The 54,046-nt window shown below is 39.6% G+C and overlaps 4 long non-coding RNA genes and 1 pseudogene across 4 annotated transcripts; 2 read left to right on the forward strand and 3 right to left on the reverse strand.

The window, feature by feature from the left end:
* Positions 1 to 5,086: 5,086 nt before the first annotated feature.
* LOC118557921 lies at positions 5,087 to 6,362 on the reverse strand. The gene is made up of 3 exons (XR_004928115.1): positions 6,118 to 6,362; positions 5,487 to 5,722; positions 5,087 to 5,255 (listed from the first exon to the last, which is right to left on the reverse strand). It is a non-coding gene; the product is annotated as an uncharacterized LOC118557921 (long non-coding RNA).
* A 10,764-nt stretch (positions 6,363 to 17,126) lies between these two features.
* On the forward strand, positions 17,127 to 23,129 carry LOC118562677 (annotated as a pseudogene).
* A 4,950-nt stretch (positions 23,130 to 28,079) lies between these two features.
* LOC118557922 lies at positions 28,080 to 28,592 on the reverse strand. Its single transcript, XR_004928116.1, has 4 exons — positions 28,571 to 28,592; positions 28,444 to 28,491; positions 28,246 to 28,371; positions 28,080 to 28,169 (listed from the first exon to the last, which is right to left on the reverse strand). It is a non-coding gene; the product is annotated as an uncharacterized LOC118557922 (long non-coding RNA).
* Positions 28,593 to 29,530: 938 nt separating this feature from the next.
* LOC118557923 lies at positions 29,531 to 32,200 on the forward strand. Its single transcript, XR_004928117.1, has 3 exons — positions 29,531 to 30,114; positions 30,441 to 30,526; positions 31,594 to 32,200. It is a non-coding gene; the product is annotated as an uncharacterized LOC118557923 (long non-coding RNA).
* A 17,128-nt stretch (positions 32,201 to 49,328) lies between these two features.
* Positions 49,329 to 49,996, reverse strand: LOC118562678. The gene is made up of 2 exons (XR_004930742.1): positions 49,945 to 49,996; positions 49,329 to 49,450 (listed from the first exon to the last, which is right to left on the reverse strand). It is a non-coding gene; the product is annotated as an uncharacterized LOC118562678 (long non-coding RNA).
* Between the last annotated feature and the right edge of the window lie 4,050 nt (positions 49,997 to 54,046).

Consider the following 54,046-nt stretch of genomic DNA (forward strand, 5'->3'; position numbering starts at 1 on the left):
ACGGAAGGTGGTACGTCGTCCTTTGGGTCCGGGCGGAAACACCAATTTGTTACTGTTTCACCGTGCCGTGTCTACGGTGAAGCACCCTCGGTGGACCCAGTTCGTTTTACCCAGTCAGGCGACCCCCACTTACTTATTACCTTGAATGTAGGACGCATAAAACAGACAAGTATGCTTTTAGTTATATTTTATCTACGTAAGGACAGAGAAATAGTTACAGTCACACCCATGGGCCCCTGATCGGCAGGCGGCCTCGAGTGCTCATCACACAAACATTATAAAGGGATCTCGGGACATACCCATACAAGGGCGGTACACATCCAAACTGTGACATCAGCAGGGAAGCTGTGTCACCTCCGGGGTGGTATCTGATAGATATGTGCCGGGATAAACAGCTCGTTCCACTTGACCTTGTTGATATCCTAACAGTTATTAAGAGACCTGCCTGCACTACCCACACTTTGTATCCAGCTGAAATATCCCTCCGCCATAGGAGCCGACGGTAGTAAAGGCAGAGAGAGCTACTCTGCACGTATTTTCTGCAGTTTACGGTGCAATAACCGGTGATAACTGCTGAAAGTAGATTACATGGTGCAGATCACCATTTTATCAGACATTGGTTCTGAAGATGAGTTTTTAACACACTGATAACATTGCAGAAACCCAACCCATAAACCGTACTTTAATGCTTATTAATTTGTTTTCTCTGTATTTGACAAACTAATGCTGAATCACGTTGCCAAACGAAGGACCTGGAGTTACTAAACAGTTCCTAAACAGTCTTTTTCAAGGGTACTAAGCTCCTGCCCAGTTGTAAGCAAAGTGTAAGACTGGAATGACCTGGAAATTTAAAACCTTTTTCCAGGCTTAAACTGTATGAATATGGATATAAACAGCAAGCAAAAATATTATTGTTGGTGTGAAAGCTAAGAATTAGATGTGTGAGACAGAGTGTGAAAAAACGAACAATAAAACGTATGACTTTATTGAAATGTAAAATTTTTATTAATGCCTAATACCATGTCTATCTTTGTTTAAGAGGCAAAAAAATATATCGGCATGGTATTTATTTACAAATTTATTTACACATTGTGTAAACATCAGGGCGTCATAATTAGTCATTTAGCCATTATAGTCCAGAGTTTAACATTTGGCACCAGGATGTTTTCATTCCAATTCTCAAAAGTGCTTGAAAAATAACAAAATAAAAATATTTTTTGTACAAGCATGTATTTTATTAGTGTCATTTATTGCAAAATTGCACATTAAAATGCTCAAACAGGCTATTACACTTTCAGAAATAAAAGGATAAAACATGCAATTAATTTGCAATTAATCTCGAGTTAACTATCGACATTACGTGATTAATCGATTCAAATTAAAATTTTTAATCGTTTGACAGCCCTAATATAAATACATGTCTTGTGTCCTTTACGTTCGTTAATTGAATTTTTTGAATTTTTGTTGTCTGTTTTTAAAGAGTATTATTTCTGCTCAAAGGGATTAAAGTAAACTAATACCCACTTCCGAGTCCAGACAGTAGATGGCGCAAGTTTAAAAACAATAGTCTAACCTACTGGATCTAGCTATTTACCTGAAAGAGCAGCTGCTAGCTAACCAAGTAATGAATGAGAACGTGTGGCAGCATGAACGTCAACAAAGTATTTTTTCATATTTCGGTCTGAAAAATCAACAGAAAGGGTCAAGAGTAGATGACTGGACAAACAGCCATGGTAATGTTACAGGATGAACTTTGGTGGATGATGAATATTTGCAGGCAGCGTCACAAGACAAGAAGCAGCAGCAGCCAATTTCTCCACCCTCCCGCCCAGGACAGGTTGCATGCTGTCTCCAGCCAGACAGCATGCAGGCCACATAACCTTGTCGTTATGTTCATTTATAAAACATTTGAAATGATCCCCCCCCCCCTCTGTTTTTTTTTTTTGCAAATCGCACACTGGAGCCACAGGGAGAGTCGTCTGCATTGTACATGGCTTTGCTGCAATCCCTCATACTAAGCAAGCTTGGAGCGACAGCGGAAAGAAAACCTCCCCATTAACGGGAAGGAAAACCTCCGGCAGAACCGGGCTCAGTATGAACGGTCATCTGCCTCGACCGACTGGGGTTACAGAAGACAGAACAGAGACACAACAAGAGAGACAAAAAAGCACAGAAGCACACATTGATCTAGTAATCTGTTCTACATTAGATGGTAGTAGCGGGTGAGCCGTCTTCTCTGGATGATGTCACAGTTAACAGGACGCCAGACCAGGTGTACCTACTATGAAGAGAAAAGAGAGAGAACAAAAAGTTAAAGCAGAAATGACAACAGTCATTTCAAAGCAAAACTGGAGAACTTTAGAACTCAGTAGAGAGCAAGAAATAGGCCCTGATGTCCTCCAGCAGCCTAAGCCTATAGCAGCATAACTATAGAGGTAGCTCAGGATAACATTAGCCACTTTAAATTGTCTGACTTTTAGCAGTGAAAATATATTGGGTAATTTTTTGCATAAATGCATACTTTTACATACTATTTACAATGATCATGCTTTGTCATGGTTCGTCTTTAAAATGTTTAATTTATTGATTTATATTTACTAACAAGAAATGCATTGTCATCACCAATGACAATGCATTTCTTATTGACACACAGTGTCCTTATAACTTGACTGTGTGTCCTTCAACATTTTGTCTTTCAGAAGGAGAATGCAGTCCCATTACCCTTGAAATGATACTGGAGTTCGCTTCTGGAGCATCCAAGGTACCTCCACTGGGCTTTCCCCATCGTCCACAAATTGAATTCCTCCATGAGGCTAACAAAGTCTTCCCAGAAGCAAATACTTGCCTTATAGTACTCCGCCTTCCTGTACACCCAGACTATGAGTCTTTCACAAAGTACATGACAGATGGGGTGCTGCAGGCACCTACCTTTGGTGTTGCATAATCAGCAGTTCTTTAAAAAAAGAGTTGGAATGTTTTGAAAAGTTAAGTGTTTTAAAGCAAATTATAATATGGTTAATGTAATGGCCAAACTTGGAAAATATTGAACTGTAAATACAATATTTTTTTTTGTTGTTGTTGCAAAGAATAGATGTCTTATTTAACACGTTTTTAAAAACAAAATCAAATTCTAAAGAAGCTCCAAGGGTCAAAAAGATGCATTTGAAATGGGGGTTGGGAGATACTATTTATTTCTACATTAACATTTTCCAAAGTAGAATTTTTTTATTGTTCTTTCCCTCTCCAGAATGTATATTTAATTTGTCATGTCTTTAAACACCTTAACATTTTATAATTAAATTTGTAAGGATACGTACTCAAGTCAATTCCGAGTTTTATTTGTAGTAATTGTATCTTTAGAACAATGCATTTGATCAAATGTTCTTGATGTTTGTCACTCCTCAAACATAGTGACATGTACTTAAATCAATAAAGCATTTGCAATTTCTGCACAACAGGCCTGGTATTTCTCCTTCAGATCTGAAATATGATTGACTGCAAGATTAACTGATTGAAGTTGCTGCTGACTGAGCCTGGTTTGGGGTGGTTCTACAATTACACTAGGAACCTCTTCAGCATCAGTGAGGATGGGCGGGGGCCCGCCTGCCCCCGCCCATCCTCACGACCTTCTACAGAAGCACCATGGAGAGTATTCTGACCAGCTGTCTCTCTGTGTGGTGTGGAGGCTGCAGTGCCTCCGACTGGAAGAACGTGAGGAGAGTGGTGAGGACAGCAGAAGGGATCATCGGGGTTCCTCTTCCCTCCATTAAAGACATTTCATCGCAGCGCTGTGTGTCTCGAGCCCGTAACATCATCAGGGACCCCTCACACCCCCACCATAGACTATTCTCCCTGCTGCCCTCTGGAAAGAGGTTCCGCAGCATCCGCTGCAGGTCCACTAGGTTCTGCAAAAGCTTTTTCCCTGCTGCCATCAGACTGTTGAACTGCTGAAGTATAAAAGTGTACCACACTAGATTCGCTGATTTGCACATTTGCACATTGTATCGTATTCTGCAAAATTGATGCTGCACCTTAACCGGAAACGTACTGCAAAACTGTGTACAATGCAACTGTCTACTTTTAAATCACTGCTGCACCCTACTGCATATTTGTCTACATTTGGTTTACATTGTTTACATTTCAACTGCCTACTGTTCACTGCTGCACTTTATCCGGAAGTAAATTGAAATTTATCCTGTAAGTGACTGCGACTGATCACTGCACTTTATCATGTACTGTAATTCACTGCAAGGTATCCTGTAGAGTTACTGCAATATTTGAGCTGTGTGAAAAACGAAATTTCGTTCTGTATGCACTCTGTGTATACAAAATGACAATAAAGAAAGTCTAAGTCTAGTTGGTAGTGGCCTAAGGCCATGCTGTTGCAGAAGTTCTTCAAGAGTTTCTGGTGTGTTGGAATTTTCACCAAACACGTTGTTAGTTGCTGTGCTGTTGGCTCCCATGTTTGCCAACATCCGTTCAGTCCAGATTTGTGTTGGTGTTTTATTGTTTTCGGTACGCAAGGAATGGTGGTTCCATGCCTCTCTGAATTGCTCTAGTCGGCTTTGAATGTCAGGAAGAAAAACTGTGTGAAGAGAAAGTTTGTGCACGTCGTTGCTAGGATCCAAGAGAGCTGAATCTTCAAGATTATAAAACGTGCTATAAAATGGTTCCAGAACATGTAAAAACACATCCCTCCAAAGACGCTCAATTCTCTGATTATGGATGGATTCCCCAGTTAGATGACTCCGACGTTCAATGCCCTGAAGGAGGTTCATCACCAGTGCCACTTGCACATTCTCGCCACCATGATCTGACCTCACTCTTGAAGGTAAGCCATAGAGGCCTGTTGCCTTGAGAAAATGAAATAGCACTGTTGAGGCGCGATTGTCTGCTACAGTTCAAGTAAGTAATTAAGCGAGAACATCCATCGATGCCACCATGGACCACAAAGCCCCACCTAAATAGAAATACAAAAAATGTATCCGTAATGTATGCAAATGAAATGTGTATAGTGAATTTAGTTCTAGGACATCTACTCTGAAAAACATCCTTGATATTTTCAGATATCTTATGAGACGCATGTTGCCATCAATATGCCATAAACTGTTGGGATATGGCACATGATAGACACGTCGAGACACTGCACTGCTCCACCTCCTTGCAGTTGCCATTGGGTTGATTCGAGCCATCATGTCACGGACCTTACGCCGTGGAACCACTAGTCCTTGTGCATGCAACAAGCCTCGCATCATCTGGTTCAAGGAAGGACATGTGGTCTTACTATTTCGAACCACCACAAAATTTAACATTATGAAAGTAATCTTTTACAAATTATAGGTTTCAGATTTCACATCTGGTCATAAAATAAATATTTTTTTTATCATGATTTGTAACACTTAACATTTAACAATAAAATAATTAATATCCTGCACCACCACTGTTGAACATATTACTTGTTCAGAAACTGTATTTAGATTACATACCTCAGTCCCAGAATTTGGATACAGGGATTGAAGTTGTCTGATGTTAGTTTCAAGGTCTTCATCAGTCACTGCAGCCAACCTTCCCCTGATTGGTACACCAAGTGCCTTGGACTTCTTATAAAGAAATGATGTTGAGCATCCAAAGATGTTTGCCATCCTCTTGACTGTGTGTCCTTGGGCCAAAAGAAAGTCGATCTGATCTCTTGTAATATGAATAGCTGGTCTACCTCGACCACCTAAAATAGAATCATATTCAAATGCCTCAGCGTAATGTTTACTTTATGCATCTGTTTTTCTCTGTCTGTCTATATCTGTCTAGAGGTGTCCCTGTGTCTCCTAAGGGTGAAACTATGCATTTCACACAATGTATACATTTATTTTAATATACATATTTTTCTGTTGCAAATGCATAAACACAAAGCTTTAAACTTTTATAGACGCTGGAAAGCAACTTAAAGTGTGAATCAGACATGAACCGGAGGCGTGCTTTTATTTTCAGAGGAGCTAAAGGAGGGTGCTGTAATGCCTTTTGCCGTCTAGCATGTCAAAATCAAGAGCTAGCTGGCTTTACCATAATTTCCGAAGAAGCAGATAGCTTTACCACAGTATAAAAACTACATCTGGTTATTACCTGAACTGGCCCGGGCTGCGGAATATTCATTATTTCCAGCTTGGACATCGGTCGATAGTAGCACTTTCAGCTCCTCTAAACCGTTTTTCAGTGCGTTGTGAGTGTCCGCCGAAAGTAAATCAGAAATTCTTTGCAAATTTCTTAGGCATTCTTCAATAACACGTTTTTCGCGCTCTCCGCACATCCCATAATGAAAAGCTCTTTCAATATTGTGGCATTTTCTCACAATTTTGTCCAAAACTGCCAGCGCCATTGAATCTTTAAGCAATTGTTTGGACAGCTTACAGCCAATAAGGAGCTTACACGCAATGTCTTATTTCAGATATCTTAAATTGTAATTCTGACTAGTCATAATTACGTTCGAGATATCTTAAATTACAATTACGGATGTGTGACGCTTTCAATGACGAATCCGGTGACGTAATTTGAGATATCTTGAAAGGAATTCTGACTAGTCAAAATGTAATTGAAGATATCTTGAATTATTATTCTTCCTAGTCAGAATGTAAATAAAGATATCTTAAATTACCATTCCGGATAGTCAAAATGTAGTTTTGTCTAGTCAAAATGCAATTTAAGATATCTGGAATGTAATTACAGATAGTCAGACCAAACTGAATTTATGTTAAAACGGCTTGCCATAAAGGACATTTCTCCACCATTATTTAAATGGATTAAAGACTTTTTAACAAATAGAAAAATACAAGTGAGAATAGGGGAAGCGTATTCAGAAAAATATAAGGTAGAAATTGGAACTCCGCAAGGAAGCATTATAAGTCCTTTACTGTTCTTAATTATGATAAATGATGTGTTTAATGGTATTGGAAAAGAAATAGGATGTTCATTATTTGCAGATGATGGAGCGGTCTGGAAAAGAGGGAAAAATGTAAATCATATGGTAAAGAAAGTACAAAAGGTTATTGATAGAATTATTCTTACTATGTCTACATATTTTATGTTATTTACTATGTTCATTGCATTTATCATATATATTTACTCTTTACTACTAAGAAGTTTTAAGGTTTTAGATTTCTCTATTATATTTGCAGAAGGCCTGCAGAAAGCAGAGAAATATGTTGTGACTATGATCAGTGTTTTTATGAACTCTATTCAGCCATCTGGAGTGCTGCACTGTGTGAACTGCTTGGTTTTATCTCGAAGGTCACAGTTATTTTGCTTATCCCTACCCCTTAGATTCAAAATGGAACCAGGGATTCCCTTTCCTAATAAATAGAGAGGGGGCGACGGATTTGCTTCAGATCGGATTTGGACATCTGTATTAAGCATCTCCGTTCGTTCTCCTTGCAAGCTTATTTGAAAATCAATCTCATTGTTGTCTCTCCTTCTTGTGTTGTTAATGAATGTTTTAGGTGTTTGAACCTGACATTTAATTGGTCCTTCGAGCCGGATCCCAACATACAGGAGGATTTCCTCTGGGTGAGGTGAACCGGGTGAAAAGTCAGTGATCACTGCATTCAGATCCTTTTCCAAGGGCCTAGTCCATCTCGCCTCTGGGTTTCTGACTGTTGACGGGAAGTCCGAGGGAGGATTGACAGCAGTGGTGAGTGGATTTGTTTTTTTTTAAAAAAAGGTATAAATGAGTACCTGAGAGGTATTGCGCATAGAAGGGATAACGGAGTCCGAGAAAGTCCGTGATAACAAACCCTATCATCCTTGGCACTGATAGGCACTAAGGGGTAACAGAGCCCAAAAAGTCTGTGTAGAAAAAAAAACAAAATAGGATAACGGCGTCCTGATAATAGGCCGTGTAATTCGAGGCAGGGCGGCAGAGTCCTACAAAACTAACGTCTGCATTGTGTGTTTGTGTGTTTGTGTGTATGACTGGAAAATTAAATACCACTAGGTATTTTCTTTTCATTTAAAAACAGTGGGATTGTAAGTAACAAGCCTTTGTGGAGGTCTAGCAAGAATTCTCCACTCGAAAGAGTTGAAGTGAGAATTACCACAACAGGTATTTTATTGTTACCCCACGGTGTAAAAATTCCAGCCTATAGAACACCCTATGTGTTACAGGACTGGATCAAATTTATAAAAATGGGAAAGGGACAAAGGAAAACGTTGAAACAGCTCCAGAGTAAAGACTGGAAATTTATTGAACAGCAGGACCCTGATAAAATAAAACCTTTAGCTTCATGGGTAAAATACGTAATACAATGCAGGTTTAAGGGGTGATTTAACAAACAAAAATAGTTAAAATTCCAGGAAGGTATTATTAATAAATGAAGAGATTTAAAAGGGGATCCCACAGAAACATTTTGGGAGTTTTTGAAAACACAGCGGTTAGTCAAGGAGGTATTTAAAGGTCCCGTAGAGAAAAAAAAAAAAAAAAAAAAAAAAAGTGTCGCAGAAGACTCTTTTCGCGCAAGCTGTCTGTCTGATATGTTTTTGTTTTTGTTATATCTTGTCCAACGTAATGTGTCGTTTAATGGGATTATTGCATGAAAGGAGAGAATGTTTGAACCCACAGCGCTTGAGAGTGTGTGTGCGCGGCTGCGCGCGAGTGGGTCTGTGTGTGTAAATCTGCGTATGTGTGTGTGCATATGTGTGGCTCAGAATAGGGTCTGAGTGGAGAGATTTACAGTGGAGTTGATCTTCGTGAAGGGAGAATTTGGCCAGAATAGTGGTTAAAAGTTATTATAGTTGATATTTGGCAGGGGATTAAACATTTCTTTGAGACAACTGAAAAAGAAAAAAGAAAAATATATATTTTTTTGGTACAAGCATAATTTTAACTAGTGTCATTTATTGCAAAATTGCATATTAAGATTCCCAAATGAGCTTTAATACTTTGAGTAATAAAAAGATAAAATACAAGATTCATTGAAATAATAAAATTAATAGTTTGGGAGCCTTAGTTTAGAGATAATACACCAGACTTATATCTGGTTGAAAAAAGAAAAGCGAAAATTGAATAAAATGAATAAAAAAGGGAAACGGAAACGGAACTAAAAGGACGTTGCACCGGGGAAGCGTTTACATGGGGGGGACCAACTAGACACTTCTGTTAAGGATAAAAGTGTCCCGAACTGCTAATAGCGACGTATAACTTTCAAAAATGGATAAGCGTCCAGGTGTCTGCAAGACAAAGAGTTGCACCCTTGCGGGACTGAAGCATAAAACGGTGTTTGGACGAAACATACGGTGTCTTAGCCAGTGCACGCTTTCCACTTTTTAAACTAAGCGGGAACTTAACACGTTGAAAACATCTTTCAGCGTTGCCATAGATGTTTTGAAAAATATTAAAAACATAGATCTGTCTGTGTAAGATAATGAAAAAACAGGCCTTCGTCTGTTTGTTTTTTCTGAATGTCATCATTTCTATGTAACTGTATGTATGTATCTATTTAACTAAACGTTCGTCTGGGTGAACTTATAAATCATGGTTTCAAAGATGTTCATTTGTTTTGGGAGAACTGCAGCTCCTAATTCAAATAACATTTTTAAGCATTAACTATGTTAACTAAAAACTAAAGAAGGAACAAGAGATACTTCAATAACAAAGTTTTTTTTTTTTAACATTAAATATCAGGGCCGAATTAAATTGATACACGGAGAGATTAAAATGGTTTAAACGAAAAATATTTCAGCTTTGTTAGAAAATTGTAACAGGCAATGAGCTGTACATAAAAGGTTGTTGGATTTACTCCACTACAGAATTAACCAGTGACCCCATCATTTGTTTGAGCCCTAAAGTAATACAAACTCACTGAGATCTTATTGCTTATAACAATAGTGATTCATCACAAACCAGTCCATTTGAAAGAAGTTTAGAAATACATGATCTTTGATTTAAATAGATGTAAAAATAAAAAAAAAACTGTGCTTTGGCTTTGATCAAACCTGTATAGAACTACATATGGTTGCTTTTCTAAGGGTTTTCTATTCATTTATTTTATTTCTTTTTACTTGGGATTTGAATGCAACTAATGAGAAATTTTGAAAAGTGTCAAATTATCAGAAGGCAACGTTACACGCGTCATCAGTTACAAAATCATCTGATGTTATTAGTTATGCTGAACTGAGGTGAACCTCAGAGGGACAGTATAACCTGAGAAGGACAATAGATATGATAAACAACTCTGACCATGATTTAAACATCTGAATGTTATGGCAAGGCTGGGTCTGTGTGTTCTGGCCTGGGAGCACGAAAACTATGTCAGAGGGAAAAAAATAAAATAAAGCCAGCTTCTGAAGGGTTAAATTCTAATTCTAATCTTGGGTTGTTTTGGGTAGCCTTCTCAATGTGCTTACTGGGAAAACTCTTATCATTTATAGAGAAACACTAGAAGTTCAGAAACCTAAAAGACAAAATCATTGCTTTAAGGTTTAACGCTTGACCAATTGAGATTTGGGAAATTATGTATAAATAAAGATATTACTAACAGCAAATACACATGGTCAATGGACCAGAAGGATGTCAAAACTTTGTAATAAGTCAAAAACCTATGTCCAGGCCTGTATGAAGACAATGTGGTGCCCCTGGGCACTATACCTCAAAGCCCCCCCACCCATCAGACATAATCAAGGGGATTTCTGTAATGTAATTTACTATTTACTAACTTACACAACTACATGTAGGCATATGAGCAGTGAGCAATATTCAAATATCTCATTTTAAAATGTTGAAATCAAAAAGCACAGCTTTTGATGTCTGTTCATTTTGGATTAATTTTCTGTAGCGTTAAAAAAGACGATACATTTGAACGTACTTGTGGACCAGCTCAACAATGACAGATTGGGGAGGGGGAGTGATAGATCATGTAACCTAATCTTGATTTATTTATCATTTATTATTATTGTGACATCAGTGTTCACAAAATGAATAATGTATGGTCTTTCAACAATTTCATGTAAATAATATAACAATTTATGAAAAATATATTTTTAAAGCATGTGGCATGTGGTGACCCCCCCACATGCTTGGTGCCTCTGGGCACTGGCCCACTGGCCCTTATGGATAATCCGGCCCTGCTATGTCATATTGAAAATACATAATTGTGCTCCTTGGGAGACAATTTTGTTTTTTGGTTATTTATTTTGTTTTGATTTTTTTTCTTTTAGAGATGTTTTGAACAGAGTTTCAAAAGAAAGTTGGTGTCTTAAAAATGTTTGTTACTTTATGCTATTAACAGTTCTGTCTTTCTGCTTCTTTTTCTTTGCAAAGAAACCTGGTCAATATGATAGGAATGTGCTAACAGAGAGATTTAGTCTCTTTTTAGACATTCTCAGATGCGAGAGAATACCAAAACGGTGCTGCAGTGACATGAGAGCTGATCCATGGGACAAAAGAGAAAAGGTGATGTCATTGACTTCAGCCTGATCCAGTTTTGAGTTTTATTTTGTCAGAGGCAAAGTTTGATTTATTTTTTTAAATGATTTTATTTCTTTTATGTTTGTCATGTTAGAGGGAACACAGCGGTTAAAATGTTTGTGACTGCTTTGCTGTAATTTCTTTTCAACCTATAGAGCGTTTCTTTGGCAAAAAATGCTGGCAGTATTCATTCTGTTTTTCAGTTGCGAGAACTGGAGGATGGACTCTTGAAGGGAAGGAGAATGTTGTGCTAAAGTCAGACATTGGACTGAAAATGGACATTGAAGGACTATGACTGAGGAATCGGACAACCTTCGACAAAAAACAGATGAGTTCTGCAGACACGACTTCATGCATTTCACTTCAGATTTTCTTGTACACAATTAAAACAAACCACACATTACGAAACACATTAAGATTATGTAAAGGTGAAAACTTTTAAAGAAGTAACTTGATGGAATCATAGAGCAACTTAATAAATTAAGTGGGTATTATATCAACAGTTAAATAAATAAAGAAATTAATTAGTTTTCACTATATAAGCAGAGTAACCTGAACTTTTAAATTAAAATTTAATTTAATGAACATCTTAGAGTAATCAGATTTCTGCCAATCCGGCAGGCATCAATAAAACAGTAACAAAAGGTTACTGGATAAAATGGATAAGGTTGCAATAGAATTAGCATAATGACACATCCTACTAACTAACATGGGTAGATTTAGGATTAAAGCATCAGTGTAAAATGGTTACAATATTTATGGAGATTTAGTATCTCTCGACTAGAACAAATAACTCAATAGTTTAACTGGTTGTTAAAACATCCTAAGGGGAAGAACACATAAAACAGAGGTTAGCTAATTGTTAACCTGAAGGCTTTTAGATCAGGATAATTTAATGGTTATCCTCTTACCTCTTACATACAGAAAAGAAGTAAGATTTATTTAATTAGATTAAATTATGGAGACATTTTGGATCTGGTCAGGATTGCTGGGGATGAATGAAGGTTTTCTCTGAGGAACATTAAAGCAGCAAAAGACATCCCACATTGGAACTCCTGTTGTGTAAAGAACATCTTGAAAGGCACGTAAGGTGAGATCCTTACAATGAGAGACGTTCCACACAGGGGGGTGTGGAGACCCCTGGGGCATGGCACCCAGAACGAGCTGCTGTGGTCTGGCCCTGTTGTAAACTTGACACAGCTGGTGGAACCAGGTTGGAACCAAGGGAGACTATGACGTGGTCCCACAGGTTACCTGACACCTAACACTGACTGTAAAGGGTTATGGGTTTTCAGAGTTGCTGAAAACAGAGAGCTTCAGAGAACCTTAACCTTTCCTGACCAGGCACTCAGAACACATAGATCATAGATCAGATTACCAAGGCCTAGACAAATAGGAACGCAGAGACGCGTTCATCCAATAACTTCTTAATCAAAGTCCTTAATCCTCAGTTAAATAATGACAAATAATCACATGTGTGGTTTACTTTATTTTAAGATTAAATTGGGAACTAATTCTGATTTGCTTAAGTAGCTTTAGTTGTTCAACAATGTTAGAACGTTTTCAAAAAGCTCTCCTGCTTACTGCTTTGTTTTGAAGAACCTTGGCATCCTTGAACGGTAACAGCTTGGTATAAATATTTTGTCTTTTCTGTGCAGAACAGCACCTCACTTTCTTTCTTTTAGAAAAAAAAGAGAGAGAGAGAGTGAAAGAGGGAAAAGGCTTTCACGTGGAAAGGCTTCCTTTTTCTCAGTTGGGGTTTTAAAATAAAATGGGAAATGACATGAAACGAATATGTTGATGAAATTATGTTGCAGAGAACTTCAACTGTCAGACAATTAAAGTTAAGGCAAACATTGGATGCATTCGGTTAAGTATTATTAGGAAACTACTGCAAACACATTTGAACTTAAAGATTACTCTTTTAACTAATAATTAAATTGCATAATTCTGGGAGCTAAATAATTGTGCACGGAAATATCTTGAATGTGAAAGTGCTTGGAGGATATTTTTAATAAATTACACATGAATGGGGGTTTTGATAAGAACTCTAATTACACCTTGTTTCTGTTCTCCAGTGGAAACAAGGACTCGTGTCTGCAGACCATCTTCACAAAGTGTTTTATTAGAGAGAAATGCAAAATAAAATGCTCAGTGCCCATCCAGAACTGAACATTTGTTACTATCCAGCTCAATCGTCCAGCCTGCGAGGAGGAACCAAGAAGAGGACTGGGGATGAAGAAGCCAGATAACTCTGTTTCCTTATTCTTCAACGGGAGGAGTTGCCTGAAGAGACCCTAAGCGCAATTAGATTAATTTCTGCCTTGTGCCTGTAAGGCCTGAAGGCTTCCTTAACTTTGCGTTCTTGACGTTTTGGACTCTTTTCATATTGTGTTACTGTTTGTTTAACTGCTCTGTTCTACTGACTTACTTTGATTTTTATGTGTGTTAAGACATCTACACTGTGATGTCGCATTATGTTCAATATGATTTTATGGTAAAGAATGGAAACTGTTTGCTTCAGACACACAAAGACCTACGGTTTATGCAATTTTTTGCTTTGATATAGGAAGAACCAGGGTCTGATTGGCTCTAAAGATCCTTTAATCTTAGCTGGTAATGGTAACTCCTAGTTTCAATAGAGGTACTTCTCGCTCAGATTGGCCGAGAGCGGGATTTCACCTGGGGTCAAATCAGTTTTTATCATCTTTTAGATAGGATGAATTTTTCTGATGACAAAGACCCAGCCTGCCCTCTGATGCCCCTCAGTGGTACTCCTGGATTTGTAAGGTATGAAAGTGATGGATGATTGTCCATGGGAATGGTAAATGGAGAACCAAGTAAGGGGTTTTACAGGGTGGGGGAAGAGTAGACGGATTCGACCTTGGTTACTGAACAGTTTTTTCTTATCTAGTCTAATGTAAAATTCAAATAATGTGCGCATAGGGACCTAAAACAGGCCTTACTTAATTAAATGAACCCTAAATTGTAAATAAAAGCTAAACCTTTCTTCTTGTGTGATACAACTCTATGAAGCATTCATGTTGATCTGTACTAAAAGTTACAGCACTGCCCGGTTCCAACACGGGAACCTTCCATGTTGTGGAAAATATTATTCAGCTGTACGGAAGTTCGCGGTTGAACCAAAGGACTGTATTAATAAGCTGCTACTTTTTAAAAGAAAGAAAACATCATGAACGATTGAAGTGAGATGAGAAAAAGAGTATATTAAATGATAACAGGGGGGAATGATAGAATTATTCTTACTATGTCTACATATTTTATGTTATTTACTATGTTCATTGCATTTATCATATATATTTACTCTTTACTACTAAGAAGTTTTAAGGTTTTAGATTTCTCTATTATATTTGCAGAAGGCCTGCAGAAAGCAGAGAAATATGTTGTGACTATGATCAGTGTTTTTATGAACTCTATTCAGCCATCTGGAGTGCTGCACTGTGTGAACTGCTTGGTTTTATCTGGAAGGTCACAGTTATTTTGCTTATCCCTACCCCTTAGATTCAAAATGGAACCAGGGATTCCCTTTCCTAATAAATAGAGAGGGGGCGACGGATTTGCTTCAGATCGGATTTGGACATCTGTATTAAGCATCTCCGCTCGATCTCCTTGCAAGCTTATTTGAAAATCAATCTCATTGTTGTCTCTCCTTCTTGTGTTGTTAATGAATGTTTTAGGTGTTTGAACCTGACAGTTATCATTGAAATAGAAAAATGGGCGTTGCAATGGGGATTCAAGTTTTCAGTTGAAAAGACAAAAATAATGATATTCACAAAAAAAATAAACAAGGAAATAAAATTAAAATTATATAATCAAGAATTAGAACAAGTAAAGTGTATAAAATTTTTAGGAATATGGTTTGATGAAAAACTAAACTGGAATATACATATTCAAAAAGTGGTTGATAAGTGTAAGAAAATCTTAAATATTTTAAGATGCTTGGCTGGCAGTGACTGGGGAGCAGATAGAAAATCAATGAAGCAGATTTATAATGGAAAGATAAGATCTAACATAGACTTTGGGTGCATAGTTTACGGTTCAGCAGCTAAAACACATCTGAATAAATTAGACATAATTCAACATCAGGCAATAAGAATATGTACTGGAGCATTTAAAACCACACCAACAGCTGCAATAGAAGTAGAAATGGGAGAAATGCCATTAGATTTAAGAAGAACAAAACTAGAAATAAATTACTGGTTAAATTTACAAAGCAATAAAATTGATCATCCAACTCGGGAAATTTTAGGTCCATGTTGGGAAAAAGAAAAGAAAGAAATGAGGAGTTTTGGATGGAATATTGGAAATAAAATAAAAGAATTCAAGATTGATATTTTAGAAATAAGTCAAACACCAATGTCAATAATACCACCATGGATTTTACCAGAAGCAAATGTAGACATGTCAATAATAGAAAAGAAACAAGATAAATCATACACGGTAGATAAATATTCAGTACAGATACATATAAACAAATATTACAAATATATTCAAACTTATACAGATGCGTCAAAGATAAATGGGAAGATAGGAGTAGCTGTTGTGGTGCCAGAATTTGAAGTAAAAATAGGAAAACGGAGCACAGATGGGTTATCAGTATACACAGGAGAAATGTTGGCAATATTGTTAGCCTTGCAATGGGTGGAAGAAATAAAACCATTAAAAACAGTGATATGTTCAGATTCAAGTTCAGCATTATTAAGTTTAAAAAATGTTCAATCAGATAGTAGGATGGATATATTATTATAAATATTTTATACATTGTATAGAATACAGAATATGGGGCTGGTAGTTGTATTTGTATGGATTCCAGCTCATATAGGGGTAGAAGGAAATGAGAGGGCAGATAATATAGCAAAAAGGGCAATTCATAATAATATTAGTTTTAAAGTTAAAACAAGTAAATATGAGGGAAAGAGTATGGTTAAAGAAAAACTGATGGAAAAATGCCAAAAAAGGTGGGATGAAGAAAAAACAGGAAGATGGTTTTATAAAATAGAGAAGATAGTAGGAGAGAAAAGAAATGAAAGAAGAAATAGAAAGGAAGGAAGGGTGATAACAAGATTAAGATTAGGGCATACAGGTCTTAATTATACACTTTTTAAAATACAAAAGCATAATAATGGAAAATGTGAGTATTGTGACATATATGAAACGATAGAACATGTTATGTTAGAATGCCATAAGTATGAAAGAGAAAGAAGGTGTATGAAAAAAGAGTTTGAATGTATTAAGGAAAAGATTAATTTGATAGATATTTTGAGGAAGAATTCGGGGAGTAAACATATACAAATAATTATTAAATATGTAAAGAAAACTAAATTATTTCAAAGAATATGATTAAAATAGGTGTGTGTGTGTGAATGGGTAAATGATCTAGGGGGGTGGATTATAAAGACATATATAAAAATGGATGAGAGTATGTAGGTATATATAAATAGGAAATTCATTTAGTTAAATTATATATTAAAGGTAGGAGTAGGAAGATATAAATACTTATATAAGTTGATAGTCCATTTCGAACCACACTCCATACCAGTAGGTGGCGGTAATGCTACTTAAAGTTTGTTGCCAACCGCCAATAAAATCAAGAAGAAGAAGAAGAAGAAGAAGAAGAAGAAGAAGACATTTCTCCACCACATCAGTTCCGGAAGAACAGGACCGAGTCGAGTGTGTGGATTATAGTTCAAGATTGGCTAAATATAATTACTAGCTTGCCTTCATCTGTAGGCTTAAATTTCTTCCTGCTGTGAATCGATTGAGATTAAATTTAAATTTAAACCCGAAGTATGTCTGCGGAACCGACAAGCACACAACTGGTAAACTGTCTAATTTCTCAAAATGGAGTCGGGGACGGACAACCGCACTACAGGCCGGGGCTTCAACTGCCCGAGGTTGAAATGAGTTCCTCAATGGAAGATCTCCGCAGTGACTTTTCGAAACGACCTAAGAACCTCCGAGTGATGGCGAGGAACGGCTACGCGGTGAAAAGCCTCCAGGAGAACCGCGACGACGGCTCCCTGCCCAGCACCCCGGAGCTGCAGGCGGACAGCGAGGCCGCCGGCTGCGGGAGCCACGCCGGCCAGGAGGCGCTGGACAGCGACACCACGGAGCTTATTAGCGGTTTCCTGAGACTTTACTGGACTGTCGGGCCATCGGTGGTACACGAAAAAATCTCTGTCTACCATGAAGAGGGTGGTGAAGCACAGATACGCTTACAACGGTAAATCGCCGCCATTGCAGGAGGATTTTTTTTTTTTTCTTTCTCTTTTATTTTTCCCCCCCACGGTGTTCACACAGACTGCCTCACCCACTGGAAATATGTAGTGTTTATTCCACACAACACGCTCCGTGTTTGAAGCGGCCTGTTTTAGGGCCTATTCAAGTGAGAATGCTATACAGCATTCTCACTTACTAAGTTCCTTCAGGTCTTGATTATTATTCCGTACGTTTTTCGGCATCTAACTACTCCTGCATACTTCAACCGATTTAAACAATTTTCGTATCAAAACGTTCAGCTCGTTCACGACATTACTGCTATGTCTTTTTGTAATTATAACTTTTATAATATTTAAAATATTTAACTTTTTGTGCGTTTTTTGCTCTCATTGAAAATGAATGGAAAATCCTTCGAATTCTTCAAATATTTCAACTTTTTGACATCTTACTGCTTCAGCCTACTTTCAGCTATAAACGTCATTCAACTTTTAAAATGTAGTAATATCTTTTCGCTATTGTGGTATGTTTCAGCTTTTTCATATCTTTCACCATTTTCGTATAGTAAGTCTTTAAAATAATTTTGGCTTTTCAAGAAATTCTGCAAATAACATGCGTTGCTATGGTCGTCAAGGAGGCTCTTTTAGAGTGCACACTCTAGAAATTCAACAAATTCTTCTTCTCTGAACAACTTTCTCTCACTCGCTCAAATTTCACCCTATCCACATAAATTATACATCAAAACGTAGGAATTTTTGTCTGGATTCGGAAAATGTAACCATCATTGGTGTGGGATTTATAGATTTTTCGCAAATCACCTCAGAGCGACACTAACCCGAAACCTTCCCCATTCATTTCCTATGGAGCGGTTTTCAAAAATGACACCTGGAAATCCAAAACATCACATGTTTTCACATCGTCGCTACTCCTAAACTGTTTCATGTACAGGCATGAGACTTTCACACATTCATGTCCAGACCCTTCTGGCACTCATAAAAAAAGAATTTTGTTGATAGCTGTTACGGTTTTGCCACAGGAACAATTTGTTCGGGAGTAGCGAATGTGCAAAATCCTTAAAACGCTTTGGAGCTTCATTCTTCCACATCATCCACTTTTTTACATCGTCGCTGTGCCTACACCGATTTTTGTACAAACATAAAAATGAGCTCCATAGTCCTCAAAAGCCTGCTGATACTCACAGTGAAATAATTATTTTGATATCTCTTATACTTTTTCAGCTACAGCGATTTGTTCGGGACCGTTTGTAGAGGATTTCTAAAATTTCATAAAATTCCTCTTTATATCATAATTTTTTACGCCTAAATTAAAATATTTCTAGCAAAAAACGATAGTTTTTCTTGTTCTCCTATCCGTTACGAACTAAACGCTGAAAAAATGTCTCTACCATTTACGGAACAGGAGATATGGAGCGTTGTTTGAGGCAAAGTATTCCATTCTATTTCAATGAGGCAGAGTCTGAGCAAAGTCTCTGCACTTCGGTAGACAGCCTGCTGCAGGTGTGTCAGTGAGTTTCCATGACGACGGAACTCTGAGGGCCAGAGGGAGAAGCTCCATTCGGATAGAATAGCAACTTTCAACATCCACTGCAGTGGCTGTGATTAATGTAGGAGCCTGAAATTCGCACAGTCACTTCCTCTTAACATTTTAAAATTTTCAAGTGACTTTCGGCCATGTGTCACTTTTCTGTCCCATTTTGGATGTCACATGCTTTCCTATTGGGCCTTTGCTTCCAACAGGACCTGGCATGATGCCCAGACACAACCCAATTGGCCAATACAGCACCACCCACCTGTGGGAAATGGCGCTACTGACCATTTTGATCAAATGTTGAGTTCTTGGCCCAGATGTGGTGAGGCTGAGTTGCTAAAGGAGGCGGATCTGACCCATGAACTTTGGTCATGTTTGGTGACATTAAGTATTGGCACCCCTTTTTGAGGCACTTCCCAGTACAGGATTTGAACCAAACTGACAGTACAATCCCCCGGTGATACTGAACACAGACCTCTCAACTTTTATCAAAAGTTAAGAGTGAGATTATGCTAATGGGGGGGGGGGGCGTGGCTTGTTTGGGGGCGGGGCTAACCGGACCCTGGAAGAGCCGGTGGAGTCAACTCCATCTAATTTTTATCCCACCACCAGACAATGAAGTAGACATGTATTACTTGTGTTAAAAAGAGAAAGAGACGTATTAATACTTTATTGTTTAGTTAATGGATTAAAACATAAAAAATACACAATTATTCAAATAATACTGAATAAAATTAAGTAGTTTTAAGTTATTGACCGAATTATTATACTGTTACACATTCATCTATGGGTTGTTTATCATTGTAAATCTATAACCTGATTGGTGAATCAGCCTGAGTTTCATCAAGCCTTTATGGTCAACTTCCCCTCAGCAGCAACACTGAAGCACACAGAGGTTCCCGCTGCGTCTTTACACACAATCCTGCTGCTAATATCTCCCTCCTTTCAGCTCAATGCACTTCTAGACTGATACAGTTTATAACATTCTCATCACCTTTCACAGCGACAGGTTTCTCAGTCAGTCGCTGCGCTGACCAGACACATTTCTATTCCTCTCGTCAGTGCGCTCTGGGCGCACTGACGAGAGGAATAGAAAGCACTTGCTCCGAGGGAAAGGAGGGGGGAGAGGAGCAAGCGCGGAGGCACAGAAATACGGTGCATGTAGTTAAAAAATGCAGAATTAATAAAAACGAAACTTATAAACAGCCTAAGTGGCTTTTTAAACTGCATCTGGTTAGCAGAACTGTTTTATGATCCAGCGTGCAGCCATGACTGGTTCTGAATGTCATCTGGCAGCAGCTCCACCCCCACCCCCTCCCCCTCCCCTCCTGTGTACGCGGTACAGGACCTTACCGGCTCACTTTCACCACTGTTAAGACTAAAATTTTTCATAACTCTGATCACTCTTCCTGCTGCACTGTTAACATGAACTGCAGCAGGAATTACTGATGGCCACAAGCTGTGAAAGAAGCCAAAACAGCTCAGCAGAAGGCGGAGTTTTGTCGTCCGCAGCCCAGATGGGCTTTGTGATTTTTATGCGTGAGAAATTCCATGTTTGCGTGTGAAATGTCATGTGTTGCGTGTGAGCGTGTGAAGTCAGTGAAATGCGTGTGTCACACGGTCAATGCGTGAGAGTTGAGAGCACTGTGAACACAACCTTGTTAGCGGCTAACGGTTAGCATGTTGCTAACCGGAAGTAGCTCTAGGAAGCTCGTACAAACTTCTGCTTCACAGAGTCTGTACTTTCTTTAGAGAGAAAGCTCCACAAGAAATTTGGCCTACGTCAAATTTTTCAAATTTTTTCTAATCTTTCAAATTTTTCCAATTTTCAAATTTTTTCCAATTTTTCAAATTCTTCAATTTTTTCAAAGTTTACAAATTTCTTCAAATTTTTCAAATTTTTTCCAATTTTTCAAATTCTTCAATTTTTTCAGTTTACAAATTTCTTCAAATTTTTCACATTTCTTCAAATTTTTCAAATTCTTCAAATTTTTTCAGATTTTTCAAATTCTTAAATTTATTCAAATTCTTGAAATTTTACAATTTTTTTCAAATTCTTCAAATTTTTCAAATTCATCAAATTTCTTAAAATTTTTCAATTTTTTTCAAATTCTTCAAATTTTTCAAATTCTTCCTTTTTTTCAAATTCTTCAAATTCCTTCACATTCTTCTATTTCTGTCAATGTTTCAAACTTTTTCAAATTCTTCAAATTTTTCAAATTCTTCCTTTTTTTCAAATTCTTCAAATTCCTTCACATTCTTCTATTTCTTTCAATGTTTCAAACTTTTTCAAATTCTTCAAATTCCTTCAAATTTTTAAATTTTTTTTCAAATTCTGCAAATCTGATTTCAATGTTTTCTGCATCTTCTGCTCAATTGTTCTGCAGATTAGCATTCTCACTCGCTGTTGCGTAGGAACAGCTTTTTCTAGTTTTTTTAAGTCTTTATTTGGCAAACGTTCAGGGAAGTGAAGCTTTTTTTTTTTTTTTTTTAAAACGCAGCTCAGCTTCTTGCTTCATTCTGCGGAAGTCAGACGCAGAAACTCCAGAAGAGGTTAAAGAAATAAAAACTGGACTTAAAAAATAACTAAATAAATAATACAGATTGTTTAGTATGTTGTATCCAGATTGTGATCAATCCAAAGAAAGATAATAAAAAATAAATTAAATAAAACTGGACTTCTGTTCTGAAGCTGAACTTGTTCCGCTTCCCATCCAGGAAACGCCTCACTACTCCAGACATTTTGAGTTTTGAAATCTTCCTGGATAAGAATGGAAACAACTTCAGCTTCATAACAGAAGTCCATTTCTTCTTCTTTTAACCTTTTTGGATTAATTACAATCTGGATGATTGAGAATCCTCACCAACAACACTTGAACTATTTGGATCTCTGTGACACAAGTTAACTTTTCTCTTCCTCCCTCCCTCCAGGTATGATCAGGAAGCTCAACCTGGACCAGAAGTCAGACGACATGGGGTTCGTGACATCGGTTGCGGTCAGCCTCTTCTCGGACGGAACCACCAACTGGGGTCGTATCGCCAGCCTGGTGGCCTTCGGGGCGGTGCTGTGCCAGCACCTGAAGGAGAGCGGCCGGTCTCACTGCGTGGACCTGGTGAGCCGGGAGATCTCCACATACCTGCTGACCAACCAGCGGGACTGGCTAGCCAAGAACAATTCATGGGTGAGTTACAGCTGCTTTATTAAAGCACCAGCGTCCATTTTTATTTTTGGTCCTGGCGTCCAGGACCACTCCCCTCTCTGCAGGCTTTGAGCTAATGAAATGTTTTCTTTTTACAGGATGGCTTTGTGGAGTTCTTTAAAGTAGAGGACACAGAATCGACGGTGAGGAACACGCTCATGGCGTTTGTTGGGGTCGCTGGGATTGGGGCAGGATTGGCCTTTCTTATCAGGTGAATGTGTTGGACTCTGTGAGACCTTCCCTGCGTTCCTCACCCACGTTTGGACTTTGACGCGCAAACGGAGGCCGAAGCCCTCATCGGTGGTGGCCGGTAGTCACCTACCAGACTTGTGTATATTGTATAAAATGTTATTTAATATAAATACATTTATTTTTATAATACAAAGTATATGTACGAAAGATGAATGAACTCTGGTTTAGCTGATTATTTAATTGCATGGGGGAGGTAGGGGGAGGGGGTTGGGTTCTGTTTACAGCCCAATTATTTGTAATTTTGTTTGTTTCCAAACTTCAGTTCAACCCATTGGACTGTCCAGCCTTGTTCCTTAAATGTTTATGCAGACATGACATCCATCCCCTTTTTTTTATATATATACTAGAAAGCTTTAGTTAACATTTGGATCGTCACAAACAAAAAAAAAAAGGTAGAGGGATTGATTTGCACATAACATGTCATTGATAGACATGTAAACCAATAAAAAAAATAGAATTTTCATCATTGTTTGACCTGTTGGTGCTGTCTTTCTGGTAAGGGTTTTTTTTTTTCCCTCTGTCTGTGGTTTTCGGATATGTGCTGTGAGATAAGCGTCCCTCTGACGTTGTCGCCTCTGTCTATTCACACCACAGCGCAGTACGCCACTTGCTGCAATTTCCTAGAAATCTGAGGCCCCGGTACCCCCCCCCCCCCCCCCCTTCTGTTTTTTTTACTGCGCCACCAGCTGCCTCTGCAGCTTTGCAAGCTTCTAGTGTGCAAGAAGCGGTGAGCTGGGGTTAGACGGGTTCAGAATAATATTCACATCCTGCGTGACGGCTCGGTCGCCTGCAGCTCAACGCGCTGATGGTGCAGGCACACAATCTCTGGGGCCATTTTAATATCTAGTTTCCGCCGCGTCACGCCTCCCCCGGCAGGGACAATCCACGGCGCAGAGCTTCGCCCTTGTTGTTCCTGCAGGTCCTGGAGTTGTCACGGGTTACGAGGACAAACATCATATTCATAGAATTGTTACAACTCGAAACCTTAGTCGTCTTACGTAATTCTAGATGGCATTTATGCATTTTTACTACTTGTTAATGTTCAATTAAAGTATCAGTTCAACTTTAAAAATGTGTCTTAGCTCTGGAGTCTACAGATGTGCCTAATCACCTAATCATTGTGAAGCCTTGCAGAATGTTTCAAGAAATTCAAGTCTGGACTTAAAATGTAATTGAATTGTGGATTTCCAGAAATATGCATTGCAGTGTATGAAATTAACTTCCTGATCCCCTGGCCAAGTTAGCTAAATATGACATAGTTGTCATGTGCAAGTGTGACTAAAAATAACTTATTTGGTGCTAGGATTTACTCCCATTTGGCAGCTAGCCCTGTATGTATGGCATTTAACCAAGAATATCCCACTATTTATTCTCTTACCTTGTTCCAGAAATCTCATTTGACAGATGTCCAAAAAATTCCAAGAATGTCAATTTTAAGCCAAAAAATAAATAAATAAGACTATTCAAAGTTTTAAAGGCTAATGCTCTTGCCGCCTAGACAAGATCACTGGCTCACTGGGTGGCGTCACTCCCTATGGCATTGCGTGAGGACTTCATATATAAACTTGCAGAATCTTAAAAAAAAAAAAAGAATCTTCACGACTTTATATATCAAATTTGCCAAACGCTTAATGCCGTTCTAAAAATTCTTACATTTAAGGTGAGAAATTGCAAATTAAGATTTGAAGCATTTCAAATGTTAAAAGTAAATTACTTGGTTCAATTGAACCAAATTACTTAGTTCAATTGCCTACGTGCTGTGCACTTCCGTTTTTTTCATTGGCTTTCTTTTACCCGTTTGCTGCCGAATATGCGGAAAATAACGGTCCACGATGTGAATAGGATTATCAAAACCACCTTAAAAAAAGCCCAGTTATTTTAAAATACAATATAAGTAACAGGTAAAATAGTTTCAGAAGTTATAAGCATATCATAATGGTTGCAGATCGTGAGGTTTTGAGCAAGGCGTGTGTGTATAGGCAGGTGCTTCCCCCCTTCATTTCTGAGAGGATAATATTAAATTACTTTGGAGAAAGGTAAATGTATTGGTGGGTTACTTGACATTGCTGCCTAAAGTAAGTTTCTTTAAATGAGACAGAATAAATCGTAATATTTATTAAAGGAATAAAGTACAAAACAATAAGACATTTTACAATAGCAGCTTAAATAACATGCATGACAAAAGAAAAATACAAAATTAATAACTGCTTTTCTTGAGAAAAGTGAGACCAAACGGTAGATCTGACCACATCTTTTTACACCAATGAAGAACATCATTAAGGACGCCAGCCATCCTGCACATGGACTGTTCCAGCCTCTCCCCTCAGTCAGGAGGCTGAGATCCATGAGACGGGACTCGTGGTGAAACTGCCTTCATGTGTCGACTTCATGGCTTGCTGTTGTTGAATAATCACTTTTCTTTCCGTGTGCCAACCAAGCCACTATATAAAATAAGCATACTTCTAACAGCGGAAACTAAAAAACAAAAAACAATATAAACACGTTTCCCAAGAGATCTTTGTCAATAAGCAGGAATATATAAATAATTTAATAATGTGATGAGCACTCGAGGCCGCCTGCCGATCAGGGGCCCATCAGCGCTGGTGTGACTGTAACTATTTCTCTGTCCTTACGTAGATAAAATATAACTAAAAGCATACTTGTCTGTTTTATGCGTCCTACATTCAAGGTAATAAGTAAGTGGGGGTCGCCTGACTGGGTAAAACGAACTGGGTCCACCAAGGGTGCTTCACCGTAGACATGGCACGGTGAAACAGTAACATAACCACTGTTTCGTCACTTATTTTAGAGCCCAAATAAGCGATTTCACTTTCAGAAACGTGACCAAAAAAAATGCAACCCGTGACTTATGAAATTTGCAAGCGCCTTTAGGAAAAAAACAAGCCCAAAGTCACATGAAATGAACAGTCTGTGCAACAGTGAGCGCGAGTCTGTTTTGCTACAGCGGAGAGTGCGGCGGGGAAAAAAACATTAGGGAACGGTGTGTGTGTTTTGACGCGCGATTAACGATGACAAAAATTTTTTTTGCCATTGTGGTCTTACGCGTTAAAACTGACAGCCCTAATTTATATACATTTTTAAATTCAGACCGGGGGGGATGTACATCCCCCAGGGATAAAACATGAATGACCAGAGGGGGGGACGTCACAAACAGAGGGGATGGGGGGGGTAAATCCCCCCCATCCCCCGCTGCAAATCGCACCCAGTGTAGCTCTACGCTTCTCCAGGAGTGAATGCTGCTTGTCTGGACTTTGATGCAATCAACTGGTTCCTTTATATAGGAAATTTTTGACCAATCTGTATAATCTGATTGATTTTGACTTTCCAGTAAGGAGACTTTTCTAGTTATTTAACTGCTTTTTGGTCCTGTCACTAGCCGTTTAAAAAGTCTGCCTCTATACTCAAACTATGATTACTTCTTTTTGGACAGTGGTGATGAATCAGTCACAAAATGTAATTGATACCGATTGTGCTTACAGTATCACAATAAATGTACCTTCAATATCCACCAACCAGTCTCTCCAGTAGCATATGGTTTGATTTTCTATCCTCCTTTTATTGCTGCCTTGCACAGAAAAACACACTTGGAAAAGTGTGTACAGGTCCCGTGCCAAGAGTGGTTTCTCCTCACAGACAAATAATTCATGAAAGACAGCAGGGTTTTTCTGAATTTCGTCTAGCACATTAAGAGTCTCCCAACCTTCCACAAATCTTTAAGAAATGAGAATACGGTCTTACTTTTAGAATACGCCAAGATTTCTAATAGAAAAAAATAGGATCTTGCTTACTGTTGCAATGCAGTGCACACTCTGCCATTTACAAAGAAGTCTGCAGCAGATTGCACAAGGGAGTCCCTCTCTTCCAGCGTAGTTACACGCCTTAATGCTCCAACAATGCTCAGGGTATCTGCAGCCAGCATGATGGCCTCATTTGCTTCCACGACTGTGTTTGCATCCTGAATCTAAAAAGAAAAAAAATTATGTGAAACTGAATTTAATCTTATGATCAATATCCAAAATTCTTAAAATTGATACTTACTTTGATCAACTGCTGTCTGAATGAATGGTTAACAACTTCCTCAACCAGGGTAGGTTTAGACAATGTGCCACAAATGTGGTCATACAGCCTCTGAGAGAAGAAATGTGGTCCAATGCCTCCATGCACCAAACAGACTGATATCATTTTTCCGATACAGTTGTACATTTTTAACTCCAGGGGAGGGGGGGGGGGGGGGGGAGAAAGAATACTGACCACTAGTGTCCAAAGCTAGATGGCGGTCATTGTCATGCCCCTCAAAGATATTCGATTGATGAATGGCCCTCATTAACAGTCTTAGATACTCTCGTGTGGGACCACCTTCATCAACTGCCCCTTCAGCGTTGTCCTCTTCATCCACAAAAACAACATCCAGTTTTGCTGCTGGATCAAAACGGCGTCTTCTGAAGGCATGCAGGCTACATTCTAAAATCCTGTCCCTGCACACATTTATTTGGTTGCTTGTAGGACAGAAAGTCATATCAACCTTGCTGTATAGTTTTGTTAATATAGTCTGAAGATCTGTTCTGTAAAAAGAAAATATATTTTATTGTGTATTGTTGGAGTAAACAATTGTTTGCAACTGTCAAAATTAATTACAAAAGACACTGCCAGAATATGCAGTTTTGACTCACTCATCCAAAGGCAACTCTGGTGGATGTTGTGGAGACTCAGGTGACTCTTCTTGGTCTTCCAGTAGAATTATAGGTTGCTCAGTTAAGGGAGAAGCTGGTGCCTGGTCCTCAATGATAATCACCTGTGGAGTCAGGGTAGAGTGTGGGGAGAGGGGCAGCCTTGAGGTTGCAACCAAAGAAACTTCAGAAGACAGCAAAATGAGTTGTACTTGAGTGGAAGGCTGGGACACAGGTGCCCAGGAGGAGAACCAAGTTGATGTTTCTGAGGAGTTGGGCATGGTCGACAGCACTTGAGGAGATGTTGGGGCCAGTGGTGACTGGGCTGACAAAGATCTCAGTGCTTGGTCAGAAAGCGATGTCTGATGACTTAGGACAGAAGACAGTGACTGTTCCAGCACTTCTTTCGCCTGAACTGGACACCTTTCCTAAGCAAAATAAAACAAAAACCTAATCATGTCAATGTCAATTTTATTTATGTTTAAAGGTAGGTTGTTCCAAAGATTAGGAGTAGTGACAGCGAATGCTACTCCTATTCGCTGTCACTCAGTCTGGTCCAAGGAATATGTAAGAGCAATTTATTATTTGACCGAGGTGTTCTAGCACTGGAATGGTCGTGAAGAAGGTCTTGAAGATAAGCTGTAGCTAGGCCATGTAAAGTTTTAAAAACCAATGAAAGACTTGAAATCAATCCGATAACAATCTGGTACTCTCAATTGGTGTGGATGATGTTGCTTGTTGAACACTGAATATTTCACTTGCCATTTCATCTTGTCCGACAAAGTCAAACAAGACCTTTAAAAAGAAAGGGTAATGCATTTTCAGTTACTTCAAAACTAAATAATATACATTCTCTGAATGAACACATTACCTGGATTGGGTCAGACACATTGAAAGTTCTCTTTGTGATAAATCCATTCGGATATTTGAACTTCAAAAGCAGCCCACTTGATGGTTCTTCATGTACCGCCAGTCGTTGCTGGCGTTCTTCAATTGCCTAAAACAAGAGCTCTAAAGCCTTTTGGGAATCCATAAACAACTATCATCCAAAAAATTTAATAGTTCTTACTTTTATGCGTCTTTCCTCCCAGGCCTTGTAACACTGTCTTCTCCTTTCCTGGTAGAAAAAAAAATTGTGAGTAGCAACAACAACAACAGCAGCAACAACAAATGATGATAACAAAAAGGTAAGTCACTTTTTCTTGGTCTGCTAGCAAACTCTTCATACTCTTTGTCTTGCTGGGACCGCAGAGATTGCCAATCTAGAAGTGTCTATTGTGAATACAGCACAGAGATTGTTAAAGTCAACAACAGAAATAAGACCCAAAGCTAAAATGCATATATTGTTCTTGAAATTAATGACCTGCTCTTCCCCCAAATGTTGTCTGTTGGTACTCTCAGCCTCTGGAGAGATATTCTGTACTTCTGGTACAATTGAGGGTTCTGGAAACAAAGTCCTGGACATTGCTGAGGTTGAGTAGGTTTCCTAGACATGGCCAAGACATTTCAAATTATGGTGGAAGACTTTACTGTGGATATACCATACTAGGGCAGGGCGATAATTCAATAACAATATATATTGATCGATAGACGTGTGGCGCGATAGGAAAAAAAGGGTTGATAAAAGTTTGATAGAAAAAGTTTTCCTTCCTTCCTTTCAGCCTATCATATTAGTTGATGCTACAGTCACTACTTCCTCTCGACCAATCGTAATCGTGGACCCAGGCACGCCGTCACAAAGCCCCGCCCTCTCAAACCACAACACAGAGCCCGTGAATGTGTCGCAGCAAGGATCGGCAGAGGAAACGGTCCCAAAACGGGGTTTTACTAGTTCACCAGTCTGACAGAAATAAATCAGTGATTTGTAAAACTTGCAAGGAACCGGTAAAAACAAAGTCTGGTAACGTAACCACCTTGTTTCATCACGTAAGCCGCTCAGCCGCTCAGCAGCCCTGCGCAACACCGCGGACATGCTGCTGTTGTCTGCAGTTAAAAACCCTGGCTTCAAACAATTACTCGCCACTCTGCGAGGTATAAAGTCCGCGATATAAAGTTCTGGGACGCAAGTTTTTCTCTAACAGCGCTCCCTAAATTGTGCAACGAGTGCCGTGAACGGTTTTAGCAAGGGAACGCAAAAGTACGACGGCGTATTAGGGCCATTTTAGACCAAAAAAAAAAATAAATAAATAAATTTCCGCCTAAAAACTCAGAAATTTGGAGATTAATTTCACATATTTTCCAGAAAAAAATCGGAAATTTTCTAATTTTGAAAAGTCACAAATCTCTTCCTAAAAACTCAGAAGTTTTGAGATTAATTTCACAAATTTTCAAGGGAAAACTCGGAAAATTTCGGTCGTTCATAGGTCGCACATTTGTGGGGAAATAAATCAAATATTTTCATGATTAAAGGCAGATATTTTTAACATTTAAAGTAGGATATTTTCCGACATTGTTAATTCAGAAATTTGCAAGAACAAAACTCTGCAATTTATTAGAAAAAAACTCTGAAATTTGCTGATATTTTAAAAGCAGATATTTCTGACAAATGATGCCTGAAGTCCTCTGAGATTGAAGTAGCAAATTAACGAGATGCGCTTCTAGACGTTTCCCAAAGTCTGCGGTCGCTACATGCGCTCTCTCTTCCTTGATGAGGTTGACTTCTCTCGGGTGCAGAATTGACATTATCCGCCTCGGACTTATCATCGTTTGTGAGGAAGAACCTTCCACATGGCTGCATCAAGTAGGTGGCATTATGCTTCTGTAGTAACTAATGCATGGGAGTTACAAGTCACATCTGAATTTTCTGGCAGACAGCTCAGTTAGCCAGTCTTTTAGTTAACGCTAATGACATGGTGCTCCGAGCACGGTCTGTTAAGCTTTGGCACCAACTGTTTAAATATTGTCAGATAATGTTCTGATACAAAGACAACTGTTTGTTATCCTTCTATATAGATAATGTGTTGGGGTGGTGTGATAAACAACAAATAAGTGGTGCACGTCTGTGCAAAATTGACAGTCAACCTGGTGCCACTGTTAGATATCCACTATTGTGTTACATCTTCACAGAAACGCGCGGAGTGACCACTGTGTCCGAATTTCTTCGTGAGCGCAGAGTTCCAGAAGAAGTCATCAACCGTTTGGAAGAGGAAAAGGTAACAGATGAGAGATCCTTATATGAATTGGAGTGATAATGGTCTAGGTTTATGAGTGGTGATTTATAAAAGATAATAGCACATGAATAAAACATTTATTCCAGCAGGATAACCGCAACACTTTAGGGCATATATGGCCAGTATGTAGGATAAAGAGCCATTTTTGTCCTAGTTTAGAGAGGATGTTTTATACTTTATCTAAAATTACTCGTATTTTCATTCTCCTGTAGCAATTTCTAATCATAATTTGCTAATGAATGTGCTTTATTTAGAATTAAACAGACTTGATGGGGTGCAAACGTAGATTACCAAAATGTGATTAAGTTAGTATACTGTAATAATAACTATGGGCTCAGAAAAGTGTTAGCAGAGAAGCATTATTTATAAATTTAACAAAAGTTGTACTTTTAGTGCAGTTCATTTAAAATTACACTGAAATTGCATTCTTTGTCTTTAATCCAATTTTTTAAGATCATTATTCATTTGAGTACATAGCATTAAAACAGAAACTGAAAATGTCCGCTGACGTACAGTATATATTAAAAAAAAAACCCATCCAAAAATGTCAGTCAGGCCTCACAATGGCTTCTTCTAATGTATTTGAATGTGCTTTATTTCGAATTAAACACACTTGTGTATTGTCACAATAATCATGACAACTTACAAACAATGTCATTACTATAGCAACAAATTGAAGCCATAATAATTTTGGCTTAAGTCCTCAAATAGTTATCAGGGAATCGTTGACTTGGGAATTATTGCAATTCAAGGGTTGTAATTTTTAATATACAAAAGGTGTTCTTAGATTTTATACATATATAGATCATGACAGCAAGTTTTGCATATTTTCTAATGTTATTCTCATTTATTTCTTACAATAAGCTTTTTATATCAGTAAGGCATGGGGATGATAAATAAAATATAAAGTTATTTGATTTTTAAAAGGGGACTAACTAAGTCCTTTTTATGTTTTTAGTGTGACAGTACTTCAACAGCTAGACCATTAGTGAATTTAATGTAGAAAAATATTCTGCAAAAATGGTAACTTTATTTGTATCTCTTCACAGACCTGGATCTGAAATGACGCCCATGACGGATGATCTAATTAAATTATACTTCTCCATTGGATTTAGTAACAAGGAGATACTAATGTTATTGGCACAGAATCACAGAATAGTGCTAAGTATCCGGACGTTAAAGAGACATTGCCGTGAACTGGGACTGTTCAGAAGAAAACACCATTCAGATCTGAATGACGTAAAAGCTTTTCTGCAGCAGGAACTACAGCATGATGGACAGATGCAAGGATATCGCTGGTTGCATCTTCGGGCAGTTCAGAATGGACTTGTGGTACAGCAGGACACAATACGACAGATCATCAAGTTCCTTGATCCTGAGGGTGTGGAACTTAGAAGAACTCGTCGTCTTAGAAGGCGGCAGTACAACACTAAAGGCCCAAACGCTCTTTGGCACATGGACTCTTATGATAAATTGAAACCCTATGGTATTGGGATTAATGGATGCATTGATGGCTTCAGCCGTTTTGTTTTATGGATGGAAGCTTACACAACAAACAATGACCCAAAAGTTGTAGCCAACTATTTTATAGAATGTGTCACACGTTTGGGTGGGTGTCCAGAGAGGATCCGGGCAGACAATGGAACTGAAAATGGACATGTTGCTAACATGCAGGTGTTTCTAAGAAGAAACCACACCGACAGTTTTGCCAAAGACAGCAGTTTCATTTATGGACGGAGCACTGCCAATCAGCGCATAGAATCCTGGTGGGGAATTCTGAGAAAACAAAGCATTCAGTTCTGGATGAACATATTCAAAACACTTCAAGAGAATGGACATTTCTCTGGGAGCTTTTTGGATAAAAGCTTAGTCCAGTTTTGCTTTCTCAACCTGGTCCAGGTAGACCTCAGTTTTATCATTACTTGTTGCAAACAATAATCTACCTATATATTGTCCTAACCCTTTGTTTTCATCCCTAGAGAGATGTGAATGAAGTAGTGAGAACATGGAATACCCACTATATCAGACCAAGACCTGGACAAGAAGTTGCTGGAGGTCGACCCATCCTCATGTACACAGTCCCTCAGGAGTATGATGCTGAGGACTGTCTTAAAACAGTGAACATGGAGGAGGTTGCGGTATGCAAGGAGGAGTGCACACCCAAGAGTCAGTTTCCCTGTGATGAGACTGTCTTTGAGCTGTGTCTACTACTAATGCAGGATAATGAATGGGAGGCTCCTACAGATGCTTATAATGCAGCTGAATTGTACACCTCACTTAGAGCAGTATTACTTCAAAATCTTTGAACATGCTGATTGATTTTCCAGTTTCAGCATCCTTGCTATTATATGGTGGCAGTGGTATCATAATTATTTCTTTTTCAGTTAAATAATTGTTTGCTAATGTTAAAAACCTTCCTGATGTTTACTAAAGCAGTGAAGAAGCACACCCATCTAAGCAATATTGTGGGTTTTTTTGTTCATGAATTGCCTGGTTAGGGTTCAACAGTGACATGGTTTATCTAGATTAAGTTACAGTAAGTTTTGTCTTTTAGGTTGGGTGTGCTGGTTGCAACGGTGTCTGTGTTATGTGATATACGAACTGCACTATAACACTGTACTCCAATAAACTACTGTTAGAATTATTTTTACTATTCTCTATATGTTTATTTAATTTTCCATATTCATCGTATTTATCATGTAACAAATAAGCTTTTTACCTTGGTGTGCAGTTGTGTGATTGTAGTCTGTAATTAATTGAGCCGCAAAGAATCCCGATTTTAATTGCCGTTTTGGATTATGAAACTACATTTTTCCTTCAACAACTGCAACCTGTAATAAAGGTGTCTAATTTCAGTTTAACTCATACTGAAAAATCTCTTATAAGATTCTCTTATAAATCAGGGAAACAGCTAAAGTAAATAAGATGTGTTATAACAAATTTGAACACAGTTTTTAACTTGATTCATTACTTGTTCCTCCATGTTCACATGCCTTGGTGAAAACAGGATTTTTTTAAGAGCCTTGTGTTATCTGCTTGTTTTGCTTTGGACTTTTCTGGACTTTCTCACCCTGTCACCTCTAAGCAACCAGCCACAGTCCAATCAGCTCAGCCAGCAGTCAATTAGCCCAGATGAGCTCCACCTGCTGCCAGTAGTTACTATCAACTCTGGTCACCTGTTCACCTGCCTACATACAGTACACCTGCTTCAGCCAACTCATCCCTGCCAGAACTTCTCGTCTTATCCCATCTCATGTGCTTTGACTCTACCAGTTCCTGTGTGCTTAGGCAGCTGGAATCTTCTGTTGCTTCTCTGAAGAAAGTTGCCTGTGTCTGCATGCTGCATTTCTGCCTGTTTCCCCATGAATTTCAATCACTTGCTCTGGCAGTTCTGTAGGTTCCCAGATCCACATCGCCTGTTCTGGTCTGCTTACTACCTGAATCTTCTGTTCTGCTTCTCTCTGCCCACCTGCACCATCAGCTATTATTCTGTCAAGTCTGGTTCTTCCTTCAATAAACCTTTAAACCAGATTGTAACTGTGGGCCGGCAATGGATTCATGTTTAAAGCCAGAATGTACAGTAATGAATAATGCTGGTGAACCTGATATTTAGCCGTACAGTGTTACAATTTAAAATATTTATTGAGGATGGGGACCAGACTTGACAGACTGTACAATGGCTGATGGCCATGGCAGGGATGAGCAGGAGACCAGAGGATGCAGGCAGTGACAGAGCAGAACAGGCAATGTGGACCCGGGAACCATCAACGTGCAGTGCGGGTGGCTTGAACTCACGGGGAAACAGGCAGAACTGCAGCATGCAGACACAAGTGACTTTCTTTAGAGAAGCGACAGAACAGTCCAGCTGTTTGAGCACACAGGATCTGGTAGAGTTGAAGCACATCAAACAAGAGAAGATGAGATGAAATGAGTAGAGAGGTTCTGGCATGGATGAGTTGGCTGAGGCATGTAAATGTAGGCAGGTGAACAGGTGAGCACGGCTGACAGTAATTACTGTCAGCGGGTGGAGTTGATTTGGGCTAATTGATGTTGACTGAGCTGATTGGATAGTGGCTGGTGGCTGAGAGGTGACAGGCTGATAAGAAAAGTCCAAAGCAAAATAAAAAGATCTAAATAAAGACAAGTTTGTTTGACATTACATGAAGCTTCAGGTTGTTGGAGCAAAAATTGGGAAAACACCAGATAATTCACATTGACACTATATCTGTATATTCAAGAAATATATATTTAGAAGTTTAATCAGATTTTTGATTCTCAACTAAAGGTGTCCTTTCTAGCATTTGGTATTATTTTTGTTACTTTTTAAAATCATTCACTGTCAGACTATATAGTTCTTGTGTGTAATCAAACATTTATTGAATATGAATGACAACTTGCATATTCCCTTTGTAACAAAATATGAAGCACATTTTTAAACAATTGTGCTGAGAAAATAAAGGTGCACTTGTGCTACTCAGCAGAGCATATGAGCAAAAAAAACTAAATATAAACAGTTCAGTTGAACTTACAAATAAAGATTTTAAACATTTTTAAAATGCATACAAATTAAATATCAAATAGGGTGTATACACCAAAAACATAAATCCTCCATAACTGGAGCCCTCTTTACATGGCCTAAACCTCCATGTATAAATCATGCTGAGTGTCATCAGCATAACAGTTGAAATTAATCCCATGCTGTCTGATAATTTTGCCGATCGGAAGCATATATATAGTAAAGAGAATTGGTCCAAGGACTGAACCCTGTGGTACTCCACAAGTGACCCTAGAGTTTGAGGAAGATTTATTATTAACATGAACAATCTGTCGGGACATATATATATATATATATATATATATATATATATATATATATATATATATATATATATAAAATATATATATATATATAATATATATATATATAAATATATATAAAATATATATAAAAATAGGGTCGATAAAAAGTTCGATAGACAGTTTTACTTCCTTGCTACAGTCGGCACGCCGTCACTAAGCGCCGCCCTCTCAAACCACAACACAGAGCATGTGAATATGTAGCAGCAAGTAGCGGCGGAGGAAACGGTCCCAAAACGAGGTTTTACTAGTTCGCCAGCCTGATAGAAATAAACAACAGTGATTTGTAAAACTTGCAAGGAACCGGTAAAAGCAGAGTCTTATGGCAAGCCGTTTTAACATAAATTCGGTTTCGTCTGACTATCCGTAATTACATTCCAGATATCTTAAAATGCATTTTGACTAGACAAAACTACATTTTGACTATCCGGAATGGTAATTTAAGATATCTTTATTTACATTCTGACTAGGAAGAATAATAATTCAAGATATCTTCAATTACATTTTGACTAGTCAAAATCCCTTTCAAGATATCTCAAATTACGTCACCGGATTCGTCATTAAAAGCGTCACACATCCGTAGACGTAATTTAAGATATCTCGAACGTAATTATGACTAGTCAGAATTACAATTTAAGATATCTGAAATAAGACATTGCGTGTAAGCCCCTTATTGGCTGTAAGCTGCCCAAAGCTGCCTGAACATTCAATGGCGCTGGCTGTTTTCGACAAAATTGTAAGAAAATGCCACAATATAGAAAGAGCTTTTTAAGTATGGGATATGCAGAGAGGGCGAAAATAGTATACTTGAAGAATGCTTAAGAAATTTGCAAAGAATTTCGGATTTACTTGCTGCCGACGCACACAATGCACTGAAAAACGGCTAGCTGAAAGCGCTACTGTCGACTCATGTCCAAGCTGGAAATAAGGAATATTCCTCAGCCCGGACCAGTTCTGTTAATAACCAGATGCAGTTTTTATACTGTGGTAAAGCATCTGCCTCTTGGGAATTATGGTAAAGCCAGCTAGCTCTTGATTTTCACATGCGAGACGGCACAAAGCATTACAGCACCCTCCTTTAGCTTCTCTGAAAACAAAAGCGCACGCCTCCGGTTCCTGTGTGATGACATATGGCAAGCCGTTTCGTAATTCAAGATATCAGTAACGTCATTTTGACTAGTCAGAATGTCAATTTAAGATATCTTAAATGGAAAAGCTGAATAATTCAAGATATCTCTAATTCATTTAGAGATATCTTAAAAGGAATTTTGACTAGTCAAAATTACAATTCAAGATATCTTAAAAGGAATTTTGACTAGTCAAAATTACAATTCAAGATATCTTAAATTTATTTTTTACTAGTCAAAACTGCATTTCGCCTATCCAAAAATACATTTAAGATATCTTGAATTATGGTGGCATTTGAGATATCTTTAATTAGAATTATGACTAGTCAAAACTCAATTTAAGATATCTTGAATTGTAATTTTGACTAGTCGTAATTTAATTGTAGATATCTGAAATGGGTATTTCAGATAGTCAGTAATTCATTCGAGATATCTTGAATTGACGTCTCCATACAACTCAATGGAAAATCTGATGTCATTTCGACTAGTCAGAATGTAATTAGAGATATCTCGAATAGGTATTTTGACTAGTCAAAATACAATTCGAGATATCTTAAATTGCTAAAACGTCTAGTCATAAAACAATTTGAGATATCTCGAACGTAAGGGCGGTAAAACCGAATTTATGTTAAAACGGCTTGCCATAGAGTCTGGTAACGCAACCCACCAGTATTCATCACGTAAGCCACTCAGCCGCTCACACCCGCAGCAGCGCGAGCTGTGCGGCTCCGCGTCGACGTCGTCGGAATTTTCTGGAACTTCTTCCAAAACAAAGCAGGTACAGCAGCTAACTGGGCTCCCTTCTTTGTGATAAAATGACAAAGCGTCCAAGCGGCATAAGGACATTACGCATGCAGTAACATGCTTCATAGTGATGGATATGTCTGCTCTTCTCTGCAGCTGAAAAACCTGGCTTCAAACAATAACCTGCCACTCTTGATCCGCGATATAAAGTTAAGTTATTTTTCTTAAAAAAAAAAATCTGTTATGGTTAAAAAAGGTGGTTGAATAAAGATGTAATTGGAATTCTGTGTTTGTGTTCTTGAAATCAAATCATTTAGCAATATCATAAAATTTCCAGGCAGAGCTGCACATAAAATATGGTTTTAAATATTTTCAATAATTATCGATATGGATCAATATGCATTTTGTTTTTTGATCGATACGCTTTTTTTCTATATCGCCCAGCCCTATGCCACATACATCTCTATGCATGGGAACAGAGATTTCCCCCCCCCCCCCCCCCCCCCCCCCCCCCCCCCCCCCGCTCAAAGTGTCCTGCTTTTCCCAAACGAAAATATGGTCACCCTATTAGTTACTACAGAAGCATAATGCCACCTACTTGATGCAGCCATGTGGAAGGTTCTTCCTCACAAACGATGATAATATGGAGGACCAAGTCTTCCATATCTAAAAATAAATACAGAAATAAATAAATGCTCAATAAATAAATAAGCATACAATTAATTGCCACCAAATTAATAAATGTAGGTAGAAATTAAATTATACAGTGAGACATAAATGTATATATCTCTTTTAATTAGCTTATTCTTTTATTCGCCTTTGTAATAATTACCTTATTTATTTATTGTGCGTTATAATCTTCAACTTTATTTATTAATTACTTATATTTTTTAAGTATTTATTTTGGTGCATGTTATAATATTTTTGTCTGTTTTATTCTTCCTTTGTATTTTTTTACCCTATATATTTCTGTGATGCTATTTATTTCTGCCTGTCCTTTTTACATTTCTGCCTGTCCTTTTTACATTTCTGTATGCATTTCTGCCTCATTATGCAAATGAGGAGGGGCTGTGTCTTAAGGGCTCAACTTCTTCCCATTGGTTGGTTAGCATTTTACTGCATCGGTCAAATCTACATAGCTTTTCCCCGCACTAAAGCATTGTTAAGTAATGTCAAACTCAGCAGTCAGACGTTCAGTGTCCGACCTCTTAAGGAAAGCTGCTAATAGACTGGAAGAATTACAACGCTGTACATTTGGGATTTGAATGTTTTTCTGAGGTTTCAGATTCGGTTTTTCCAGATCAGTAACTCATCGGCGGATGATTTCTTCTACAAAACAGACACCTCTCCGCAACCACAGCAAGGCACACAGTGAGCTACAACCATAGTTTCCTCAAAACGAGTCTCCCATCGCGCTGGGTGAATTACATTGGACCCAATGCAGAGCTCGCTTGATAAGAAAATACTGTAGTTGATTATAAAAGGCACAATATGAATTATCAGATTCACATCCAGGCAATAAAAAGCACTACAGATTATCATTATTCTATCCATGTTGGTCTAATTTGTGAAGGAGGCGGAGTTTCATCAAGCCGATCCAACATTTCCCCCTCAGCTACCAGGGGCGGATCCAGGATTTTTCAAATGGGGGTGCGCACCTAAGGGTCATGGGGTCAAGGGTCAAGGGTCATGGGGTCGAGACAATGTGAGGCTAAATGACCAAAGAATGCCATCTTTACTCTTTCACACTACCCTAATTATTCATCTAAGGATTTTTTAATTGATAATTTTAATGGATGAACATAAGTGGAATTAGCACGATTACCTTATTGTAATTGAAAATGAGTTTTTAAGTCAAAATCTCGTGCTTTTTACAGCATGCACAAGGTTAAAAAGTAGTTTGAAGAACAAATTATCCTTATCAACAATTAATCAAACAAAGATTTTCTTTATTTCCAGAAATGATATGTATACAGAAAATGAAATAAAAAGATCCAAGGACTAAAGAACAGTTTGGTATGGTTCAAGTGACAAGAGTTTTAAAAATATACATGTATTTTAACAATATATTTTAACCATATAAACTATATTAAGAAAAAAAATACTTAGAAAGACCCAAGGACTTAAGAATAGTTTGGTATAGTTCAAGTGACAAAGGATTTTTTAACACATTTTAACAAGATAAACCATGATGAGAATTTTTTTTTAAAGTAAGTTAAACCAATGAACATGTACATGTAAGGTTTAAATCAGATAATAAACACTACACAATAACTATTGTATGGGTGTCAATGTCCACTATTTTTTTTTACTTTACACTCTTTTTTTCATTACTTTTCAAAAACTGCAACAACAATTTAATTTTCATAATATTTTGAGATGTTTGTCAGGGAATGACTGGGGGGGCAACTAGTACATCTTTGAAAATAATATATGATGTTTTAATTCGATCTGTGTTGGACTATGGATGTATCGTTTATAAGTCAGCTGCAAATTCTTTGTTATTAGATTTAGATAGAATCCAAGCCAAAGAATATGTTGTGGTGCTTTTAGAACATCTCCAATTCCTACTCTTCAGGTGATTACTGGAGAAATGCCACTGGACTTAAGGAGGATGAAACTGTCAATAAATTACTGGTTAAATTTACAAGGGCATGAGGAAAATCACCCTACTAAACAGATATTCAGAGAATGTTGGGAATATGGCCATCACATAAGGAGTTTTGGATGGGAAGGAAATATTTAGTAATATAGCATACTGTACAGAAAAAATTTCTATAAAAAGAACAGCAGATAATTTATCAATTTTTTTCAGCAGAGATGTTGGCAATTATTTTGGCATTACAATGGGTGCTGGAGGTGAAGCCTAGAAATGTAGTTATCTGTTCAGATTAATCGTCTTGCCTGACTAGTTTTAAAAGTGGAAAATCTAAAAGCCGTCAAGATCTTCTAGATGAAGTCAGTTATTGAATACATGGTATAAAGCAACAAAAAAATAAGTATTCAATTAACATGGGTTCCAGCACATAAAGGAATTTTAGGTAATAAAAAAGTAGATAAATTAGCTAAAGAAGCAGTTAAGGCAAGAGAGATTGAATATGATGTCCCGCTAAGTAGAAAAGAAATAAAAGTAATTATTAAAGATAAAATAAATAATATATGGCAGGAGAGATGGAATTTAGAAGAAAAATGAAGACATTTATATAAAATACAGAAAGATATTATCATAAGATCCATCCATCTTCCAAACCGCTTTATCCCTCATGGGGTCGCGGGGGTTGCTGGTGCCTATCTCCAGCGTTCACTGGGCGAGAGGCGGGGTACACCTGGACAGGTCGCCAGTCTGTCGCAGGGCAACACAGAGACAAACAGGACAAACAACCATTCAAGCACACACTCACACCTAAGGACAATTTGGAGAAGCCAATTAACCTAACAGTCATGTTTTTGGTCTGTGGGAGGAAGCCGGAGTACCCGGAGAGAACCCACGCATGCACAGGGAGAACATGCAAACTCCATGCAGAAAGACCCAGGGGTGTACTCGAACCCAGGACATTCTTGCTGCAAGGCAACAGCGCTACCCACTGCGCCACTGTGCAGTAATCATAAGATATAATAGTATAATGAATAGAAGAGAGGAAATATGGATAAACAGGTTGAGGATAGGGCTTACTAGTTTAAATACTGGTTTAAAAATAATAGGGAAACATCCAACAGGTAATTTTTCTTATTGTGGAGAAATCAAAGGAGTAGAACATGTTTTGATTTATTGTAGAAAATATATAAAAGAGAGGAAAGAACTGGAAAGGGTATTGGGGAGTTCAGTAAAGATGGCTGATTTATTAGGGAAGCATCAATCAGATAAAATATTTAAAGCACTTATTAAATATTTAAAAGATACAGAATTAGCTGGGAGGATTTAGTGTATGTGTGTGTAAGTATAGATATAATTTAGTTTCATTACGATATAAAGATATATAGGAAAATATATTTCTAAATTACATCTCCGTCCAGCTGATGGCGGTAATGCACACAGGATGTAAACTGCCAGAAAACACAACAGAAGAAGAAGAAGAAGTAGTAGTAGTAGTAGTAGTAGTAGAAGAAGAACAGGCTTGTCACTGCGCACTATTATCCAAGATGGCGACGACCGGTGCGGCAGAGAGTGATTATTTAGCGATAGTGATGGAGTTTCATGGATTTATCATCATCATCTGAGAGCGATTTGGAATATATAGAAGACTTTCTTGACAGCAACCTGATTTTTGACGAAATCCAGCCATACCAGTTTGAGGCAAGGAGACCAAAAAGGAACGATGTGAGTTGAATCTGTCTGCTGCAGCAGCGGTCTCCTTATTTTTGTGATGTTTTTTCCACTTTTACCCGATGTATTGCAACATCAAACTGCCATGCACGTGGGCATTGTTGCTTCAACAATATGTGGCGCACCCAAAACAGGTGACCACATTGGTCATATGTTTATTAGTAAATGAATATGATCTCTATGTACATATATATATATATATATATATATATATATATATATATATATATATATATATATATATATATATATTTACACTGTCGCTTTAAGGAATGGCACAAGCAGTTGCGTTCCGGTTGCTATGGGAACGGACCTCCGCTCGCTCTCAGATCCAATTTGGGAGAAAACATGGAAAGCTGCTGTGTCTAAATCTCCTTTCATTTCACCTGTCTTTCAGGTCAGTAATGGGTAAACTGTCCATCTTTACATGTCTGTTTGATAACTGATTGTAGTGTTGTTTATAATCTCGATCGAGGCAGTTAGCTGAGGTAGGCTACTGTAAACCGTTAGCCAGTAGAATAACGGTTTAACTGAAATAACGGTTTAACTGGAATAACGGTACTGCAGTCGGTTAACTGCCGTCTCTTGGTTCATTTTCAGGTAACATAGCATGTTGAGCTCCGACACTCTGCTTGTTAGAAGTGGTTTTGTATGAATTGTTATGTATGCATTGCTATTTACTATTGTATATTTGTGTATTGTGTGCTTTGTGTGTTGTGCACCACACTGGAGCTTGAGCGAGACAGTTGATGCACAGGTGTTTTGTGGTTTATTCTGAATAAATAACTGAGATCCAATTTGGGAGAAAACATGGAAAGCTGCTGTGTCTAAATCTCCTTTCATTTCACCTCTCTTTCAGGATATTTAAATTTGTTATTACAGTCCCATATTTGGGACCTGTAACAAATTTTGGGGGCTCGAGTCCGGGATTGGCGCCACCGCTGACAGCTGTTGGAGGACGCCAGTTCAGTGATCCATGAACCTGTGGACCAGACGGTGACGTGTCATCAGAGTGAAGAGGGTCTGTCCGAATCCAGGGCGTCTGACTGCTGCCAGAGCGAGGGAGTTCGAGGACCACAGACATCTGACAACCGTCCACCATGAGCCACGAGAGAAAGAAGCTGGTGTGGTCCATCAAGAAGGGACTGTTCCATCTGTCTGTTGATGAACTGTTCCAGCTTGCAACTGACATCACGCCAACACCCGACCAGGACCCAGCTAAGTTGCACCAACATGATGACGAGAGTGGTATTGAGTATTTGTGCTCATACATGGACAGTGTAGCTTACTGGAATTGGAGGATGAGGGCATGTTGCAGTTACTTCTGCTAAAAGACCAGGTTGACAAAATGATTAACAGCCATAGTCAGAGTGTGGGTCGTGGGGGTAGTGGAGATTCTAATGTGTCTGATATGAAGGTGGTATCTGATGTGAAAGTATCACCGGTGACATCTGAGGTTGCACGCATGAACACCCAGGGTACCAGTATACACACTGCGACAACAGATTTAGCTTCTCAGACCAAAGATCTTGAAACACAGATTAGTAAATTGTTCGCTGTGTACAATGAACTCAAGCTAAAACAGAGTAGTGCTCCACCCACCACGCACATGGTAGACAATCCACCCACTGCTCGTGACAGTAGCCAGTTTTCGCACCCCACATGACACACTGCAACTGCACTCAAACACCTCACACACCACCTATAGCACAGAAAGCATGATTGCCCTTAAAGACCTTCCCCTCCTACAAAGGAAAGAGTTCAAGATACATGGTGGGCAAATTGGCGATAACACTTCAGAGATCAGTTACAACAACATCACTAGGCAGATTGATGAAGGCCTCAGAGAAAATCACACTGAAGGTGAGATCACCCGCGCTGTGCTACGTATCATAAAGCCTGGCAACTTCAAAGACATGCTTGCTAGTAAAGAGGACCTGACGGTAGGTGAACTTAAGAGCTTCCTTCAGTCACACCTAGGAGAGAAAAGCAGCACTGAGCTCTTCCAGGAACTCATGACGGCCAAGCAGCACGAGCATGAAACACCGCAGCAGTTCCTGTACAGGATGATGGGGCTGAAACAGAGAGTGATATTCACATCCAAGTGGGCGGGAGCAGACATCAAGTACGAGGCACTAACAGCACAGAATGTGTTCCTCCACACCATCTATCAGGGCTTAAGCGAAAAGCATGACTACGTCCGTCGTGAGTTAAAACTCCTCCTCTCCGACCCTGTAGTCACTGATGAGACAATCTTGAGGCAGGTCACTAAAACAACAAGTGAGGAGAGTGAGAGAAAGCGACGCTTGGGGCGCAGCACCCATCCAAGAACCGCTCATGCTCAAAGTACTGAAGCCAGCAGCAGGGACGAGAGTGCAGGGAAGTGTACCGCTGACCACAAGGACGAGCAGATTCATGAGTTGAGTGCTCAAGTACAGGCCCTGACCCAGGTAGTGAGCACCCTTCAGTCCAGTGCCTCAGCAGTGAAGCCAGCAACCTCCGAGCTTCAGCCACAGTGTAACTGTGGCTGCCCCAATAGGCAGAGTAGACCACTGAGGACAGAGAGACCCCGTGGCTGCCCCAGTTGTGTCGCTAATAGCCGTCCTGACTGCAACCACTGCTTCGCTTGTGGGGAAAACGGACACCGTGCCGTGGGATGCCTGAAGAGGACCAAACCGTCGGGAAATGCACCCCGGTCACGGCAAGGGGACTACCTGTGATCGGCTATAACGTTCAGTCCCATCAAGGTGCTGATATGCCAGGTCCAGCACGGGTTAATTACAGCCGTGCCATCCCCCCCCAGCCACTGACTGGTGCAAAGTCATCAGCAGAGCGAGTGGCCAAGCTTATCGGGGAGAAATGCACATTGAAATGCAATCTCAGTGGACATGCCGTGACTGTACTTCTTGACTCGGGCGCTCAGGTCAGCATCGTCAGCCATGCATGGAAAGAAAAACACTTACCTCAACAACAACTGCACCCTCTCAGTGAGCTTATGGGTGATAGGGACCTTGACCTTACAGCTGCTAATGGAGAGCCAATACCATATGATGGATGGGTTGAACTTACCTTTAACTTGCCTGGAAATGAAGATCCAAGGCTCTCCATCCGAGTACCCTTTCTGGTCAGCCGTGTGAGCCTCACAAGACCCATCGTAGGCTTTAATGTGATCCAGGAGCTAATCCAAGGACGGGAGGGCGGAGTTGAAGTGGTCACTATCGTTGCTCAATTGCTGCAGAAGGCCATGCAGATTGAAGGGGATACAGCTGAGGCCATTGTGAACTTTGTGCAGACCCAGGAACACACCCAGGACCAAGCATTGGTGAGAGTTGGCCGGCGGGATTTTGTCATCCACCCTGGCCGAGCTGCTCACATCAGATGCAAGGTGCCTGTTGAGTTCATCTCACCAGTGGTGCTGTTTGAGGTCAGCCAGGAAGACCCAAGACTGGAACAGCTAGACCTGGGTGATGGCCTGGTTGAGGTCCACCACACCAGACGGCCTTTTGTTGAGATCCCTGTATTCAACCATACTCAGCACAGCATCTCACTCAACCACTTTACAATACTAGGCAGTATCCAGTCAATTGACAAGGTGGTAGAGACAGACCAGAGGCACAGCTTCGAGGTAAACAGTGTCAACTCACCTGAGCTTGTTCCTGTTGGGGAGTATGACAAAGACCGAGCAGAGCCTATGTCCCAGCTGTGGCACCCTCCTGTTGATATAAGCCATCTAACAGATGAACAACAAGCAACAGTGAGAAGAATGCTTTATGAGGAGTCCAGCGCCTTTGCACAGGATGACAATGACATTGGGTGTGTCCCAAGTCTCCAGATGAGCTTAACACTGAAAGATGACATCCCAGTGCAGCGATCCTATGCGGCTGTCCCCAAACCCCTCTACAAAGAAGTCAAGGAGTATATCCAGGACTTGCTGGCTAAGCAGTGGATCGTAAAATCAAAATCCCCTTATGCCGCTCCTGTTGTTTGTGTCCGCAAGAAGGATGGAACCTTGAGGCTTTGCATTGATTATCGACTGCTAAACCAAAAGACTGTTCCAGACAGACACCCCCTGCCCCGTATCCAAGATCTTATCGACACGCTGGGTGGGTACAGCTGGTTCTCAATCCTAGATCAAGGAAAAGCCTACCATCAAGGTTTCATTGCAGAGGGGTCACGGCACATGACTGCATTCATCACCCAATGGGGCTTGTATGAGCGGGTACGTATCCCTTTTGGCCTTTCCAATGCCCCAGCAGCATTCCAGAGGAGTATGGAGGAGATGCTCAGCTCCTTGCGGGACGAATGCTGCATCCCCTACTTAGATGATGTCCTCTGCTATGCCAAGACGTTTGGAGCTCATGTGGAGGCGCTGAGACATGTTTTGAAGGCCCTCCAGCTCCACGGTGTGAAGCTCAGACCAACAAAGTGCGAGCTTTTCAAGAAGGAAGTTCGCTATGTGGGAAGGCTGGTGTCTGCTGAGGGAGTAAGACTTGACCCCAAGGATCTGGAAGCCATCCAGGCGTTGAGGACCAAGACCCCGACCACCGTGGGAGAAGTCCGTAAGCTGCTAGGGTTCCTCAGCTATTACCGGACATATATCCAAGACTTCTCAAGAATTGCCAAGCCAATGTATGAACTCTTGCAAGTAAAACCCCCTGCCACTGGTACGCCTCCACCCAGAACAAACAAGGGAAAAGGAGCACAGCTGTCATCCAGGACTCCTGTCCAGTGGAGGGAGGAACATCAAAGGGCCTTGGACCAGCTCATCCATGTCCTCTCTAACCCACCAGTACTTGCCTATCCTGACTTTAACCTCCCTTTTGTCTTACACACAGATGCGTCAGAAAAAGGACTTGGTGCTGTGCTGTACCAACGGCAGGGAGGGAAACTCAGAGTAATCGCCTATGGGTCCAGAACATTCACGCCTGCTGAGCGCAATTACCACCTTCACTCAGGCAAGCTTGAATTTCTGGCACTGAAGTGGGCAATATGTGAAAAATTCAGGGACTACCTCTTCTATGCACCCCACTTCACTGTGTACACGGATAACAACCCATTGACATACGTGATGAGCACTGCTAAGCTGAATGCTGTTGGTCACCGTTGGGTGGGTGAGCTCGCTGACTTTAGGTTCGAAGTGAGATACCGACCGGGAAAAGCAAACGTGGATGCAGACACACTGTCAAGGTTGCCTGTGAACATCAACAGCTATGTCGACTCCTGCACAGAAGAGCTGTCAAGAGACACCATTCTGGCAATGTGGGAGGGCAGTAGGGCAGCAAAGCAACAAGACGTTGCTTATGTGGCTGTTCTGAACCTCTCACAACGCCCAGCATCTCAGTCACCAGAATTGCTCCCTGCCATAAGCCATGCCGAACTCATGAAATCTCAGCAAGATGATCCTGTGATCAGTCAAGTCATCAGACTGAAAGAGAACACCAACATACTGACGAGTGACATGAGAAGAGGAGTAAGTGGCCTGGCCAGGAAACTACTGCATGAGTGGGGGAGACTACAGCTGAAGGATGGTCTGCTGTACAGGGAAACCAGTCAGAGAAGTCAACTTGTCCTGCCATCTCAGTACCGATCCTTGGTCCTTAAACACCTCCATGACGACATGGGTCACATGGGTATGGAAAGAGTCCTGGACCTCGCTAGAGACCGGTTTTACTGGCCCTACATGAAACAGGATGTTGAAGCTTATGTGACAAGGAAGTGTCCCTGTATCAAGCAGAAGAAACCGGTCTCCCACATCAGAGCACCAATGGGGAGCATTACCACCAGCTCACCCCTAGAACTTGTGTCCATTGATTACCTGCATCTAGAACCTAGCAAGGGAGGCTTTGAGTATATCCTGGTTGTTGTAGACCACTTTACCAGATTTGCCCAAGCCTATGCCACCAGAAACAAGTCCGGGAAGGCAGCTGCAGAGAAACTTTTCGATGATTTCATTCCACGGTTCGGCTACCCATGGAAACTACATCATGACCAAGGGAGGGAATTTGAGAATGACCTTTTCAAGACCCTGCAATAGTTGAGTGGAGTGGGTCACTCAAGGACCACTCCCTACCACCCCCAAGGAAATCCTGCAGAAAGATTTAACCGCACACTGCTTCAGATGCTCAGGACCCTGGAGGAGAAGGAAAAGGAAAGATGGAGAGAACACCTACCCCAAATCCTCCACGCTTATAACTGTACCCGGCACGAGGCAACTGGATTTTCACCCTTTTACCTGATGTATGGCCGTCACCCACGTCTGCCTGTGGATATGATCTTTGGCTTGCTGTCTGAAGAAGAAGCAACTTCTCCAAGAGGCTATGCAGAGAAATGGGCCTCTCGGATGCAGGAAGCATACAGACTCGCCTCAGAGAACAGTCAACAATCCAGCTCTCGGGGAAAGAGATACTACGACCAACATTTGAAGGGTGTTGTCCTTGAGCAGGGTGACCGCGTCTTGGTGCGGAACATGAGGGAAAGAGGGGGCCCTGGAAAGCTAAAGCCGTACTGGGAAGACACAGTTCATGTTGTGAGGGAGAGGATCGCAGATGGGCCGGTGTATAAAGTGTCTCCAGAAACAGGTGGAGGTCGAGTACGAACTTTACACCGCAACCTGCTTCACTTGGTCAACGACTTACCTGTGGATTTACCCCAGTCATCACAGAGATCACCTGTCAGAGAAGGAGGCTCACCGAGACACCTACCTGCTCTATCAACAGACCAGCCACGACAGAGAGCAAGAAACAGCTCTTCACGCCACACAGAGAGAGAGTGAGTGGCGCCCGAGTAGTGACTCCTCCGACAATGAGGATGAGCCTCGATACTGGTTGAGGATACCATCAAGAATGGAGTCTGAGAACAACCAAACCCAGCCTCTCCAGGAAGAATTCCAGAGGACCTACAGTCCAGTAATCTCCCCTCAGAGACTCAATGTACCTGAGCAAATCCTGCCTGAAAGGGAAGACCAGTGGACTGACAGTGTACTTCCAAGGAGAGAGAGCATGCCTGTAGTAGAAAGCAGACAAAGTGAACATAGAGCACTCCAAGAGGAATACCTACCCGTCAATCCAATGCCTGCAGTAGATGGACAGGAAGATGCCATGCAGGAGAGGCCAGTAACCCCTGAAGCAGTCAGTGAACAGTCCAACAATGAACAGTCCAGCCCACTACAGATGCGGAGGTCAACACGTGAAAGGAGGCCTGCCCAGATGTTCACGTACAGCTCCTTAGGACAGCCCTCTTCCCAACCCCCAGCCAGTTGCAATACAGTAGGGGCCTATGGGACGCCGTCAATGCCACCATGGGGAGTGCATACATACCCCAGTTACTTCCAGACACCACTTCCATACCTTATTCCCATTCATAGTATACCTTATATGTGTCTGGTGTACTGATTGGCCCGCATACATACACTCACACACATGCACACACACACCTACATACTTACCTGGGACTGGCCTGCAGGGTTGAGCAACAGACAGATACACATACATACACGCACGCGCACACACACATGCTCAAACACACACATACTTACCTTTAGTCACACAGAGATTCTCACTAGTGATTCTTAGGTTTAGTTGCTGATAGTAGCAAGTGTCAGGAGCCACTTTTGAAGTTGGGGAGCGTGTGGCGCACCCAAAACAGGTGACCACATTGGTCATATGTTTATTAGTAAATGAATATGATCTCTATGTACATATATATATATATATATATATATTTACACTGTCGCTTTAAGGAATGGCACAAGCAGTTGCGTTCCGGTTGCTATGGGAACGGACCTCCGCTCGCTCTCAGATCCAATTTGGGAGAAAACATGGAAAGCTGCTGTGTCTAAATCTCCTTTCATTTCACCTGTCTTTCAGGTCAGTAATGGGTAAACTGTCCATCTTTACATGTCTGTTTGATAACTGATTGTAGTGTTGTTTATAATCTAACAATAAGAGTATAAATAGAAAGTTTGCCGTTGATCGAGGCAGTTAGCTGAGGTAGGCTACTGTAAACCGTTAGCCAGTAGAATAACGGTTTAACTGAAATAACGGTTTAACTGGAATAACGGTACTGCAGTCGGTTAACTGCCGTCTCTTGGTTCATTTTCAGGTAACATAGCATGTTGAGCTCCGACACTCTGCTTGTTAGAAGTGGTTTTGTATGAATTGTTATGTATGCATTGCTATTTACTATTGTATATTTGTGTATTGTGTGCTTTGTGTGTTGTGCACCACACTGGAGCTTGAGCAAGACAGTTGATGCACAGGTGTTTTGTGGTTTATTCTGAATAAATAACTGAGATCCAATTTGGGAGAAAACATGGAAAGCTGCTGTGTCTAAATCTCCTTTCATTTCACCTGTCTTTCAGGATATTTAAATTTGTTATTACAGTCCCATATTTGGGACCTGTAACAAATAGCTCTAGAAAATTTCAATGGTGAAGTCCTCTGGGAATCCGAAATAATTGTTGTTTATCACAGCTGTGTGAGCGCAGTGCCTCTGCTAAGAAACAACACAGGATGTGACGTCAGGCCGCCATTACTGCCCATATTTGGGCACTAAATGCCGCCGCCAGTATCGGTGATTGCGACGACAATTTATGCCGCGCCGGCATCACAGTGCGTTCTAAATGACAGGTACTGGCTATTAATCTTAATTCTATGAAGGATGTTTAAAATTTCGGGCTCTTTAAAAAATACTTTTGGTCTCCAAAAGGGGGGTGCGCGCGCCCCCTGCGCCACCGCCTGAATCCGCGGCAGGCTACAACACTTGGGGTTCACGCTGCGTCTTTACGCATGATCCAGCACCGCAAAATCAATTGATTTTTATTTCTCAAGAGAGCTTGGTTCAAAAGTTTTTTGACGGTCCCTAACTGCACCACCGCGTGTGGGAGGAGGGAGCAGCTGAGAGACGCTGGCCGAAATCGGAGTCCCTCAACCGGATTAACCATGAGCTAGATCCCGCTGACTGCGCGGAGCTGTAATGTCCAATATCCAAATTCAAACCAACTTCACTGCGGTGCTGGATCATGCGTAAAGACGCAGCGTGAACCCCAAGTGTTGCAGCTGAGGGGGAAATGTTGGATCGGCTTGATGAAACTCCGCCTCCTTCACAAATTAGACCAACATGGATAGAATAATGATAATATGTAGTGCTTTTTATTGCCTGGATGTGAATCTGATAATTCATATTGTGCCTTTTATAATCAACTACAGTATTTTCTTATCAAGCGAGCTCTGCATTGGGTCCAATGTAATTCACCCAGCGCGATGGGAGACTCGTTTTGAGGAAACTATGGTTGTAGCTCACTGTGTGCCTTGCTGTGGTTGCGGAGAGGTGTCTGTTTTGTAGAAGAAATCATCCGCCGATGAGTTACTGATCTGGAAAAACCGAATCTGAAACCTCAGAAAAACATTCAAATCCCAAATGTACAGCGTTGTAATTCTTCCAGTCTATTAGCAGCTTCCCTTAAGAGGTCGGACACTGAACGTCTGACTGCTGAGTTTGACATTACTTAACAATGCTTTAGTGCGGGGAAAAGCCATGTAGATTTGACCGATGCAGTAAAATGCTAACCAACCAATGGGAAGAAGTTGAGCCCTTAAGACACAGCCCCTCCTCATTTGCATAATGAGGCAGAAATGCATACAGAAATGTAAAAAGGACAGGCAGAAATGTAAAAACGACAGGCAGAAATAAATAGCATCACAGAAATATATAGGGTAAAAAAATACAAAGGAAGAATAAAACAGACAAAAATATTATAACATGCACAAAAATAAATACTTAAAAAATATAAGTAATTAATAAATAAAGTTGAAGATTATAACGCACAATAAATAAATAAGGTAATTATTACAAAGGCGAATAAAAGAATAAGCTAATTAAAAGAGATATATACATTTATGTCTCACTGTATAATTTAATTTCTACCTACATTTATTAATTTGGTGGCAATTAATTGTATGCTTATTTATTTATTGAGCATTTATTTATTTCTGTATTTATTTTTAGATATGGAAGACTTGGTCCTCCATATGATAAGTCCAAGGCGGATAATGTCAATTCTGCACCCGAGAGAAGTCAACCTCATCAAGGAAGAGAGAGCGCATGTAGCGACCGCAGACTTTGGGAAACGTCTAGAAGCGCATCTCGTTAATTTGCTACTTCAATTTCAGAGGACTTCAGGCATCATTTGTCAGAAATATCTGCTTTAAAAATATCAGCAAATTTCAGAGTTTTTTTCTAATAAATTGCAGAGTTTTGTTCTTGCAAATTTCTGAATTAACAATGTCGGAAAATATCCTACTTTAAATGTTAAAAATATCTGCCTTTAATCATGAAAATATTTGATTTATTTCCCCACAAATGTGCGACCTATGAACGACCGAAATTTTCCGAGTTTTCCCTTGAAAATTTGTGAAATTAATCTAAAAACTTCTGAGTTTTTAGGAAGAGATTTGTGACTTTTCAAAATTAGAAAATTTCCGATTTTTTTCTGGAAAATATGTGAAATTAATCTCCAAATTTCTGAGTTTTTAGGCGGAAATTTACTTTTTTTTTTTTGGTCTAAAATGGCCCTAATACGCCGTCGTACAAAAGTATTGCGAGTTAACGCAAAAAGAAAAAAAAAAAATCCCCATGTCCCCTAGGCTCCGTACCGTAGTCAATGCGTGAGAGTTGTAGAATTTTATTATTCCACTAGCACGAAGCTAACGTAGCCTGAAAAGCTAGTTATATCAACTGACATCTGAACATCCACTTACCTTGAGTTCTCTGTACTTGACGTCGAAAAAGTCTTCTTGTTGCAGTGAATAAATTATCCGTATTTCTTAATTCATGTCGAGCACGAGTTGCAGCGCTGAATATTGTGTTAAAAACACGAGCATTTGAGCTGGACTGACCTGACATTGTGGACCACTGACTAGCACATGCTACGTGACGTATATGTCAAGCCGTTTCATAATTCAAGATATCCGTTACGTCATTTTGACTAGTCAGAATGTCAATTTAAGATATCTTAAATGGAAAAGCTGAATAATTCAAGATATCTCTAATTCATTTAGAGATATCTTAAAAGGAATTTTGACTAGTCAAAATTACAATTTAAGATATCTTGAATTGTAATTACGACTAGTCAAAATTACAATTCAAGATATCTTAAATGTAGTTTTTACTAGTCAAAACTACATTTCGCCTATATCCAAAAATACATTTAAGATATCTTGAATTATGGTGGCATTTGAGATATCTTTAATTAGAATTATGACTAGTCAAAACTCAACTTAAGATATCTTGAATTGTAATTTTGACTAGTCGTAATTTAATTGTAGATATCTGAAATGGGTATTTCAGATAGTCAGTAATTCATTCGAGATATCTTGAATTGACGTCTCCATACAACTCAATGGAAAATCTGATGTCATTTCGACTAGTCAGAATGTAATTTAAGATATCTCTAATTGTATTTTGACTAGTCAAAATACAATTAGAGATATCTTAAATTGCTAAAACGTCTAGTCATAAAACAATTTGAGATATCTCAAATGTAAGGGCGGTAAAACCAAATTTATGTTAAAACGGCTTGCCATATGTCCTTCTTATATGCGCACTGGCCAGACATGCAGCATCATCGGGTAAGAGGCGTGCCGACAGAGCGGCCATAGTTTGCATACACCATAGACATCATATACGTAGACGCCCCATTGTATGCTGCCGGCTGCTATAGCTCAGTGGGCTGACGTGCCTACAGGGCGGCCATCTTGGGTCAGACCACAGATCAGACATCTGCTGTCAAAATGAATAGGAGGCAGCTCAGATTTAATTTAAATTATATGTTCACAATGCTGGTGAGCTTTCAGACAGATTACACATATTTATTCAGAACAAAAACAATTTAAACTGAAGTCTAACGGGATGATATATATACTCACAGTTATATATTTTCAGTTACATATTAATATAATAAACAAATTATACACACATCTCTCGCTCTCTCTCTCTATCTATACATATGGAAATATACATATATTATAAATATATATATATATATATATATATATATATATATATATATATATATATAATGTACTTTTCTCCGCTTCCATCCCTGCTACCCATATGTTTGTGCCGGAAAAAACTGTAACTGTAAAGTATAAGGATTCAATATCATAAAATCTTACTTGTGGAAGGTAATTCCCCGGGATCTGGTTTGTAATGCCCTTTTATTTCCGCACCCATAAGCCGAGCAAAAGTCGGGCATCCTGGGACGGAGCTCTGGAAGTTTGCTGACTGTCAATATAAAATCGAAATTATGTATTAAGTTAGACAATCAATCTTTTAATTCAATCAATTGGTCCCATGTAGCCCCTAAAGGGGTGACGTCTTCAGTCAGCTAATTAATCTGGAAATCGGTTGAGAATTCACCGGATTCAGAGTGTCTGAAAACATAAAGCACCA

Source organism: Fundulus heteroclitus, chromosome 3 (genome assembly GCF_011125445.2).
Source record: "Fundulus heteroclitus isolate FHET01 chromosome 3, MU-UCD_Fhet_4.1, whole genome shotgun sequence".
Lineage (NCBI taxonomy): Eukaryota > Metazoa > Chordata > Actinopteri > Cyprinodontiformes > Fundulidae > Fundulus > Fundulus heteroclitus.